This window comes from Grampus griseus, assembly GCF_964374135.1.
Source record: "Grampus griseus genome assembly, chromosome: 5".
Taxonomy (NCBI): Eukaryota; Metazoa; Chordata; class Mammalia; order Artiodactyla; family Delphinidae; genus Grampus; species Grampus griseus.
Window position 1 is genome coordinate 88286709 of NC_138998.1, and position 53334 is coordinate 88340042.

The 53334-nt window shown below is 36.7% G+C and overlaps 1 protein-coding gene across 1 annotated transcript; it reads right to left on the reverse strand.

Moving 5' to 3' along the window:
• Positions 1-309: 309 nt before the first annotated feature.
• On the reverse strand, positions 310-34845 carry TRAT1 (T cell receptor associated transmembrane adaptor 1; the record flags this gene model as incomplete). The annotated part of the gene is made up of 6 exons (XM_082655046.1): positions 34772-34845; positions 22619-22729; positions 14876-14912; positions 8617-8678; positions 6436-6524; positions 310-564 (listed from the first exon to the last, which is right to left on the reverse strand). The coding sequence occupies exons 1-6, from the start codon at positions 34776-34778 to the stop codon at positions 310-312; spliced, it is 561 nt and encodes a 186-aa protein (XP_082511172.1). The 5' UTR covers positions 34779-34845.
• Between the last annotated feature and the right edge of the window lie 18489 nt (positions 34846-53334).

The following is a 53334-nucleotide window of genomic DNA, read 5'->3' on the forward strand; positions in this document are numbered from 1 at the left end:
CTGAGTATTAATAATTGTTTTGAAGTTATGATTTTGTTATCAGGATCAATTTGCAAACTTGATTTCGTTTACATTTGACTACATCAGTATTTTTTAAGTGAATTCAAATAACTAATTTAAATAACTAATTTGTATGGTATTCCATTTGCTGTGTATAACATAAGCTCTGTATAAAAGGTAAGCCACCATCGCACCAACAGACAATCAGCTCATCACCCTGACAAATCATGTTGTGTCATATGGGGTCTTCATTTCTTTAACAACAACTTCCAGTAAGAGCTGGGTCACTGAGCTAGATCCATAGTCCAGCTAGTTTACAGTTTCTTTCTGTGCACGGATCAATCCAAACAGCCTGATGGGATCATCATGAATGTTTTCCTCTATTGCCTGGCTTTCTGGTGGGAAACTGTCCACCAAAGTGGCCTTAGAAAGGTTGATATCCATTGCATGTACCTGCCCATCTTCATCCTTGTCTGACAAATAAGTTTTCTGCTTCTTGTGCTTTCTGCGCTTCCCCTCACAGCTGTGATCTAGTGAGGCATAGAACATCTTTACTTCAGTTTCCTAGAAAGAAAGGTATATTAATTCTTCATTGTTAGCCATTCTTTAACTTTGATAACCTCTGGGTATTTCTAAGGCCTATAAAAAACACACAGCTTGTTTTCTGGGCTTCAACTACCTTATTTGCCAAATTTGTCAACTAGGATGATAAGACTTTGGGGAGGAAAATGCTTAAGTGAACTTTTTGTGTGTATAGTTTTATTTCTTTTTATACTCAAAATATACATGAACCTTTTAGATGGATTTTTACCTGCCTCTCCCCCTGCCTTCACCTCAGGGAGTGCCTGCCCTATGTTCTGCCTATCAAGTAACAATACTGATTTGTTAAACTGGGAACAAAGCATGACAGGAAGGAATTTAACCAATCAAAAATCTGCTTTACATATGTTTAATACCTGGTCATTTGATGGTACCCGCAAAACTCCCAAATTTTTCTACATTTTTGAGACTCAGACGTATAACGTTAGGGACTTCCCTGGTGACACAGTGGTTAAGAATCCTCCTGCCAATGCAGGGGACACGGGTTCGATCCCTGGTCCAGAAAGATCCCACATGCCGCAGAGTAACTAAGCCCGTGTGCCACAACTACTGAGCCTGTGCTCTAGAGTCCGCATGCCACAGCTACTGAGCCCATGTGCCACAACTACTGAAGCCCCCATGCCTAGAGCCTGTGCTCCGCAATAAGGGAAGCCACTGCAATGAGAAGCCCGTGCACTGCAACAAAGAGTAGCCCCCACTCGCCATAAGTGGAGAAAGCCCACGTACAGCAACAAAGACCCAACACAGCAATAAATAAATATTAAAATCGGGTAAAAAAAAAAGAACTATATGTGTTTGCTACATTATAAAAAAAAAAAGTATAAGGTTAACTGTCCATTTATATGACTGGCATTTGGCAAGATTTGCATTTCCCATTTTCCCATTTTTTCCTTTTTTTCCTTTTTTTTACTTCCTTCTTGCCTACCTGTCCCCAGATCCTGTTTGAGCTCCTTTAGGTTGGTCTTGGAGACACTCATTTGCATCCAAGAAAGCCTGGTAGTCCTCTCTGGCCTAGAGCTGCGTCAGTACTAGAATAAGAAGGGCAGGAGACTAGAGAAGCTTGGGGAAAGCAATAGGCCTGAAGACAAGACATTGAATTTGGTGTTTGAAAGTTTAGGATTGAATTCCAGCTCTGTAATATACTGGTCATGGGACCTTGGGCAGTTTTTATTTGTTTGTTTGTTTTAACTATTTTGAGCCTCTTGCTATAAAATGAGAGTACCTGTCTTACAACATTATTAGCAAATAGAGATAATATACAGTTGACCCTTGAACAACATGGGGGTTAGGGATGCCAACCCCTTGAGCAGGTAAAAATTCACATATAATTTTACAGTCAGGCCCTCCATTTCCGTAGTTCCGCATCCACAAATTCAACTAACCCCTCACCGTGTAGCACTGTAGTATGCATCTGGTGAAAACAATCAGCGTTTAAGCAGCCCTGCGCGATTCAAACCTGGTTTTTCAAGGTTATCAGAGCTGTAGGCTAAATTATCAGAGTTGTAGGCTAAAACTTTAGGACAGCTATTGAATAAACCAAAATATTCTGTATTAAGGATTTACCATTCAGAGTAAACCAAAGGTATATCAATTTGTGGAGTCTAGGGTAAAGAAGCAACATTTGGATTAACACAACCCCTATGCATGGATAAGCTTCTCCCTGTAGGCGCTTGTTTTCATGCTAAAAGTTAAATGTCTTAAATCTTCTCTACCAGGCAGGGGGATGGCTCTATTTACAACCTCTCTTGTATGTTTGTCTGACTTTTTATTTGTAAAATAATCATTTCTGGAAAATTGTATAGAAGATAGGTAACTTGTATCTTTGCTTGAGTCTCTACACTCTGCCAGTTAGCCCATATACTGTCTTCAAGTTATCTTCCTAAGGCATAACTTCAATATTTTACCATTCTGTCTCAAAAATTTTAGCCTAGAATCTGAATTTTATAGCATGGCATTCAAGGTTTTCTATGCTTATACTTCCACACTTTCTATTTTGATTCCCAGTACTCGCCTACATAAACTCTCTATTTCAAGCAAACTGGACATTTCACTGCTTCCTGAATACACCTCATGCTTTTCAGACCTGCTTTGCCTTTGACTAGATAGATAGAGAAGATGTCAGTGAAGTTAGAAAAATAACCAAAAGGCACTCGGTAATACAAAGGGGTGGATATCTTTTTTGACTGTCCAGCACTTTGTTCTATTCTCTTTCTTTGATAAATTCTCCATTTTCCTTTAGGAAATTTCCCTCTTCTATCTGGTCCTGGAGAGCCTATCAATCACAATACTGTACTCCAAGCTTAGCACAGGATTAAGCATGCAACCCAGGCTGGAACCAATTACACTACCCATCCTCCTGCCAACAGAAGTTGACCCAAGGGTGGACATGTGACTTCAGTAGAGCCAATTACATGGCATCTTTGGGATTGAGGTACAGATGTAGAAATAGAAAAGATATCTTTTTCTGGATTTGGGAGGAAGAAAATCTGAGTCTCCAGTGGCTTTCCCAGCCTCAATGGAAGAGTCTGTTGGTAATAGAAGAGAATGAAGTCAGTAACAGAGAAGCAGTGTGAAGAAATGGAGAGAGCTCTCATATTCAATCATTTCAAAAACAAAAGACACCCTTTCATCTCCCAGTTACATGAGCCAGTGATTTCCCTTTTATGCTAAAGTGGTTTGAATTGGGTTTTTGCACTTATAACTGAAAGCAAGTAATGTATGTCTGGTCAACAACTGGTCTGCTTTATCAAGTCCTGCAGAGTTCAAAGAACAAGAGTCCTGAGAAAGGACCACAATGTGTACGTGTAATAGTCATTTGTGACTTCCAGAGTGTTGTTTTACTTGAATAGATGCATGGAAAATATAGACAGGGAAAAAAGAATTTGTATCTATGAAGAGAAGTGGAAACCATGGAAGAAAGTAAAAACCAGTTTAGGAATTAGAGAGAAAAACAGGTTGAAGTAGAGCTTTGTTGTTTTATTTGTTTTTAAATATTGCAGGGATTTGTGTATTTTGGTAGGTCAATAGTAATTCATTTAAAGAAAGAAATGGAGACAAATTAAATAATTGAATGTGCAAGATCTTGAAGGAAATAGGAGAAATACTCAAGAGTACAAGTAGGAGTATTGGCTTTGGAAAGAGGAGAGGTTGCTTCTGACGTAGGAGGGAAAGGAGGGATAGGTGAGAGGTTTTAACAGGAGGATAAGAGAAGAGAAACAAGTTCACACCTGCATCCTTCAAATTTTTTTAAGACATGGGAACTCTCATGAACTCATTTTATCGTTAGGTTTCCTGATCATCTCTTCCTAGTTAATAGTAGACTTAGATACTGAAATTACAACTTCTGAACTGTACACATCATTTTCAAAGGGCAAGAAGCTTATTCCCTTTTCCAACAAACACTTTATCCATCAGGCTTTATTGCATTATATTATAGATTCGTTATGCTTTTGTAATTGACCAAAGTAACTATGTATCATAGTAGCTAACTGGGTAGTGTTTTTTGCGTTTGTTTTTGTTTTGTTTTTTTTTGTGGTATGCGGGCCTCTCAGTGTTGTGGCCTCTCCCGTTGTGGAGCACAGGCTCTGGACGCGCAGGCTCAGTGGACATGGCTCACGGGCCCAGCCACTCCACGGCATGTGGGATCTTCCCGGACCGGGACACGAACCTGTGTCGCCTGCATCGGCAGGCGGACTCTCAACCACTGCGCCACCAGGGAAGCCCTGGGTAGTGTTTTTGATGATAATGGTCATTCTAATAAAATGCAATTGATCAAATATGAAGAGATGACTTCTGGGTGGGATAAACTGGGAGATTGGGATTGACATATACACACTACTATATGTAAAATAGATAACTAATAAGAACCTACTGTATAGCACAGGGAACTCTACACAATACTCTGTAATGACCTATCTGGGAATAGAATCTGAAAAAGAGTGGATATATGTATATGTATAACTGATTTACTTTGCTGAACACCTGAAACTAACACAACATTGTAAATCAACTATACTCCAATAAAAATTAATTTAAAAAACCAAAGAGATTACTTCTAATTTTTGAAATTGGGCTTCCCTGGTGGCGCAGTGGTTGGGAGTCCGCCTGCCGATGCAGGGGACAGAGGTTCGTGCCCCGGTGGGAAGATCCCACGTGCCGCAGAGCGTCTGGGCCCGTGAGCCATGGCCTCTGAGCCTGCGTGTCCGGAGCCTGTGCTCCACAACAGGAGAGGCCACAACAGTGAGAGGCCCGCATACCGCAAAAAAAAAAAAGAAAGAAAAGAAATAATTTTTGAAATTAAATTTGTCAGAAGGGTGAAATAGAATGAAGACTAATCTACTTAGAAGTGTCTTTAAATATATAATTTATAAAGTAGCAGACTTTGAAAGATATTTTAAGGCTTTGCACAATTTCCAGTTGAGTAAAAACCAGACGCAGCCCAAATAAAGCTGGCCTGTTTAATTTACATGTTTTAAACAGCAACTTCTACTCAGAATTCTCAGTTCTTTCATAACTAAGGTCCTGTGAATCTCTGCATTTCAGGTGGTGTAGTTACATTTTAACCTTCTTGACAGGTTTTCTCTTTATTATCATGAATATTACCATGAATTTTGCAGATCATATTATAACATGCAGTTTTTCATATATTTTATCTAAAAAATACATTTACAATTAATTGAACATCACATGACAGATTTGCCCATGAGAGGACGACCTTACATTTTGCTTAAACCTCACCGCATCTTGGTTTCTTAATAAAAATTTCAAGAATTTGATTTTTTAGGAGATTCATACAAAGAAAAAGAGAAATTCTATCTTAATGGGAGGTTTCCACGTTCTGACCCATCTTTGGGAGGAGAGTGTTTTCTATTAGGCAGGACTAAGTTTGGATTCTGTCTCCCCACTTAGTTTCTGAGTCTCTAGGTTAAGTTTTTCATCTTTTGCAAGCCTCTGTCAAATGGGAATACCCGTGCTGTCTCCCTACAGGAATCTAAAAAGATATGCCTGTAAAGCACATAATACAAACCTGACATGTAAAAACTGCACAGGAAATGCTGGCCCTGTGACTGTTTCTAGGGAATAGCACAAGAGCACATAATAAAAGGGACGAGATCGGGGAGAAGAAAGAACCATCAAAACTGACATTTATAATATTTCAGCCTCACGTATGCTAAGCATCGTGAATGGCAGTGCTATGTCTGAGGATACTGAACTGATTGTGGTAGTAAAAAGATAAACTACCCATTTCTTCCTGGGTTTTTCTGTTTCTACTTAGGCTTTAGTCCTGCCTATCTCCACACAAGCCACGTGTAAATCTCCTGTCATAAGACCATAGCCATAGGACTTGTATTAAATTTACACTCATTTTTTTAAAAATAAAACAGAAGTATGGTCTTTTATAGTTGGTTAATTTATCTTTTCACTAAAGGTCTCTTTCTCCCCATCTGCCATAAATTCCCGACATCTAGGTCTTCTGAGAATTCTGCCTGTGTCACCTTTTATATTTATTTCTATGATACATGTAATTTTTTTTCGCTCTGAAAGGAAAAGCTTAACTAATACTTTAGGAAGAGAATCCACTTTTCCCTTGAAATCTACTGCCTTTGTAGTTGTACGTAATTTTGACTCTTTAAGTGTAGCTCTGAGTACTATTTATTTGCCTTTGAGCTTTTCATTAGAGCTCAGGCTCCAGATCTGACACCGATTCAGAATGCAAAATTTCTAACAGGCTGCTTCTGATGTTTATCAGAATGTGCTGCTTTTATGCTCTTGAAACGTGCAGCTGTGCTATGACCTAGGCTGAACTTGGCCCTTGATACGGAAAACAAGACTTACCTGTGAAGGTGGGGCGTCTTCTTGCAGTTTGTTCACAGATCTCTCTGGCCGGGCTTTCATTTGTTCATAGTAGTTTTCATCCACTGGTTCTTGGGAGTGGAAAAGAGATTTACAATGGAAAAATAAAAAATGCTGGCATGAATAAAAATACATGGCCCAAACAACATTTAGCTATAAATGTGAAACCTTCAGGGATCATTTGACTAGGCTTTTTTGTGAAGAAACCAAGAGGTAAGGAAGCACAAACTGCTCTGCAGATCAGACTGTGGAGAAGTCTGTTGCCCTGCAGCATTAACAGTTAGACAAAAGAATAGATAAGGGATAAGGACTAGATCATATTAATTTTTTTATACCATTGTAGGACATGACAATCTCAACTTAAACTGCCATTTAGATGTTATTGAGATCCCACAAGTTAAAGGATTGTCTGTGTTCTCTTTAAACGTGATTACAAATGGTGCAGACGGCATAAAGCACAGAGCACGTATATTGATGATTACGATTTGGTAATTTTTTCCATAAGTAAAGACATTTTACTAAGAGGCCTTCTTAACCTTACATACCATTTTTGAAAAAGAGGGTTTAGATTATGTTTGTCGTCCCATAAATCAGTGACAGGACAGTTCAGCCAGGCTGTTTTGAGGGCCTGGGGTGTATAATGCTGGTACTAAGTACTTGGGGGTTTTTGTACCATGTCCACCAGCCAGCAGACCTGCACTTATTTCATCCTGTGGGGATGCTTACTGAATCATCCGTACCTTTCTTTCCCCAGATACTCCTATTTAAAAGGGAGAAGAAGGAGAGTTAATGACTTGTAGGATGGCAAGTAACCTGGCAGAGATGTGGATTGCACCAGTTTGACCCCATAGATAAAAATATATGTTTACTATAATACAAGGTACTTCAAAATCATTCAACCCTTTCTGAAAAGCAATGCAGAGAACTGGCCCATAGGGTGATGTTTCTCAAAGCATGGGTCATGGAAATCATGCATTAGAATCACCTGGAAGGCTTGTTAAATAGCAGGTTCCTGAGCTTTATCATGGAACTACTAAATCAGAACCTGTAGGAGTGACACCTGTGCTCATTAGACATGGAGACTGCAGATATGGTGGGCTTTGAGCCACCAGAATACATAAGAAATTAAGTCCTCAGGTATTACAGGTGGGCACCAAAATGCTGCAAGGGGAAATGGGAAGGAAAATTATTTTTAATAGTCTATTCCTGCAAAATAGTTTCTGATTCCTCAGAGTGCAGAGCTTAGAGGACACTTTACAATGGGGGGAAAGACAAAAATTAAATAAATTCTTGACTCCTATAAAATTCTCATGTGTGTAACATTAGGAGATTCCTGTTTTGATATGTAGAGATTCAGATAAATTTAGCCCATTACTGGAAATCTCTGTGTTTGAGACTCAGAGATCAACAGGAATTAACCCCCAAGTCTCCTATCATGAATTAAGTGAACTTCTTACAGGGCAAGGATAGCGTTAAATGCTAGCGTTACTCTCAACAGCTTCTCTCATCAGAGCTCTGGAATTAGATCACAGCTGTTTGTTCTGAGGCATTTAGGGGCATTTTATTTTTGGGGTGGTTGGGATATTTCAAGTAATAAGGGATGCTGGGAACTGAAGAGTACTTGTTACAAAAGAACAAAAAAATGTATAACCCACTCAGTGATGGTTTGGCGCTTCTCTTTCCCTGCTTGTCATCAGTGTAAACCTAGGTTCTCTACTTTAAAAGAAGCAGTTAAAACGAGAAACCAGAGAATGTGTTCTTTGTTCCAAATTATTCACTGTAGATTTGCTTTTATACACAGAGCGTAAAGCACTGTTTTCCTGGGTCATTTACTGTTCTAGAAATAACTTTATTTCATAGAATTCTGTGTGTGTCAAAATTCATGGTAATAGAGTCTTCCGGTATTCTCATTACTACTAGAGTAAAATAAAGAGAATATAGAAAAACAGGATGTTGATTTACACTGAATGTTGCAATATGATTTATGAAATGCAGCTTTGGAAATATATGCTAAATGATATGCTAAAAATACTGAATTTATGGTTACCATTGGAACATTTAAACGTGACTGTGACAAAAAATAAGCTACCTCAAATTCTTTGTGGAATTAAGTGAGGTAATTGATTTATAAATAAATTTAATTTCTGGAAAAATAAAACTTACCTGGGACCACATTATCTAAGTTACCATAAATTGGTGTGTCTTCAAGGTCATACTCATTTTCCCTATAATAAGGAAATAATTTGCCTTGTTAGAATCTACTTTACACATAGTTCAAAACTAATCTCTCAGCTAAATTCAATATTGGGTAAATTATTGCATGCTCTTATTCAGCCTTGACCAGCCAAGGTAGATAGGCAAGTAAGTCAGTAAATGCAAGTGTGTATGTGTATGTGTGTATGAATTTGAAAAGATGTGTTTTGGACCCTGTTTGGGGGAACAAAAATAGCAAATACTTATTTAGCACTTGTTGTGTGACAGATACTACTTGAAGTGCATTATATATATTCATTCATTTAATTCTCACAACAATTCGACCAGATAGGCACTACAGCGTTCCCACTTTAGGGATAAGGAATCTGAGGCACAGATTGGTTATATAATTTGCTGAAGGTCACAAGACTAGTAAATGACAGAGCTGGGATTAGAACCTAGATTATCTGTGCTCTAATCTATACATTGTACTTCCTGTTTATTTGCCACGAATATCACTCTGAACATACCCCTAACACTGTTTACTAAATAAATATTAATTGACAGTGATGATTAAAAAATAAGAGGCCAGAGAAATATCGTAGACTCAGCTTGGCAGTTGCAATAAAATGATTGATCACCTATTACATCCAAATACTGTGCTGTTTTACATGCATTATATCAAAAACCAAGGGAAATTCTGCAGAAATATTATTATTTTCCACTTTACAGGTAAGTCTGAGATTCAGATAGATTAAAGTATTTTCCCTAACCTTATGTGTAATATCAGCAATAAATAACAATTGTGAAAGCTTTTCTTTATGCCAATGCTCATTCAACCCTCAGGACAACCCTAGGAGATGCATTTTTTAAAAGCCCCATTGGGCACATAAGGAATTTGCAAGCTAGAGAGGTAAACTGTCAAAAGACACATAGTAACTGTCAGTGCTAGGATTGTAATGCAAGTCTGGTGCTAAAGCTCTGAATACTATTTGCTCTTGATGTTTGATTAACTTTCCTTATAGCCTCATCTGAATTAGGATTACAGTAGGCAACCTACCATTGTCACCAAACAGTGACAATGGCCCTGGTGACCAGCTTTCACAATAGCAGGTTGGGGACAGAAGAACATTTCAGGCAGTGAGAGTGGCATTTCATAAAACAGCAGCAAATGTTTTAACTTTGAGATTACATATCACTGAGAGCTGGAGGGAATAGCATCAAAGGAAAAAGAACTCTTATCTCAAGGCAGAACACCTATATTACTCCCATGCTTCTGAAAGAAGACAGTATATGTAAATAGTACGTAGGTATCGTTAAAAAAAGAACAGATCAAATGATACCTGTATGAAATGATTTGAAGATCCAGATCCTGGCATGTATTTCGCTTATCTGATAACAAAGAAACTCATCCATAACCTTTCTTTCCATTGGTAATTCACTACAGCTTAATATTGGGATATGGAATAGTCCCTGCTCATGGTTTTTCTCTGGCTATACAGAGAATATAATAGCAAAAGGTGAAGAATTTTTAATAAGACAATCCATCCGTTTTTCCTAGCCCACACAGATAGCAGATACAACCTGCAAATGATAAATCATGTCCAAAAAATGAACATCATTTCATTCTCTATGAATGAAAATAAGACGTGATTTATAATGCAGTGCCTTGTGTCTACAGGCAGGTCTCAAATGATTAATCATTGCAAATAAACTATTATAAAGAAGCAGTTGCCTAACCAACAAATTAAAATGTATGTCTTTACTTGGCAATGCCAAATAGCTCCAGCCTATTGCAAATATCTAATAAACTTCAAGCACAAATGTTTGGCAGTGTTTTATGTTGAAGATTGATTACTATTTAAAATATATTAATAAATATGCCCAGAGACTAGCACACCTCTGAGTTTTGGTCCAGATCAGATTCTCCACTGTTCTCAACATGTCTGAAATGATCTTCTAACTAATCAGCACATTTACTGACATTTCAAGATTTAAAATAATATTAATTGCATCTTTTACTAGGGTTCAAATTTTCTACTTTCATATAAATTTTCTCTAGTCTCTATTTTTAAAGTTTGTATTTATATTTTATTATTATTTTATTGTGAAGTGCTTTAAAGAAAATGCCTCAAATACTTTATTATCTAAGTAGATTAAATAAGTAATTTCAATTTTTAAAAAATCATTACTTCTGCATGGGTGATTTTGGACATAAATTCTCTGAATTTCAGTTTCCTTATTTATGAACAAGGATATTAAATTATTTAACCCCTATTGTTCTTTTCAGCTCCCAAATTCTATGACATAAATGTAGGGTTCCAATATCCAAATAAAAATGAAAGATTTCTGTAAAACTAAATAAAACTATTTTAAGGGGCTGGGAAGTTGTAAGATTGATAAAAAAGAGTAAGCTTAGGGTCTATCAGAAGTTGTTTTTGCTAAGTGTTAACCTGATTTGCTTAGTAGACATTTCTTTGAATAGGCAGGTATATGTTTCGGCTTCACCAGTGTTTAAACATTACTGAAAGCCATGAGAGAGGATGAAATTACTAATGGAATAAGTGTAGATAGAGAAGAGGCTCACTAGACTGAGCCCTGGGCACTCTCTTGTCGAAGGTTCAGGAACCAGCAAAGGAGAAGAAACTGCTACTAATTGAGGAGGAAAACCAAAAAGGGGGTGGCCCAGAGTCTGGAGAAGCAAGTGTCTCAAGAAGTAGAGTGTCAATGTGTCAAATGCTACAGATGGACCACGTATAATGAGACTAAGATTTGCCATGTAGATTTCATTGGTGATCTTGACAAAAGCTGAGTCAGTGGATTATTGAAGACAGAAGATTGAATAGAGTAGGTTCAAGAAAGAAGAGAAGAGGAAGAAAAGTCAGCAAATATGGACAGAATGTAGATGGCACTTCCAAGTTTTGCTATGAAGGGTGCAGAGCAATGGAGAGGTAACTATAGGCAATCTAATATCAAGGGAACTTTTCTTTTCTTTTTTTTCAAAAAGATGTCAGACAGTACTGTCTGTTTATATACTGCTGGGAATGAGACAAAAAGGAAAGAAAAGCAATAATGAAGGAGGAGAGAAAAGGCAAAGTTGTTGCAACAATGTGTTCCTGAGTATATGCTCATTAAATTTTTACTTTCTCTGGCAGGGACTGTGCCATGGGTGTAGGTTTCTTGAATTTGGGGTGAGTGGATATCAAAGATAGACCCTTGGTCCAGGAGAAAAGTGTAAACCCCAGCAATTTTTGTATAACTAGGGTTAGTATGGCTAGGATTAGCTAAGAACCAGTAGTATTTCCTATGAGGGGGGAAGTTAATGGACTCTCAGGCAATGATATCTAACATTAAATTTTTATTCTCTTGATCAGTGTTCATATGTCCTTCTAATGATGTCTACTTTTTTGTAAAGTCAGTCAAACACAGGAGCTTATATTGCCAGTGCTTTGGAGCCCTTGAAAAGAAGAGTCTTTGTCAAAGTTTGGGGGAAAGGAGACTGGAAAGATCTGCCAGCATGAAGAATTCTAAACAAGATGGGGAAAGAAAACTAGAGCAGTGACACAGAGCTAGGGGTGCCCAAGAGGCAACCAAGAATAAGGTTTTTGGAACCTATAAGCACATTCTGGAGGATTCCCCAAAATACTTAGGTTAGGGACTGGACTTCTTGCATTCGCACAGGGTTGGAGCTTGGATTATGGTTACTTGTACATTAAAACAAATAAACAGAAGGCTTGAAAACATGGAGATACTTTGGTTCCAAGTGTGGCAGTGGTCACAGTGAGGGTCTCATCTGCATATCTACCTGGAAGTCTGAGGCACCAGGGAAGGCTACCCAGGAGTTCTATTGTCATCAGGATACTCAACCCTGGGAACAGGTGGGGATTTGTCCTAAGTCCTTGAGAGAGACTCTGAACACTGAGGAGCTATAATAAGCTTAGTGTAAATCTGAACTGCTTTCCTAAATTAAGGGGTAAATATAATTCAAACGGGTGGGAATTTTCTTAGACCTTAATTTTCACCTAATAAAGCATTCAGCCTTTTTTTTTTTTTTAAATCAGTCAGCTACCCTTGTAAGTACAGTATTATATTATAATCCATACTTTTCAGATGATAAAATTCCACTTCAGCAATGCTCATTTTCCCAAGATTACAAACCTGGTAATTGCAAGAGTGATTAACATCCAGAACTGTTTGTACCTCAAACCGATGATATTCTCACTGCATTATCCTCTTAACACAGATCAAAAGACAAGAATTGTGTAGAATTACGTTTAAAGGACAAATAAAGTGGCCCAGGGGTAAATACCAGGAAGTGTATATTTAACTTTCTATTAGATATAGACGCTTTGCTGTCTTTAAAGTGATCATGTTCCTGACTTACTAATGTAGGAAGGCAGGGATTTGGGGAAGCAGGAAGATAAGACCAGAGAAGCAAATTTCTTTCCCCTCCAGCATAGCTTCCCGCCTAAACCAATGCTGAGTAGGATCAGGGGGGCAGTGCAGCAGGGAACCCAGTGTGAGGGAAGCTTGCCTCCCTTCTACCCAGCTTTGAACCATCTAAGGACTGAGGAAGCATCCACAATTCTAGCCCTACCTAAGAAAGATAGCCCTTATTTCCACCTGCTGTTTTAATGTTTATTTCTTAATGTCTGGAGATAGTTCATTCGTTTTTTTCTGAAGCCTCCATGCTCTCCTATAAAGGTGACTTTGGCTCCCAAACTACATAATCAGAGAAATAGACAATCTGTGAAGTACATACATAAGCTTGTGAATTAATATGCCAGCCTCTTTATAATAGATACAATCTGCATTGTATATTCAAATTTTGCCTAAATGGAGATTTATTATAGTAGATAACAGATTATTAAATCCTTGAGGGAAGGATCGCATCTTTTCATCTTTGTATCTCTGTTGTCTAAACAAATGCTTATTTGTTGAATGAATATTTATTGGAGGAACAAATGTTATAAAAGAACAAGCCTCCTTTCTGAATTTTCCCTGCAGCTAAGAGCCTGCTTGCTTTGAGATGAGTGTTTTACCAATTTTTCTTTCTGATTCTTCCCATCCTAATCCAAAAACCACCAACCCAGTCTTTGGTAGAACGATAGTCTCACAAGACTTTCTATCACACTGCATCTTAACTGCCTTTCAAATGACAAGAATCAAATCAATCGTCAGATTAACTTCTACATGGTTATGTAGGATTCTTTTTGTCATATTTTTTGTTGTAACCAAATCAGCAAATCACTCTTGAAATGAACTAATGACTTAAATTATCTCATGTTATAGAATCCAATGTTAAAAACAGTCATAAAATATAGATTGTCTTTTTTGTGTGGGTCTGCCTGTAGCCCAGATCTGAATCTTCCAGAGATATTTCCACACGGAGAAGAATTGTTTTTTAAAAAAGGACATTTTAGAGGCCAATAAAAAGCTTGCAGTCTTACCCTGTACAGTGAGAAAGCTTTGTGTTTTTGAAAGACCTTTTCAGCCTTTCAGTTTACCATTTCAAAAAGGTCTTGAAGAATCCTCTAGGAAATTCCCTATATTTAGATTTTTTTAATCCTAAAAGAGAAATTTCCAATCTAATGATACATTTGGGTCAGAATATATTGTCCAAGAAAATGAAACTTCTTTACTATGCTTTATATTATAAACCTTCTTTAAAAAAAGTTTTATACTACACAGATTTGTCTGCAACGTTCTTAATAAGTATAAGCGATTAAGTTATGTTATATCTATAACTGCATATTATTTTAGAGTTATTTATTGGCAATACCCTTAAAAATGGCGCAGCACAAATCATCCTTGTTTATGTAGGTGTGCATGCATATCTTAAATTGTATCAATATTGCCAGATTTCTTACTACCTTGAATTCTTAAGAGCCACACAATTCTATATTTAATTAGACTACATTTTTACAACCTGAACTGAATCCTAATCTAGGATATCTTCTTCCAAAATTAATGAGGATTCTATAGATAACAGGTTAGAGTTTCATTTTGTCCTTCATCCAGCTCTCTCACTGACTCAGGATGAGTAAGTAACTAGGGCAGACAATAATATTATAACTATTATTCTTCAGGTGGAAATAAAAGTAATTAAAACTCACTTTTTATTTTAACCCAAGTGAAACATTCCTGAGCCAAACCTATAAGCAATATAACGTTAGTTATTTCTCCTTATTCCTTGGGAATCATAGTCTATGACTCATATTCTACATACCTGGGAAAGTAGTCATCGGAGTACGTGTATGTTTTATCTGAAAGATATTCAAAATAGACAAATTAAAAGAAATTTTGACATACATGTCTTAAACCTTCTAGAGCATGCTCTGAGGGGAGCTTAGCCTCAATGCCAGTTAACATCTTTAATCAAGCCACTTGACCACCACTGTTTGAACTAGGGATAAGGATATTCTCTGATTCGGGCCAATCAGGTTCTCTCTTGGTAATCTGGAATGAAAACATGGTGCAGCTTGGCAGTAATGCAGAGCCCAGCTGTGTGGCCATTTCATGCAGGGAAACACCAAGTGGAGTACACTGGAAACCTGTCCCTGCCTTTTCTGTGGTTCCAGCCTGTTGTGGGGCCTGGCTGTACTCTCTGCCTTCAGGTTCTACAAAACACCTCTGCTTCCTTCTGACAGATTTCCCTATTTGCCCTTGCTGGTTTGGTTAGGCTTTTCTTCCTTATCAAGAAAAAAAAAAAAAAAAGTCCCTAGAAGACACTTCTATTTATTTACTTATTTATCTAATCTTGGAGTGCCCATTATCATTTCTTGCTATGTGACAACAACATCATAAAAATAATGTTCAGGAAGTTCCTCTGGTTATGATTACATTTCACCCACATGGTAAAAATAGAGAGGTAAGGAGAGATAAGGGTTCTAGGGAGAAGAAATCCAGAAAAGGTTGGCAACACAGTCTCTAAAAGTAATCAAAACAGTAGAATGGCTTTTAAGGGAAACAGTATGCTGGTCTGCAAAAACCAGACTGACCGGAGATTTGATGTAAGATTGTAAAATCATGAAAAAAGTAGGGGTCAAATCTCAAAGTATCCACTGTTGAACCTTGGAGGTGGTGGTTCAAAGGCAAATGAAAGGAAGTATTTGTACTTCAAATTAAATATGTGTATTCAAAATTGGAAAAAAATAGTTTCAAGAAATTTTTAGAGAGGCAATAGGGAAAGTTAAGAGAAATTCAGAGTTCAGTTTTAATAATTAAGGTCAAAATTATGAAGCAGTGTGTATTACTGGTTTCTCAATAAATTTTCTTTGAACTGAATAGTTGTATATAATATGATATTTATTATATTTTGATTGCATTTTATTAAACCTGGCATTAAATAAAAACCAAAATCTTGCAAAAGCTATCATATGAAAGTAAAGCCCAGTATTATCTAAGTCTCTGACAGTGACTCAGAGACAATAGCAATCAAATGGTGATCTTTCCGTTTTAACATTTGGAAAACACTGTGTGTTGGTAAGAAACTAACGAAAATGTTTCCCAATAATTGAGCAAGTCACCAAACAACTACAAAGACTATTTTTAGTTAGATTTATGTGTGACAAAGTTGTGATTCTCCAGAGAGGTCATTAACTCTTAGAGAAACATTATTAAATAATGTTTCAAACAAATTATTAAAATCACCACATTGGAGGACGAAATGGATATGTCATGTGTCAATGTGTTTGGAAGAATTCTGTAAAGGACCAAATGCGGGAAGTTTTTGCAAAGCACAAACATGAAGCAGCTATGGGACCGAAAGTGATGAATCCCATTTGGGATCTGTCAGAAATATGTTTCTTCTAGCCCACAGTAAATGTCTTACCATGGACTGCATCTAAAAGATGCAGCTGTTTTCAACTACCTTCGGACTAGTTTTGTGAGTATGAATGCAACATGGATGTGGGGAGAAGCCTAGAGAAGTCTACTGTTGCACAGTAGCCACAAGTTAATGGAAGCCCAGCAAAATCAGAAAGCTTGAGAAATGTAAAACATATCAATAAGCATAGGAATAAAAATTAGTTAATATAGATTAGAAAATTGTTAACTGGCAAATATAAAGTATGTATTGATTTCTTTTTATATGAAGTACATGTTTATACTCAGGTCATTAATTATTATTCAAATTTGTCTGGAATTAAAGTGCATACACAAGAATTTAGCCCACCTGTAGCCTGAGGTATCATGGAACAAATTCAGGGTTAGGAATCAGAAGACACTGGATTTGGGTACCAGCTCTTCAATGCATTTCATTGCAAATGAACATGAAAATCATTGCAAAACTGATTCTTAGTTTATCAATAAAATAGTGTTAATAATGCCTATATCATGGAGTAGATGTGGAAGATAAATGAAATAATTTATGTAAAAACATTTTAGAAAATGACAAAGTTGGTTATCAATATTATATTTCTAAATCCATATCCTGCAGCAAGCCACGTTTAATTGTGCTGATTTGAATTACGAAGTTTCTTCATTAAATGGATTAGCTGAAAAGTAGTTGATATAATTTAAATGCTATTTGAAAGATAAAAAAATTATAAGTAAAGCTTGATTTGAAATGAAATAATCAAACCTCACCTTTTGCAAGAAGATTTTCACCAATTGAGTAGTAAATTCAAAGAAAAGATAAAAACAAACAAAAAATAATGACAGTACTTAAATAGAATTAAAAAAACTAGATATGGAGTAAAAATGTTTCTCCAAACAGACCAATAGTTCTTAAAGATAATGTGGATTTTCCATTTGGAGGTGCTTAGAGTATGAATGATGGTGCCTGGAAAATACACTGCTGTAATATGTAAAAGGATAGTTCTATAGAAGGAAAAGGAAAATGTAGTTCGATGTATTAGCAGCAGAGAAAAGCAAATAAATAAATAAATACTTAAAAGATTTAGACCAAAAAGCTTTGTGTGAAAAAGGAAAGAGAAACAACTATATAAAGGCTACAACATAATAATGCGATGCTTAGGTGGAATGAAAGGGAACTAAAACAATGTGAAGAAGGAGAAAATAAGTAATGGGTAAAGGATATTACACATCAAAACCAACTGTATTGAAGAAGCCCCCTGAAAGGGAACCTTAAAAGTTTGAGGTCACCACATCACACTACTCTTAAAATTTAAATGTATAATCTGGAGTGGGACAGTCAGTACTTGCGTGGTTTTAGTTTTACAATACTTACCATAAGAAGTGTGATAGAATATGATCTCTTTCAATAGAGCTATAGCAGTCAAAGGTTTAGAGGTTACGGCAAAGGAGAAAGGTCTGCAAGCTCAGGCTCCCGAAAAGAGCTTGCTCTGTCCTCAGGCCTTATAGGTTTATTTAAAAGTAACTGGCATGATTTAAAACCTACTTAAACATTTCAGTTATATTTAATAAAATCAAACACAGTTTTTATTTTATTATAAAGCAGTTATGTTTGCAAGACTCTGTGTGAGAAAAGCTGGGTGAGTTTTCATAATCCTCTCTTGTGATTCAGATATAAACACTGTGGTCAGGTTCATGGTTGAAAGGGTGTGAGCTAACATTTTCTTTTATGTTTCCCCTTTATAGTGTTCACTCTTCCATGTGCGATACATAACAACAAGAAACAAGAACACATGGTTTGAACTCCATAATACAAATTTTATGATACATTTTTAATGTGAAATATGTGGCATAATTTTCTAGCAAATAGGAGATACACTGATAGGACTTTGATGTATGAGCAAACCATGCAGTTCTTTATCCTTCTCAAAACAGAGAGGAAAACTTAGATAATATTTTGGGGACTTAAAGGAAGAAAAAGTGAATGCATTCCTATCAGGAAAAGAAATAAATGTAATCCTAGTAAAGAACAGATTTGGACAAAGAATCACATACAAATGAAAGATTTATTTGGGGGGAAGGAGGACTCCATTTCAAAGCTTCTACCTAGCCCTGCTACAGAAAACATCAAGGAGTGGCTTATCTTGTCTATCTGATTGAATGTGTAGATACTGCACTGTTGCTGGGATAGAGATTTTCTTTTTTCAGCTATTTAATACACCTGCAAAACTTACTCACTAACTGTTTGCCAAGGTGGAGTCATATCTTGCAAGTTTCTTAGCCACAAAGAATAGCACAAAGATGTAGAAATAAAAAGCTACATAAGGCCAGATGCAGGGGCATTGTGTACACAGACCAAGGGGCAGAAAAACTGGCTAATATGATGCAATCTCTTCTAGTCTGTCTGTCCAGGAGAAACAAAACAGTGAGGAGTCTTCAGCAGGACTGAAAAGGAGTCAAACAGTTTGCAGAGCTAATCCCAAATCCACTTGGAATCTCTGGGTGAGCAAGAAAGACAGTGCTGTTTGCTTATATGAGGTAGAAAGGATGGGTCATTAGTAATACTTGAGTGGTTGGGAATGGACTGCAGAGAGAAAAAGGGAGATGGGATAAGAACAAAGGGCCTTATCTGGCAACAACAAACACTGTTCCAAGGCTAATCTTAAATTTGCACGTCTATAAAGTGCAAGACCCAGGGTAATGTGCTCCGCCTAAGGAGTAAAGATCGAGTGAAGTCTCAGTCTTTTTTTGTTTTTTTTCTGGATCCATGAGCTTGGGGGTGAGCCTACCCATGACCCAACCCAAGTCCCGGTGGTGGAAGTGGGTGGTACCATAATTCCTAGCAGATTGCAGGTCTAGGGTATTCAGGGTGGGGTGGGGTGTTGGGGAAAGAGGGTGTCCTTAAAGGATGGGAAGGTGCACATGAGGGTATGAGATAACACTCCATCCCTATACTTGACCCAGTGCTGAAAATTGTGACTCCCCTGCTGGACACTTCATCCTGCCTGGAGTAGTCAGACAGAGTCTGTGGGACCTGGCTCAGACCTGGGTAAGGGCGTAGTGTCTTTGGCTGGTGGGAGTGATGGCGCAGTGCAGCAGTGAGGGGCCTGAGCATCAGGGGGCTGTGGTGGAGACTGGAGCACTCTGTCATGTCTCCACTCCCCTCTCTCTAGGTGTCTTTTTCTCCCCCTCCCACTGGCGTCTCTGTCTTTTTCACCATCCTTAGAAAGGGAGAGGCAGGGCTCTGCTGCAGGGCAATCCACTGGGCTCATATGCATCTGTAGGGCATAAGATCACCATGAAGGAGTCGGTGAGGGTACAGAAAAGGGATGTGTTCGAGAAGTCTTTAGCTCTTTACTGCTCAGATAAATTAATTGGAGACAGACTAATATTTAGAACCAACTCCATGGAAGCCTACAGAAAACTCTCTAAAATGAACCTGTATGTTCGCAGACTTGAACACAACCGTTATCACTAAAACTCAGGTTATCGTACAGACATGTTAAATAATAAAGAGACGGGGGCAGGAAATGGGATGAGAGCTGGAGAGGGCTTAGAGAGTTTAAGGATGGTGGGAGGGGTGAAAAAGCCAGAGAAACTAATGTTCACTGAAATAACAGACATTAAAATTAAATGAAGCCATAGTAAACCTCTAACAAACATTTGTGGAAGGAGTGAAAGAAGGAAGCACCCGGGCCACCAGGAACAGTGACGTGGGCTGTACCCTGTCCAGGACCCACCTACTAAATCCTCAGCCCTGTGCTAAGGTATCTGCATACTTCTCACAAGAACTCCATGGTCTAGATAGTATTTTCCACATTTTGTAGATAAGGAATCTGAGAGTCAGAGAAGTTACGTTCCTCAGACAAGTTCTCCCAGGTAGATATTGAAAACAGAGTTCTAGTACAGGTCAGCTTGACTTCAAAAGCCGTGATTTTAAAAACAATTGAGGGAACTGAAATTGATTTTTAAAAGTACATCAATAAATGTCATTCACAATTTCCTGTTTTTTTTTAAGCGTTCTTTCCCACTCTGTTGATTTTAGGCAATAGAGTCACGTATAGCATGCCTGGGTTTGTACAATTAGAAAGAAGAAGAAAAAAAATCTGCCTTTGTAAAAAAAGAAAAGCCCACTTTTTTTTAGTTAGGCAACTGTCTTTTAACAGTGGTCAACTAATCATCACAAGCAAATAACTCCCCCCAAAAGTTTGTATGGTAGCAAAACGGTATGAATATGGGTAAATAAATTCCAATACACAAACAACCAAAAATGAGAATTGGAAAACCTATTCACCTTGTGTTGTAATAGACTGGTACAGCCAAATAGTTCTGGGCAGAAGTAATAGGTCAGTAAAATTAGACCAGCCCTGGTCTTGATCACATTGATAAAAAGTGATTCTAAACATACATATTCCCCACAATTCAATGCAATCATAGGGCTGAAAAAAAGGACTATTTAGGTTGAAAGTAAATAGGTCAAATTTGCTAAATAAAATTTAAGTTAAACAGTTGGGTTTACATTAAACACATAAAACCGCTTGTTCCCTGGCCCCATACACATCTCCAGAGGATTTCGGCCGGAATCAAGCAAGAGTGAAGTACTGGCTCAGATAAATTCTTGTCCTGGTTCCCACCTTAAATTATTTCATCTCTTACAGCTCTCAGTTCACCTTTTACTAATTCAGGTGACAATATTATCTGCATTCATAAAATACTTCAATAAAATAATTGGAATGTAGTCATCTTAAGCTATTATACAAAGAAAAGTGCTACTCTTAGCTCTCTTCTTTCTATAAAGGAAGGAAACTTTTTAGAAAATGTCTGATGGGTCATCTTGCACTGACATATAAAGTTTGTTAGTCTGAAAAATATTTGAAAATAAAAAATAACTACTGAAATCATTGCTAATGAAAATGTGTTGCTTACCTGGAATTTCATCTTTGGCATAGAAATGATATAATAGAGAGCCTAAACGAGTGTTGGGTTTCTGGCTGAGGACGTTTGGTCAACTGTAAAAGTAGCATGTGCTGGTGGAAACTGTTTTAAACAGATAATTAGAAAAACTGAGCACTTATCCTTGATTTTGGTATTGAATAGATGTGAGACCTCAACCATGTCACTTCATTTGCTAGTGACTCTCATCTTTGTTTTTCAAATCTGTATGACAATAATGCCTTCTTCATACCTTACATTAGCATTATCAACACTTAAGACACTCTTAAGCGGATCAAGGACTCTCTCTGGAATCTGACCATTGTTCTAATTTAGCTTCATGTACTTTTACTTGGACACATGTACTTAACTTAGTTTTGTTCACTTTGCTTTATTTATTTTCATCTGTTTAAAGAAAATGTATTTACCTTTTCTTTTCTATTTGTTTACCACTTAAATGTCCTGCCCCCAAGAGTTTTTTGGTTCTAGAATAATAAGAGCACTCCAAGAAATAGCTGAACTTTCATTCCTCCATTCACCCGTCATTGTGTTCAGCATACATACCTATGTTGAGTGCCTACAGTGTGCAAACATTGTGCCACTTGATGCGCACCACACTAATTCAATCATGGCACAAGAGGGTGAAAGCCACGTGGTTAATACTTCTGCCCAGCTTAATGGAAAGAAAAGCTGTCGGTGGCAGATCCTAGACTCTGGGAGTGTTTGATAAAAAGCCCGTGGTTCAGTCTATTGCTTTTCCAGTTCCCTTCTGATCCCAACCAAGCCTGCTGCACTCTAGAGGCCGACCGTTGCTGAGAAGTTTGAATAGACTCGTGTGGAACCTTAAAGACCTAGTCTTCACTCTTCTCATCACACACCAGAAAGAACCTTTACAGATGCTCCAGAATAGGCTACAATTTCATGAGTTGTTCAACTGGAGGAGGAAGATGGAAAAATACATTTTCCCAGGATAATCCCTTCCTATGCTGTACCCTCTAGTAGAGATAAAGCTAAAATTGGGAGTCTGTTTACATTTCTAACATGATTACATGTTTAAATTAAGAGAGCCCTCAGCATGAAAAAAAAGTACCAGATAGATTTTCTACAGATAAAAATATCTTACTGAATAACATTTCATAAAATCATCTTATTCTGTAGGTTTTCCAGTGACTCAGTATCCACTCAAGCAGGTTTCATATGGCTATTTCTGAAAATGTCTTACCTTGTCGCTGCTTTTCCACATAGTGGGAAATGTTGAAGATAAGCGATATAGTCAGAGCTAAACCCAAGAAGGCTAGAATTGCCCAGACATAAAACTGGCATTCAGAGTTTTCTGTGAACAGAAGAAAACACACGCTTAATATAGTAGCTGCGTACTCATTTGTTTTGAGCTAGGTATTCCCACAATTAAAACCACTGTGTTTATTCACAACAAAGGACAAATCTCTGTCAAGAAATTAGTTAGCATTGACAGCCAAAGGCTTTTTACAGATTTCAAAATGGGTATTCAAATTCCCGCCTGGGTAAAAGGAAGCAAGTGTCCCACATTCTTAGTAAAGATGAAATGGAAGACATTTTTAGTCTAGCTACTAAGATTTGACAAATAGTGACAGGTTATAAAAACTTTGGTTCAAAATTAAGAACTTCCATATTATGCAGAGTCATAATAGGCTATACTTTTCCCGTTTCTTTAATCCTTTGTCTGTAGTCATATTGATTCCATGCTTTCATTATTATGGAGAATCACTTATCACTTTCTACTAATCCCAGTACTGTAGGACACTGTGTGTTGGGATAAAACAATAATAACTGGAATAATAGTAACCCAGTTTTGTCAAGACTGGCCATAAGGAGTTTTCTCATACTATTTAGAGCTCCATGAGCAGATAATGGAGGGTTGATTCTGCTCTTCCCCTCTGCGAAGGCCTCTTTTTTCATTCCTGAGCTGTAAAGGGGGTTTTGTGGGATATTGCCTGTCAGTTGCCCTTGATTATCTATGGCAATCTTTACACATACATGAGTGACTACTAAGATAATTAGCCTAATTACAAATATATTTGTAAATATATTATAAAATATGAGATATAGTTACATACATATATAAAATTCGGCTAATTATCTTAGTAGTCATGTACCCATGTGAATACTGACCCCAGAAAAATAACTTGTGATTGTATAATACTATATATTTATGTATTCAGTCAGTATCTCTTCTGTGCCAGGAACTATGCTCTATATTAGGGAATCAAAGGTAAAGAAAACAGAATCTTTGCCCTCAAGGAACTCTGTTTAGTTGGGGATGTGAATATGTGAGCATATAATTAGAAATGCAATGTGAAAATAGCTACAACAGAGATTATGTTCCTTCATAGTCCCAACTCTCTCTCTGTGGCTGCCTAGAACATTTTAAGCCCTTTCAAAGAAATCCAAATACGCTAAACATAATAAGCAGAAGAGGCAAAATCTTTAATAGGAGGGAAATTAGCTTTACTTCCCTATAGCCTGTCTTTAAACCATCAAATAAAGACTCCCTAAATCCAGATGTTCTTTGTGTTGCTCTATTTTACTTATTTTCTGAATCTCAGATTTGACGTTTGAGTTGTTAATTTTCTTTGAATTATTAACATTGCAGTGGTTGTTGAACTGCCCTCTATGTATTTGAGTTGCTTTATTTATTTTTTGGCATCATTTATTTTTAAATGAGCATAGTTAGGCATAGTGGTGATTAAATATATAAAATATATATTTATTTATGATATAGATGTACATATACATATATGCATATAATTTGCATATCACTTATTCATCTATACATTGCTTTTGTTTGAACTAGTTTGTGTCTCTTTTAACACCTGTCTACTAATGTCTGCTACCTCCTTAATTTTGTACCATGTGGTTAGATGTTCAAAATACTATATGCTCCACAGAGAATAGGACCATTTCTGCCTTCTACTCTGCTGTGCCAGACATATACTACAGGATTTATAAAAATTTTTCAAGAATTAATAAATGGGAAAAGTTAACTGATAATGGTAGTGAAATGAGTGGTTTTATTTTCTTTCAGGGAATTTTTATATTTCATAAAGTATTAGAAAACTGAGAAGACTTGAGCAGTCTTTTATCTTCTGCAATAGAGCTACCAATTAATTTGGCTAAAAACACTAACATTTGGAGGTGCCTAATTCATTCATCATGAACATAATCCCATAAATACTTATAGAATTCTATAATATAATAAACTATTTAAAATATATTAAAAATTCTAGTTATATGATACTGCACATATTTTTAGATTTGATTTTTAAGTCTAATTGTTTATTTAAAAAACAAGTGCCTGCTGAGTATAAATTTTAAAAATTCCAACCATCAAATATAGAATAACACTTAAGGTCCTCTATTAAAACATAAATGGGACACTAATATTACACTTATTAACCTTTTTAGAAAAACTTACCACTGTGTTTGGGGGATTTTTACCATGTTAGTATGTTATTTTTAGTGGTTGCATAGAATTTCATAGTGTTACTGTAATATAATTTATATACCCAATTCTCTAAGATGGACATTCTGATTTTTAAAACATTTTTCTTACAAACAATAACGCAAGAAACTCCATTGGATAGACATTTTCCATGTATGTGGACTTATCTGGAGAAAGTTTCCTGGGAGTAAAATTGCTGGGTTAAAGCAAATTTTTAAGGCAAACTTTCAGAGCTCGATTGTTCCCCACCTCCTGTTGATAATAACCCCTTTCAGGTGGTTGATATAACTATCATGGTGAACAATCGGGCCAGCAAGCTGTCTCACTTGCCAGATGGGTCTCAGTTTCCCTCTTTGCTGTCACAGTATAGGGTTATTAATTTCTGATTTCTGTTATTAAAGTAATGATTAAATTAATGATTCTATTATTAAAGAGTTTTCTTCTTTTCTTTTCCTTGTGTATGTCCCTTAAGGACCCACAGTCTAGATACAGTTCTAAGTTCATTGACATTTTAAAGCAATTTGAGTGCACACACTATATTTTCTATTGTGGTATGTTACAACTATCATTTTAGGTTATTCACTCAGCCAAATGTAGACTCTCATCACTCACCCTCTACAGTCAGTGTTTGGTGACACTGAAATAAATGAACTTTAATTGCTACAAAGAGGCCAGACTTATTATACACATCATGTATGTTCAAAGTTAAAAACAATTAGTAAACTCAGATAAGCAAAACAAAAAGATAAGAATCAACTCTAATCCTACTATCAAGAGACAATCCCTGTGAACACCTTGGTTAATACAATTCCAAACTTATTATTATTTTCTGAGTAGAAGTTGTTATGGTCGGAGGCATAGGATTTAGTTATACTGACTATACTGTTATTTACATTTCCCCTGATAATTTTATAGCATGAGTCTTTTCCTATAAGCAAAATATTCTTCCATTTCTTTTAGCTGCTGTCTATTCCACTGTATGGATTTTCCATTATTTATTTATTTGTTTGTTTGTTTATTTATTTATTGCGGTACGTGGGCCTCTCACTGTTGTGGCCTCTCCCGTTGTGGGGCACAGGCTCCGAATGTGCAGGGTCAGTGGCCATGGCTCACGGGCCCAGCCGCTCCGCAGCATGTGGGATCTTCCCGGACCGGGGCACGAACCCGTGTCGCCTGCATCAGCAGGCGGACCCTCAACCACTGTGCCACCAGGGAAGCCCCCATAATTTATTTAATCAATCCCTTATCGTTAGACATTTAAGTTGCTTCTAATTTTTAGTTATATAAGAAATCTTGTGATGACTAGCTTTAGCTAAAACTATACACCCAACCTTAATTTTTTTTAAGGTAAAAATTCCTGAAGGTGAATTGCTGGATCAAAGGACATGCACATCTCAAAGAATTTTGGTGTCTTGAAGGCCAGTATTTTAAAACACAATACTAAGCAGACCCTGCTCAGGTCAATTTGGCCTCTGTTCCTATTAGTTCAGTTGGCCCTGACTTTATGTTGATGGCTCTTTCCATTAATCCTTGCTCCATCAACCACCACTCTTAACCCAGCTACTATCTTTACACACACGATCCCCATACACTCTTCTCCTCCATGGTTTCTGGAGAAAGTTGTCCCTTTGTTTTTTCTTTGGAGCCTGTGACATAGGTCCTTCAGGAGAAGGTACCTGCTCCTATCTCCTCCCTAAACATAGAGGATGTAACACTTTTCTTTCCTTACCATAAGTAATTTCCACAAAATGTTACTTTAAGTTTCCTGCCTGTCTTTTAGGACTTACCTACTATATCCACCCAATAATATACCATGCTTCAATCATTCTGAAGCACTTGCAATTTTCAGTAGATACCATACTTACCATTTCATGCCCTTATGTCTGTATATTTGCCCCTTTTCCTGAAATACTTTCCCCCTTGGCCATCTGACAAACTCCTAGTCATCCTTCAAAAGTACCTTCTTTCTGAAGCACTCACTCACTAGACTGTGAGCTACCCAAAGGACAGAAAGAATGATTTATTGATCTTTATCTTCATTCTTTAATTTTCTCATTGTACCTATTGTTATGGGTATTCGTTAAGACATATAATGAAATTTGTAGAATAGCATTTCTTACTAATAGATGCTCAATAAATGGTAGCTATTGTTATTATTATTATCTTACTCCCACTATTATTTTGGCAACCTATTCAGCACAAAGTAGGTGCTCACTAAACATGTGCCAACTAAGTAAATGAAGAGTGGATGAAGAAGGATAAATGTAATAACCAGGTCCAACAGAAAGGTTCTGATCAAGTATGACATCTAGACACATCCACAACCCAGGAAAAGACCAAGTGAAGATTCTGCTACATTTGTCTCTAGTACTATTGAGAAAGGACCTATCTATCTCCCAGCGGCTGGGAAACAGATCGCTGTGAGAAGAGTGCTCACTGTACCTTTGGTGAAACTACTCATCAACCACAACCTAATTCTCTCTGCCCAGAATTTATATTGCCAAAAAAATCTAATGATTATTATTTGTTTCCTAGGAAACTTGATACAAGGAAGTTGGAGCTAACAGCTAGCTACCTGATTAGATTTATAGGGGTGGTGACAACTATAAAGGTAAAATTTTATTTTCTTGTTTAGAAAATCAGTCTTTGGGAAGTTTGATTAGTGTCATTAAAATCTCCAGAAAAAGAAATTTAGAAAATAACACTAGCTGAGCTCTGTTGCAACTCTAGGATGTATATGCTTGCATAAAACTCAGATGCTTGCATAAAACATAAGAGTCAGGGTGAGTAGAAACAATCTCTTCACAGACCACATAATAATTTTGAGAAGCATGAAATGGGGATGTGCTTCCATTCTCTTCTCTTCAACCTTTACCTTAAAGACCTAATATGTTTGTTTTTACGTATTCAATGCACACTCTTCTACTATGAGAACAGAAAAATGGATGTTTTCCTGTATGCTCTCAACATGGTTCTACCTGCATGAACCAAGAGTAACCTCATGAAATTGTTGTTTTGTCTAGCCATTGTCAGAGAGAGAATGACTGAAGATTAAGTACTGCACTTAAAACTCAAATTATTGTTTTGGGCAGATGTTCTTTATTATTTCTTTTTATTTTCAGCCTGGAAATTATATACCATAATATAAAGTAGCATAGTATAACTTATCTAAGAACACAACACATTGACCAAAAAGCTGCACTGCTTAAAATTAAGAATTTGATGGATGTTTGGATAATTTACCTTTAGCCAAATTGGGTGACTTGTAACCTTGCTTTAGAAATAGTCCAGTCTAGAATTATTGCATCAAATCCCCATGACATATTTTAGGAATTTGTTCATTCATTTATACACATGCTTAAAGGGTACAAAACTGATTTTGGGAGGAGATTTTTGACCCTCCCTGTAGGTTTTCCCAGAATCAACCTCTAAATGGTGGCTTCGATGATTTCTGTACTGGGACATGCGCCAGTTATGTTCCCAAGATTTCTTAAGGGAATATCAAACTTGCTTCCATCTCAGCTGATGACCTGCCTAAAATAGCAACAGAGAACTAAACTTCAGGTTGTAGCCAGAATATAAAAATTAACTCTCTGTCGCTCTTTTTGTTCTCTTCCATTTCTACATTTTCTGTCTTTGTTATCAGAGCAAAATAAAACTCATTTTACGAAAAAGAACCAACTGTATGAGACTTGCTGTTGAATTTATTAATTATAGAGATGCTATGGACTAGAAGATATTGCTTAATACATCACTTGGTATCAGGTATAAGAAGCTGAGGATCTCCTTAAGAACAGGTACATTTTTACTCTTATAATCCATGTGAATATTGTCACTGGTCATCTGTCTGGCCTTGTGTATCATCTGACACACACTCTATCTTAATTAAATCTCTAGGAATTATATGCTACTCATGTTTGTGAACTAATCGTACACCTTGCTCCTTATTTTCTCTTTGTGTTGATTTATTTGGTTGTCCTTTATACTGTTCTGTGTACTTTTAATACCACTCTTTCTGAGGGAAGGGTAAGAGAGCAAATAAATACATAGAAAATTATAACAAATCTCTAGAATTTATTACCCTTGGGAGAACTAGTAAAATCAATCTCCTTCGTACTTAGTTTTTTTCCATTTCTCACAGCATCTAGTATTTAGTATATACTGTGGTTTGGGTAAATAAAATATAGCACAGTATAAAAAGGTGTACTTCAGGGCTTCCCTGGTGGTCCAGTGGTTAAGAATCCACCTTCCAATGCAGGGGACGCCGGTTCAATCCCTGGTCAAGGAGCTAAGTTCCCACATGCGGTGGGACAGCTAAGCCTGTGCACCGCAACTACTGAGCCTGCACACTCTAGAGCCCTTGCACCACAACTAAAGAGAAACCCGTGTGCTACAATGAAAGATCTCTCGTGCCGCAGTGAAGATCCCGCATGCCACAACTAAGACCTGACACGGCCAAATAAATAAATAAATATTAAAAAATAAAAAGGTATACTTCAAGGCAGTAAGCAGAAAGCCCTAATTTCATTTAAAAAATTACACTAATTCTAGCTAGAAATTATCCTATCATTCGCAAAAATTATATTTCAATTAGAAATTTTCCTTTCTCCTTTTTAATTAAAGGGTGCACTGAAAAGTTGTATTAGTCCATTAATTGCTACAAGAAGACAATTTTTCTCTCAGCTACAAAGAAATAACCAAACCAATATCACAAGACTACACTTACACTAAAGGCTTTAGGTAAGTCCTAACAATTTTCATGAAATATGTCAGCAACTCCAAGGTAAGAACGTGGACTACACCGCACAGTCCTTTAGGGCTGGGTTTTGTCTTTGCTGTAACAGTAAATTTGTTTTACATAATCAATTGGAGGCCTTTTAAAACACAGGCTGAATTCTAACGTGGGGGGTTGGTTTAGCATGGTCTCCAGTGTTCCTCTCTTTTTAGGAGTCTGTGATTCCTTTCTAACCCTTCTGCTTTCCAAGATATTTTTCTTTTGTAATGTGATCTGAGTTACAAATAGGAAGATTTTCATTTAGAAGCTTTGTATTTCATCACATTCTTGGTATCTTTCATAATTTGTTGATTGACAACAATAAATGCCCCCATCTTGATAAACGAAACAAAACACACAGAGATAAGAAGATATTGAATAGCTAAATGATGGAGACTTTCAACTTGAATGGTAGATTTGTGTAAATGTTCACATACACACACTCACACACATACTTTGTACCTCCCCTTACCCAGTTACTCTAGCCCCATGTGGGTATCTATTCAATACAGACAGTCCCTCTTATAATAGTGCGTGTGCAAAGTACCTAAAAATTCTTGCCTGACAAATGCTATCTTTAGTATCATTATTCATTAATTGCAATTACTTTCATTTACGTAGCTTTTATCAATTTAAAAAGAACTCCTACACAATTTTAATTTAACTATTTGTACTGTTAAAAAGCCAAAAGCATCAGGAAGTTGTTAGTGAGGCAATGACAGCTAGGAAAACCATGATTTCAGTTTCTAAACAGCTTTCAACTACCAGGGGCTAATAGTAGTAGGTTTAATTATAAGACCTCTGACTCATTTAAAGCCAAAAGTTCTTGGCAGGTGCTGTCTTTGGAATTCACAATTACATGTACTCTGGAAGGAAACCCAGCTAAGCAAATGTAATGTCTTTCTGCTGGCAGGTTTGATTCATACAGGAGCCTTTTCTTAAACAATTAACAATAGAAAAGCAATACATATAATGCCTTAACTATTTCTCCTTCAGAGGATCTGTAACTGAGACAAGTGTGTGAGTTTATAGTATATAGGATATGGCTTCCCTTGATGGTTTCTCTTTCTTGGCTTGTAAACTCTCTCAGAGCAGTGACCATCTCTTCTTTGCATTCCATGAATGTATATATTTATTTTAGGCACCCTAGAAGGTTCAACATGAAAGTTCTGATATTACAATCCCCATGGATTCTACTCATAAAATGAATGTTTCCTACTGTGGTGATCGATTGGTGTCAAACTAGGCACATGCTTGATGACTCTTTGATGTGGCCTGTTGTCACTGTCCACACAGCCTCTGCCACCACTGTCCATCCCCATCATCCCATCAGTAAAAGGCATTAGAGTCATGGACTAATCACTGGAAGAGATTCTCAAATCTAGTCCCAGGCTTTCAAGTAAATAAGATACTGGTTTTTTTTGTTTTTTGGGTTTTTTTTTGCAGTACGCGGGCCTCTCACTGCTGTGGCCTCTCCCGTTGAGGAGCACAGGCTCCGGATGCGCAGGCTCAGCGGCCATGGCTCACGGGCCCAGCCACTCCGCAGCATGTGGGATCTTCCCGGACCGGGGCACGAACATGTGTCCCCTGCATCAGCAGGCAGACTCTCAACCATTGTGCCACCAGGGAAGCCCTAAGATACTGTTTTTAATGCAAAATTTGAAAACTGCCAAATTTAAATGTGTCTATTGTGAATAGAAGGTTATTTGGGAAGTGAATGATATATGTCAGGGAGGGGCCATGATGGGGAGAGGGACAATGGCGATATGAAGCTTTGGAACATCTGTTTTCAAACAGTATAGGGAAAGAGGAGTGTAGTCACTTACTAGCTGTGTGACTTTCTGCAAAACACTGACCCTCACACTAAGCCAGCTGTAAAACTGGAGTTCAGATCCCCACCTGTGTGATGTGAAGGTCCCCTCTTTCTAGTACATCACGATTCCTCTTAAACAATACTTGCTGAATTTAATGGAGGAAAGTGGACATACAGGAGTGAGATGGAGGGTAGATTTTAAGACAGTATGTTATGATTCCTCCAGTACTAGACTCTGTCTCTTTCATAATTAAAGTTGGAATTGGTAAACTTGGGAAATCCTATTGGGATCGAAGTGCTGCCAAATTCCCTGCTGTAGACAAACCTCTCTTTATCTGTATGTAGCTGCTCCATTTTGTGTATGTACTTATTGTTTCCTATTGGAGAAGCACCTTGGTAAGAGCCTCTGAAGATGGCATGAGTGTGTGGAAACTTTCATCCAACAAAATACTGTAACTACTATGTTTCTTTAATGTTTTAAGAAGGCCTGTTAATTTTTTCCCTCTTCTCTTTAATTCAGGAATGCTGAATAAGTTAAATGAAAAAAAATGCCTGGAAAAGGGTCCAGTATTTATTTATGTATTATTAACTAGCAATTTGTGGATATTTATTTCTTACAGCTGTGACCTTTAAGTGGCAAACATTCCTGGGTCAAGTTTTCTTGAAATCGCCTGTCAAATGTTACCTAAATTAAATGATGAAACACTGTCTTTGACCTATTTTTAATTTAAAGAACATCTGAGTTTAAAAGATGATTCATAAATCAGTCCTATCTAGTCTCTAAAAGACAGGCTTTCATTGTTCTCAAAAGGTGAGTGAGGCTCACGGGAAGAGAAAAGTGAGAAAAGACAATGAAAATCCTTTTTTTGAAAAACAGCGAGGTGTAACTAAATTGTGAATCATTGTTTAAATTAATGGTAGCCCAAAGGAGTTGTTTTTGTCTTTGATTTAGCTAATATTGATTTTATGTGAATGCAGAAACACAGTAGAAAGTAGGATGCTGGCACATTTATTGATGCAGTGACTACAAGGCATATAGGTGGGAGAAAAGGAAAGACTTGGGTTTTTCTTTTCATACGTTGTTTTACTCAACTAGGAATAATCTCACTTTTCCATTGTGTTCACACTTATTTTCTTTTTTACTTCACCTATCTAATGTAAAAAATACTATAATCTGAGTCTCTCCTTTCACATTAAGGATTTTTGGTTTTTGGTTTTGTTTCTTGGCTTTTAAGATCTATGAGGCTTTAATGGCAAATACTGTATACATTTTATCTCTTCTGTGGAACCGTAGGTCTTAACTGACAATGGAGGACTCCTGTATAGCACCTGAAGGGATCTAAACATAAACTATGAAATACTGTGAAGGAAATTTTATCATCCCTTCCAAATTTAAAATTAATTAATGAGAAATAGTTGAACATCATATTCACTGCCTTCGGCCTTCCCACCCTTGCCAAGTTCCCCATGACTATCATCTCATAGCAATTGTTCATAGTATTGCTAAGTCCATTTCTTGCAGGGCACTAACAAAACTGGAACAATTGTTTTTTTTCTTTGCTAATATATGTACCTGGAAAAGATAAAGAGAATTGTGAAAACCATACATCAGTTTATGTTCCCTGTGTGATTAATCCAATCAATCAGTTTTAAAATCCATGGAACAAAACACTGGGAAACAAATTCACAGGAATTAAAATATCTATTATCTTTATAAATGGCTTATACATATTGATATTAAAAATACTGTTAGCACAATTATAAGCAAAAATGTAATTAGACAATTCACAAATGACAGAATTATAAAGTTTAAAAACCCATGCAAAAATTTTCATCCTCATTATAATCAAAGTAAAACATATTAAACAATGGGTTAAACATGTTGTGCTTATCAAATTAGTAAAGATTTTTTAAAATGAGACCAGCTTGTTAAGGAGAAACACTCTAGGATGAGAGTGAATTGGCATCAGCCTTGGAAAAGCAATTTGGCAATAAGGAGACTTAAAATGTTCATAACTTCTTATTCAGTAATTCCATGTCTAGAAATCTTTCCTAAGAAAATAACCCTTAATATAGAAAAAGCTATAGAGCTGTTCATCTTTCTGTCATTTAAAATATAAAAAGACTGTATACAACATTAATGTCTAACAATAAACAACTAAGTAAACTATAACACAAAAGATGTCACTTTGTGCATTTATGTAAAACAACTAAGCAGAAGTTATCATAAAAATGGAGATGGTTATGTTAGTGAAAAAAGCTGAACATATGATTTTATTTACATTATTATTTCAGTTATGAAGAGCAAACCATGAAGATATATAGAAGCAAAAGTTGGAAGGAAATACAACATAATATCTTATTTTTCTAAGGTGATGAAAACTATGTAAATTTTTTTTCATATATATTTCACAGTTCTCCCACTTTATATAATAAGCATGTCTTCTCTTATTACAAAAAGATGCTTATTAAGGAAGTTAAAAGTACGTAAAAGAATAAAGGAGGAATGATAGATGATAGTCAATGTGGAGCAGACATTCGGCTAATCAATGTGGATTCAACTCTCATAATCAATTCCACAGGTGATGGGATTTTCACTGGTCTTTGCAAATTGTCATCTCTCTGAAAGTTGATGATTGAATTGATTTCTGGGAAGATAATATAGCGCCTAAAATCCAAGGAATTAGAACGTTGTTACTCCTAACCAGCTTTATTTTTTTTAACTTTATATTTTATATTGGAGTATAGTTGATTAACAATGTTGTGTTAGTTTCAGGTGTACAACAAGGTGATTCAGGTATATATGTCTCTATTCTTTTTCAAAATATTTTCCTGATGAAGTTGTTACATAATATTGAGCAGAGTCCCCTGTGCTATACAGTAGGTCCTTGTTGGTTATCCATTTTAAATATAGCAGTGTGTACATGTTAATCCCAGAATGTTGTTACTCCTAACCTGCTTTAGAACTAAACTAAACTAAAGAGGAATATGCATGGTCAACGAAAGTTCCTTTAAAATTAAGTACTTTAAATGGCGTGATTATCAAGGAACAATTACTGAATAGCTACAACCAGCTTTATATTATAAAACACTGTCCAACTTTTTAAGAGAAAGTAGTCAATTTATGCTTATTAATATATTTCAAAATATGTCCTAATTGTGGTAAAAGTTATCCCACATTTAAAAAATAATTCTGTAAAGTAATTTACTTTCCAAACCTTAAGTGTCTTTTTGCTAGAGGCTTGGAAATTATTATGTAAATTCTTAGGCATAGGGATTGAACACAAGAATTTAAAATGCCACTTACCTGGCATGCTTCTTTTCTCAGAAAAATCCTTCTGTAGCCATAGGCAAATGTATGGATTAAAAATGCTCCCACAAACTTTTTTCTAAGTAATGTTGCTCTGTTATGTTAGAAGCAGTGTGGCAGTAAACCTTGTCTTATCTGTACCTCAGTTTTTTCTCTCTTCTGTTTCTTAAAATCTTTTGTGTGTACTTTGTTCAGTTACAAACAGGAAATGTGGTGATGGAGGCTTCTAGAGTTTTGATCTGAAACCAGTAAGCTGTTAAATTTTTTGTGAAACGTGAGAAGAAAAATCCCACAGGCCTCTGTACTCTGCTATTTGAATTTTTATCAGTACCTAAATCTAATTTTAAAACATATAATAAGTCAAGGTATAAATTAGACTAGGAGGGATTCCCCATGTCTCTGGAGAGAATCTGTGGATCTCCTCCCAAGTGAGGTCACATGAAAGCAAAATAAAATATACTAAACTGAGGAGGAAACAGTAAGAAGCCCCCAGGCATGCTCAGCTGTTGATTGTGTTTTCTTTGAGGCATGTCAGAGGAAAGAGAATTAACACTTTTGAACACTTACTGTCTATCAGGTACCTTCTGTACATTATCCCACGAGGAGATAGGATGCCTGCCTTTCCCCCCTCCCCAATCCTTGCTCCAGCCAATGTGAGTCCCTCTGTCCAATCTAGGGTCACGTGGTGACAAGCTCCAGGTCTCTCCCACCCCCGAGTCTCAATATCAGAAGTTCTTAAATGTTAGTGTGCATAAGTATGTTATTTGGCATTCGTTTAATATGCATATTCCTGCGCCCTACTGAATTAGAATATCTGGAGTGGAAATCTGCATTTTCACAATTACCCTTGCTTATTTTAATATAGGTGTTGTGGACAATTTTCTGAGAAACTCACATATATTTTATAGTGAGTAGCATTTTATTTCTAGCCTCAGTTGGATAAAAAATTGTCTTGGTCATATCTATGTATACAGTTTGTATGTATACCTGTTACATACTATGTGCTTATGAATATTTGCTTATGTAACTTCACCAGTTTTCTTTAATTATAGAAGAATGACAAGTCTGAATCCAGTTTATTACAAAAAGAGATGTACTCAAAACTTTAAGAACTCAAACTCTAAAGGAAACTTAAAAATGAGAGTTTTTTTTTTTTTTTTTACGGTACGCGGGCCTCTCACCGTTGTGTCTTCTCCTGTTGCGGAGCACAGGCTCCGGATGCGCAGGCTCAGCGGCCATGGCTCACGGGCCCAGCCGCTCCGCGGCATGTGGGATCTTCCCGGACCGGGGCACGAACCCGCGTCCCCTGCATCGGCAGGCGGACTCTCAACCACTGCGCCACCAGGGAAGCCCAAAATGAGAGTTTTGATGCACAGACTCAGAGCAAAGATACTAGGTGGCTTGCTCTAGCTGATTTCTCTAAGATTCCTGAGGGCAGGCAGAGCACTGATCTTATCCATCATTAACACTCCAGTGTCTAGAATAATGCCTGGCACATTGTGAGTTTCAATAAATATTCTCACAATGATCGAATAAATAAAAGAATGTTAGTTTTCTGCTTTCTCCCTGCTCCATCATAGAAAACAACTCCCTAGTAAATAAAATACAGTGCTTCTCTATTCCTTGGACAGAGTTAAACTAAACACTAACAGATTTTTCCACTTTGATCACTTTCCCCCAAAATAGTTCTTGTGAATCATTGAATCAGAATCCATAAAACTGAAAGAGACCATGAGATTCCCTAGTCTAATCTTCTAAAAAAGCAATTTCAAAATATGTTTCCTAGAACACATTTAGTTCTAGGTCTTTAAGAAACTCTTGGAAAAAAAATACTCCTTCAGAAAATATATTTGGAAAAGTATATTATTTTCACCTCTGTGGTTGCATATTAGTATATTAAAGGCTTAGATAAGTCCTACAAAAAAGGAAACCTGAGAAACTTTCTTACCAGAGCTTTTTCTAAACCTGTTTGTTCAGAGAACTTTTTGTTCAGCTTCCATCTGTTAGCAGGGTGGCAGGTTGTATGAAGCAGGCCTGGATGCCCACAGACCAAGAGCACAAGGGAACAGAAATCTCAGGTTCATTTAGAGACCAGAACACAACAGAGAATCAAAAGGATCCATCCAAGAATTAGATAGAACTCAAGAATGGAGACTGTCGAAGAGCTGACTCCCAGACTTCCAGGGAGGTTTGGACACTTGACACATCAGTTCAAGAGGAGAGGGCCCAGCTGTGTGGTAGTCATGAGGGGTTAACCTTTGGTCCTAAAACAGGATGACTGGCAAGAAGGGTAGAAGCCTCAGGCTCAAAAGGGAACTGCACAGATTACCCAAGCAGGACCTTAGCACAGGGGCAAAGTAGATTCCCATTTTTATCAACTGGGGCATGCAGAGGACATGGGAGAGAGAAGGAGTCTCAAGACTGGAAACTGAGGTGCAGGCATCCCCTTGTTAGAATGAGAACAGTGCAGAGGATGGGAAAGGAAGGTATGAGGATGCCCTCATCTTGGCTGATTCATAAAGCACAATTCTAGAAACAATAAGTGTGTTCAGTAGTTGGCTTTGGATGCAGAGAAGGTCAGACTCAGCAATTATGACTCAGGTAAAAATGTAGGAATTCTGTGGTTTAGCTCAAGAAGTGTAACTCTCAAGACAGCCCAACAGGGAGAGAGACAAACAGAACCCACTAGTGGGACAATCCCTGAGGATGGCCAAGGTTTGCCTGTCTCAAGTCTGCAGCCTCACACACACAAGTCTGCAGAGATCTGGAGAAGACAAGAGCAGAGGAGACAGGCAGGGACCAAGGAAGGGTATAACCCCCCACTTTGGGTCAATAAGGCAGTCCGTGGTATGTGTTGAGTAATTACCTAATGGCTTAGAAGGGTTAATGTACATGATTACACATAATGTGCACGATTGGTATCTCTAAAATAGTCAAACTTAGGTTGATAAATCTGAACCTCTTCACAATTTCTAATAATTATAATGTTCTTGAAAAGTGATCTGCATTACAATGTTCCCCATGCCATAGATTTATACACTCGGGAGATAGAGCAAGATTGTCCAGGGTCACAGAGAAAGTTCATGTCTGTGCATTAGATAGCTCCACAGATGTTTGAAATTTGCCAGGGGAAAAAGTGATAGCTTTTCATTAAATATAGATGGCTGAACACATGAAGACGTTATCAGAATATAAAAACACCTACGGATATATGTTCGTTATGGAATATATTAGTGAGTGCATTCAGAGATTTGAATGATGCCTTCAGGAGTCATGTTCAAATAAAAAATAAACATGAGGCTTCTGTAGTGCTTTTTCATGAGAGGGGTCATCGTAATGAAGTTTAGAAGATAGCTAGACTAAACAGAAACCTCCTGAGAAAACTGAAGAAATTAGAAATGTTGTAGGAAATTTGAGGGAAAGGTATGTGGTTTTGATGGGCACCTGTCAAGAAATGAGGATTTTAAGGCCAACAAAATTGACGTTTTGTTGCCAAAAGAAACTAGAAAGCGTTATCAAAATGGCAGCCACCATTCAGAGCTTCCACACTCAGAAAAATGCGTCACAGAGTATAAAAAGAGGCCCAGTTTCCAACCTCTTTTTTATGGTTATCTATTAGCTTTCTAATTAATCTTTATCACCATAGTGTATTTATTTATATCTGTATATACACACAGATATACAGACACACACACATAAATTTTAAGTCTAAGGAATTCCAAAGTAGTAAGAGTAGGCAGGGGATTACCTGGGACTTCGACATTACATTTTATATATTTATCTATTGTTTAAACTTATTTACAGTAACTTGTACTACTTTTATAGTTGGAATAAAGAACGCTTTCTTATTTTAAAGACTCTTGAAAATACCTTTATTTTATAGAAACAGAATTTATCTCTCTGGGTGATTTTTTTCTTTATTCTGGTAAATCATTCTTTGGTAAGACTGAAGCTAGTACAAAGTAAGCAAACAACTTTATGAAAGACGAGAGGGAAGGGGCCCCTGTGCTTCTAATTATGCTGTTTTAAAATGTGAAATTATTCAGAATTAATTATAGTGTTACAGTTGCATCTAATCAGACTATATTGATGATTCGTATTTTCATCGAGTTTACACTATAAGATCCTCCAGAAAACGTAATTATCCAGACAGAAAAGAAAAAAGTTAAAAGCAATAGAACACTGCATGGATTTGGCATAAGATTTGGCATAAGATTCTCAGATCTTTTTATTACGTTTATTATAGCCAAATAGAACCAGAATTATTAGAAAATCAAACACTGAAATAAAAGAGTGGATAACAAAAATTCAGAAATAAGAGAGAAATAGCTAATAGCAGATACAGTCTATTTTCCTACATGTAAAATGCTTAAGCATCCAAATTTTCTGGAAGAAAACAATTTGCTCTATTACACAGATTTCTATGTGATGCCCTAGAGGCAGTGTTATTAGCAAAGTTAAAGCATTCTGAGAAATTTTGTTCTTATTTGAAACACAACTGGCTCAAACAAAGTAAAACCAGTTTATTTATCATAAGACTTATAGTTTTAGTGAGCTAATATGCAATTTATCTTCTCAAGAGGAGGATTTATTATGCAGCATTTCCAAAAATTATCACATAAAAGAAGAATTCCCTTATTTTTTTCAAAGCATTTTGTAGAACTACTGTTCTGAGGTATGTATTTTAGCAACTTTTTCTTCTTGTTGAACAGGCTCTTACCTTCTGGCCTCCTTCCACATTTGGGGCCTGGATTACTTGAGGGGCACCACAGAGAATATCAACTTTACCACCTTTATAAGAATTTCCATCTTGAGATGTTTTGCTTGAGATTCTAAAGGAATTAGCCCTTAAAATTCAAATGCCCCAGGACAGGTAACAAAATTAGCATCCTTAGAATATCTTAGACAGTGATACTTGTTCTAGTGGATCCTCCTTCAGGTGAGATATACATTAGATTAAATTTTGAACAAAATAAGATATTTGGGGCTAGGACCTTTCTAGGAGAAGGTAAGCTCTAGTTGGAGGACCCTAGGATGAGGAACATAGAGTAGAAGTGGAAACAGGAACACCAAGAAGTGATGCACAGTCAGGATCCTGGCTAGAAACAGGTGCACCTGTCAAAAGGAATGAGGTGCAGGCAGGGCTAATGGAAAGAACAGGAGATGATGAAGCACTTGCCACTTAACAACAGAGGGAGCCCATGACAACTCCTAGGCTTAAAGGTATTAGAGAAGTATCAGTTACTGGAACCCAGTGAGATATATAGCTGTAAGAAAGGACTGCCTGGCAGGAACTATGGCTTTCAGTTAAAAACCCCCCTCACCCCCCAAAAAACCCAGCCATTTCCAGTTATGACCAGGCAAAGAGGGATTTGTGGGAAAACATCCCAATTTTGTTCTCTGCCCTCCAATCTCAATCTCCCACTCATTTTCTTCATTGGTCAAACCCAGCCAAGTCGAAGGGAAAGGCAGCTTTCAGGATACAGTCTGTAGAAGTCAGCCTCACATGATCTAAGAAAGGTGAAGAACAGAGAATGGGTCTGGAGAGATAAATATGTAAGTAAGGGGTGCTGAGAATGAATTTAATTTTAAATAGATACTATCTGTCCTGCCAGACATGGACTTTATAATTTTGTAAGTAGACTTATTCTCCTGAGCACAGAAGAGTAAATAAGGGCAATCAATTTTGAAATTTTTAACTAGATTCATCAAGACAATTTTATTGACCCTATAATAATACCTGAGATGTCCTAAATGATAAGTTGGTTCTGCCACAGGAAAACTAAGGATAAAATTTATCCAGAGGTTGTATTAAAATGATGGAAGGAGTATATAATAAAGGAAACTATGTGTGAAAAGTTCCCAGAGTTTAAGAAAAATAAAAAATTTTAAAGTGAAAAGACTCAAAGGTGGCCAGAGGGGAGAGAGAACAGTAAAGCCAATGTGGCAAGGGCTTCACATTTGAGAAGTTTAAATGAAAATTATATGAGACTAGCCTGTATTATTCTTGCAGTTGTTTTGTGAAGTCTGAAATAATGCCAAATGTAAAAAGGAATAAATATATGTGAATTACTTAGAACAGTATCTGCTATATGTGAAATAGTAAGTATAGGTGTTGATGCTGTCAGTATAACCTGATAACAAAATAAGATAAAGACACTACAAGAAAAGAAAATGACAGAAAAGTTATTCCTCATAAACATACACGGGAAAATTCTTAACAAAATTTTAGCAAGACTAATCCAGCAACATATTAAAAGGATAATATATCATGACTGAGTGGGATTTACACCAGGAACAAAAGATGGTTTAAGCTTAGAAAATCAATCAATATAAATCATCAGGTTAATGACTAAAAAACCTCAAAAAACAAAAACAACCATGTGATCATTTCAGTAGAGGCAGAAAAACTATTTGACAAAATCTCAACGTGCATTCCTGTCTAAAACAATAAAACTCTCAGGAAACTAAAAATAGAAGGGAACTTCCTCAACATAATTAAGAGTACTTGAAAAAAGCCTATAACTTACATCATTCTTAATATTAAGGATGTCATCCTTGTCAATTACTGAAGGTTTTCCCTCTAATATAGACATAAGGCAAGGATATATACTCTCACCACTTTAATTCAACATTGAACTAGAAGTTCTAGCCCAAGCAATAAGCAAAAGAAATCAAATGCATCTGGACTGGAAAGCAAGAAGTAAAGGAAGAGGTCTCACAGATGACATGATTCTGTGGAAGCTACAAAAAACGATCCGCTAGGATTAATTAGCAAGTGTAGCAGGGTTTCATAATATAAGATTAATGTATAAAATTTTATATTAGCAACAAAAAATCAGAAATTAATATTAAAATAGGAACAGAAATTAGATCAGTAGGTTTGAGGGGCTAGAGGTTGGAAGAGAGATTGACTGAAAAAGGACAAAAGGGAACTCTCTTGGGAAAAATTAAAAACAGTCTATTTTTACTCTGTGTAAAATTATACTTTGGTAAGACTAACTTTAAAAACTTGGAGATAGGAAAGAGAGAAAAAAGAATCTATGTGTCCATGTTGATAAGTAAATAAACAAAGCAATGGATGAATAAATAAAAAGGGAAAATTGTTTCTTGAAATAGAGTGGAAGGAATAATGGAGTTAGAACATCCACCATCTATCAACTTAATAACTGATTCAGAAAAAATAGTAGGTGCGAAGCTAGTAAGTTAATGATCAATGAGCAAAGTGATATTTACCTATTTTAAAATTACAAACTTTGACCAAAAAGTCTACAAATTACTTATTAATTTAAAAGGAAAATATTAATCTCTTGGTAGAGAAACCTAGCAGATATAATCTTAACTAAGTATCAATGTTAATGTTATCAATAATGAAACAACTAAAGTCATGTATCTCCTGATATGGTACACCAAGATAGACTTGAGAACTGGCTGCAACTTTGAAGGTGTTCTCCACACACATACCTCAATTGGCAACATCTGAGGAAGGCTTAGATAATTCAGCCCAAATCACTGGCTGACCACTAAACCATGCAGACAGAGAGGTCCCTAAAAAAGAAATACTTAAACAAAATGACCAGATACATTGTCAGCTTCAGAAGAAGATATCCTGTGGTTTAAGTCCAGGCAAGTTACTAAAACAAAGAAAAACAATAGAAAACCACAAAACACTGAGCCTTAGAAACATAAAACAGAATGCACAGGTGCTACAATTTTATCTAAAATTCACACAATCATTACAAGACATGCTAAGAAACGGAAGAGTGTGACCCATATTCAGGGAAAACAAAGCAGTCAGTAAAAATTGACTCTTGAAAACCCAGATGAAGTACCCAAATGGAAATTCTAAATTTGAAAGGTATAGTAAATGAAATAAAAAATTCACTAGGGAGACTCAGTAGCAGATTTGAAATAGCAAAAGTCAGTGAATTAGAAGATAGATCAATAGTAATTGTCTAATCCAAAGAACAAAAATAAAAGCGATTTAAAAAAAAGAAATAGTCTCAAAGATCTGTAGAACAATTTCAAGAATATATGTATTGGGAGTCACGAAAGGAGAGGCGATATGGAAGTAGAAAATTATTTTAAAATATAACGGCTATAAACGTCCCATTTTAGTGAAAAACATTTATTTCCAGACCCAATGAACACCAAGAAGCTCAAGGAGCACCAGGCTGATACACAAACAAAAGAAAACACAACTAGACACATTATATTCAAATTCTTGAAATCCAAAGAAGAGAAAATCTTGAATGCAGGAGGAGAAACACAACTCGTATAAAAGGGGACTAGAATGTGATTAATAGTTAACTTCTCCTAAGAAACAATAGAGGCCACAAGAAGGAGAAATGATATAATCAAAGGCTGAAAGAAAGAAAAAAAAAGGCAACCTAGAATTCTGTAGCCTAGTATAATTAGCCTTAAAAAAAAAGCAGAATAAAGATATTTCCAGATAAACAAAAATTGATAGAATTCACTGCTAGGATACCTGACAAAACAAGGGAAGTCCTTCAGGCTGAAGGAAATGACACCAGATAATAATTCAGATCCATAGGAAAAAATGGAGGTCACCAGAAATATGTTGAGTAAATAAGAACTATATGCATGTATGTATAATTTTTTTCTTTTCCTTCCTTAATTTCCTTAAAATTAGAAGATTGTTTAAAGTCATAATTCTAACACTATTATTAGATTTACAATATATATGAAGGTTTTATACATATGTCAATAATACAGAAGAATAAGGAGAAATGACATAGGGCTTTACTAGTATGCTATATTTTAATGAAATTATGTCAGTGCTAACTTGAATTGTGAAAGTTAAAAATGAATATTTTGAACCCTAGAGCAACTAAAAACAACACAAAATCTCAAAGAATACAGCTAAAATGATCAATGAGGGAATTAAAATGGTATCAGAAAAGGTTTTGTTTAACACAAAAGACAGTAATGGAGCAATAGAAGAACAAAAAAAAAATGAGATATGAAGAAAACAAGCAAAATAGTGGATATAAATCCAACTATATCAATAATTACGTTAAATATGAGTGAGCTGAACACTCCACTCAAAGGCAGAGGTAAAGGGATTAAAAAAAAAACCCAAAACACCAAGATCTTACTCTGTTTACAAAAGAAATATGTAAAATTCAAAGATACAAATAGGTGAGGGTAAAATTATGGGAAAAAAATGCATGTATACAGTAATGATAACAGAGTTAGAGTGGCTACATTAATATGAGGTGAAATAGACCTCAAGACAAAGAATATTACTAGAGATCATTTTGTTGGTAACATTTCATAATGATAAAAGGGTCAATACATCAGAAAGATATAATTACAAATGTATATGCTCGTAACAAGAGAGCCCCAAAGATAAATGAAGCAAAAACTGACAGAATTTAAGGAGAAATAGAAAATACAATAGCCAGAGTTGGGGACTTAGCAACTCCTGTCTCCGTAATTGATAGAAATGGAGAGAAAATTAGTAAGGACATAGAAGCCTTGAACATTGTAAAAAGGATCCAGCTGACATTTTATTTTATATCTTTAAGTTTTATTTATTTATTTAAATTATTTTTTATTGGAGTATAGTTGCTTCACAATGTCATGTTAGCTTCTACTACACAGCAAAATGAATCAGCCATACATATACATATATCCCCTCCCTTTTGGATTTCCCTCCCATTTAGGATACCACAGTGCATTAAGTAAAGTTCCCTGTGCTATACAGTATGTTCCCCTCAGTTGTCTATTTTATACATAGTATCAATGATTGACATTTAAGGAGTATTTGCCACATAGCAATGGCAAAATACACATTACTTATAGGCACAGATGGAACAATCTTCAGGATAAACTCTATGCTAGTCCATAAAGCAAGTCTCAAAAAAATTAAAAGGATTGAAATAATACAAAATACTTTTCCTTATTACAGAATTAAATCAGAAATCAATAATAGAAAGATATTTGGGAAATCCCCAAATTTTTGAAAAATAATGACGGACTTCTAAATAACTGATGGTCAAAGAAGAACTCATAAGAGAAATTGCAAAATACTTTAAACTTAATGAAAATAAAGGCACAACATATCCAAATTTATAGGCTGTAGCTAAAGCAAAGCTTAGGAGGAAATATTGATCATAAAATGCTTACATAATTAAAGAAGAAATGTCTAAATCAATAATCTTATCTTCTACTTTGACAAGCAAGAGGGAAGAAATCAAACTTAAAGTAGAAAGAAGAAAATAAAGATCAGAGCAGAAATCAATGGACTAGCAACTGAAAAATAATAAAGAATAGCAATGGAATCAAAAGCTTGTTCTTTGTAAAGATTAATAAAATTGATAAGCATAACTATAGATCCTATAGGAACTAAAAGAATTGTAAGGAAACATGAACGACTTTAAGCCTATAAATTTAACTCTTAGATGAAATGGATAAATTCCTAGAAAGACACAAAGTACCAAAAACTGACTTGAGAAATAATAGAAAATCTGGATAGACCTATGCAAAATAAGGTTATAATTAAATTAATAATTTAAAATGATGGAAGAGGGAGAATGCAGGGAAGGAGAGTTTACTTTATGAAATTCTATAGTATTTGAATCTTTTACAATGAGAACGGAGTTCTGAATTATCTGTGTGATAATAGAAATGTCTGTTTCAGGACTTCCCTGGCAGTCCAGTGGTTGAGACTTCATCTTCCAATGCGGGGGGTACAGGTTCAATCCCTGGTCAGGGAGCTAAGATCCCACATGCCTCGGGGCCAAAAAACCAAAACATAAAAACAGAAGCAATATTGTAACAAATTCAATAAAGACTTTAAAAATGGTCCACATCAAAATTAAAAAAAATTTTTTTTTAAATGTCTGTTTCTGCCAGTTGTAGTTATTTAGAGTTCAGCTTAACAATTAAACTCATAGGACACATTAGAATTCACCCAGCACCAGTTGTTATTTAGTTTTAAGAAGGCAAACAGGAAATAGCGCACACAACAACAAAGCTGTGGTCTTGGACCTCACAGGCATAGCTTGCAATGTGCCTGCCATGCTGTTTATAGAACACACGTGGTCATAGAAATGAAAACATGCAGCTCTCATAGCTCAGGGAATCATCAGCTCTGGGGACCCTGAAGCTTTTGGTCCTTGTCATGTTGTTCTCTCAGGTGTATGCAATTAGCCCCAAGTCTCTGCAGCTGCATCTCATAAATACCAGTTAATCATCACTCAGTCTCAATGATGAGGTATGTTTTGGTCCTTTAGTCCTTGGCCAGATCCTCTTTTAGTATAGAACTGCTATAGTTCTCTTCCTAAAAATTCTTTCAGTTAATATTACAAGGAAGAATGAACATGGATCAAATCCTCAGACTTTCCTAAGACTAAAACAAAGGTCAAAGAAACAGCTGTTAACCCCCTTTAAAAGTCTGGACAGACATCACTCAAAGATTAATAACAGGTATGTGTTAATATTACAGGTAATTTTTTCTTTCTTAGTTAAACTTTCACCTGTTTCTGTAATTTTACAATGCGTATTAATTAATTAATTCAGAAAAATAAAGGTGTTTTCCAAAATTTATAAACAAAATCAAGTGTTTGCTCAATTGGGAAAATGAATAGTTGGTACAGATGGCAAAAATTCTCACACTTGCCAATGTTGGAGCCACAAAGAATTTCAGTGCCATGTGGCAGCCTTAAAAATTACATTTTAACTTTAATAACTCTAATTAAAAAAAAAATACTTCGAGCTTCCAAACAAACTTCAAGACTAAAATAGAGAAAAGAACATGTTTTGAGTATATCCGATTTCTATTTTTGTAGCAGGTTGGGTTCTCGGGAAGGAGACTCTGAGATAGACATTAGCTTGTAGGTTTACTAGGAGTGCAGTTGGGATCAGGTGAACCTGTGGAAGACAAGCATGTAAAGCAGGACTGGGCAGAGGGAAGAGTCAAGCTGCAATGCAGTCTCAACAGAAGGTTCAGCAAAGCCCCAGCTCTGAAAATAGGATGACCTTTCAGAGCTGTTCTGAGTGTGGCAGGGCGGGGAGAGGTAAATGAAGGGAAAGAGGAGGGGTGGGGCCCTTGCAGGCCCATGTTGATAAAAACCGCCTTGGGGCTTCCCTGGTGGCGCAGTGGTTGAAAGTCCGCCTGCCCATGCAGGGGACACGGGTTCGTGCCCCGGTCCGGGAAGATCCCACATGCCACGGAGCGGCTGGGCCCGTGAGCCATGGCCGCTGAGCCTGCGCGTCCGGAGCCTGTGCTCTGCCACGGGAGAGGCCACAACAGTGAGAAGCCCGCGTACCGCAAAAAAAGAGACCGCCTTGAAGGGGGTACGTCCTTGGTAAGTCGACTCTTCACTTGGAGGGATGCCTAAAGGGAGCTGATAGCTTGAGGCCTGTTTTCCTTCCGACAACCCTACCAGCAGCTGGGTAATCAGTCCTTTATTGCTGAAGGGGAATCTGGGCAGTATGTTACGATGTTCACCACAATTAGCAAAGGACAAATGAATTATGCTAAATTTGTCTGGTAATACAGTCTGTGTAGCAGACACTATTAGTTGCCTAGGCAAGATCCAGCTTCTCCTTGGTCTAATTTGTTTGAAGCATGACGTGCCCAAGCCAGATGAAATAACATGAATGTCTAAACCAATTATGAGAATCCTGTTCTGGGCTTCCCAGAGCCTCCACCTACCTTCCCACCCTCTGCAACAGTTATATGTGTTCAAGGAACCTGATGGTAATAAGATAATGAGACTCAAGGAAATATCTGCTATAGGAATTCTGAAAAATATTTTGTTTCCTTTGTTAAAGAGGAACAGATGAAGCTGATATCCTCTTACCTCTTCCTAATTCCCTCTTCCTTTTCTTGTACACAGCTGTGGTACTTGCAGCTGCAGAAGTTAATTTGCAACTGAGAGGAAAAGAAAGGTCGAGAGAATTTTTAAGAGTTTGTTTTGACTTGTGAGCCACTGAATAGAGCCACAAACCTACCTCTTGGTTTCTTGCTTCTTAAGGAAAATAACCCCTAATTATTTAAGCAGCTAAAATTGGATATTCTGCCACTGACAGAAAGCATATTGCAAACTGACCCTAGTTATAAGATAGTATGATGATTCTATTGAAAATATATAGTCGATAGATGTAATGTGTGTATGCGTGTGTGTTTATCAAATTGTGATATGTTTTCAATAAGATATGTTTGCAATAAGTTTGAAAACAAATACTGTATCATCATTCTGGGATTTCACACTGCATATTAGCATGAATGATATTATTTACATTAAGATGTTCTACCAGAGATAAACCTACTTCAGCAAAGTTATGCTTCTTAAACATATTTGACCAAAAAGTACCTTTTGAAACTTCACCTACTAATATGGAATGGATTGGAAAACATTATTTAGTATGTGTTCTGATCTATGGTTCATTAACTTGTTCCCTATATCTATGATTATTTTCTGAAGCAGTATTCCTAGGAGCATCCAGCTGAAGTTGAATTAAGTAAAAGCAATAAAATGTGGTCACATTTTTTCTTATGCTTATGACTTGATTACTCAAGCAAGCAAACTAGCTCTGAAAACTTGACATGCTGAACCATGTTCTAGGATGTGGTTAAAGTCCCAAAGAGAAACACGTGTAGCAGCACATTTACAGGTCACAACTAATCTGCAAACTTTGTTTGCTGGTCACAATTAGCATCCTGTGTCTCTACAATTGTTATTTTTATCTGCCTGCAATCAGCCCCCTTTCACTGCTGTGCCGGCTTGCTCATTGATGGTGCAGAAACAGAGACACGAAGTGGAGGCATGAAGCTTCCTACTTCTGGAGAAGGAGTTTGCCCTCTATTTTGAGACAGGAAGTAATGATTGTGGCCACTTTAACAAAAGTCCTGAGTTGAGTTTGCTCATGTAACTTCACAACCCGGCATATATATATATATATATATATATATATATATATATATATATATATATATTACACACATACATATGTGTATGTGTATCTCATGATCTACAGAAGGGCTTTGGTACACTCCCTCCAAAGCCATTCTAGTGTGAATGACTGGATACTGGCCTTGCTTCTCTCTTTGACCTGCTTCAGAAATGGCCCATTTTCCCTTGTAGTTATTCAGGCATTCTTCTGAAGGAAGAACTTTCTGAAACTGAACTTTTGATTCCTTCTCCATCTTCCACGTTTTGATAACAGCACTATCATCACCCAGAAATGTAATTCAACTCAGAAACCTAGAACTCATCCTTGCTGTCTTGACATGTCTCTCACTCTCACATCCAATCCATTTTCATGTCCTGATTTGACTATTAATTAATGCACACCATCTCTTTGCTGCCCCCTGGAGGCCAGTCACCTCCATCTCTTGCCCAGACTACTGCAAAGCACCTCCCTACTTCTACACTGATGGCTTTTATGACCTATTCCCTACACAGCATCTAGAATAATATTTTAAAAACTAAATTAGACCAAGTCACTCCCTTGCTTAGTGGGAGCTTTCCATGGCTTTACATTGCACTACGAATAAAATTCCAACTTCTTACTATGCCCTCAGCCCCATGGTCTGGATCCTGCAGTTTTCCAATTTCAACACGTAACACTATTTTGCTCTATAGTCTAGAGCACGGCAAACTATAGCCCATGGGCCAAATCCACCCATAACCTGTTTTTGCAAATAACGTTTTACTGGAACACAGCTACTCTCACATCCACGGCTACTTTTGAGCTGTAAAGCAGAGTTGACTTTTAACAGAGCATATGGGCTGAAAAGCCTAAAATATTTACTGTCAGACCCTTTAGAGAAAAAGTGTGCCAGCTCTTCCTCTAGAGCGTCACTAGCTTCCTTTCCCCCCCTTGATTAAGATAAACTTTTCATTACCTCCAGTCTTTGTATTCATCCTCCCCTCTGCTTGGAGAGGGTAAAATGTTTCTTTACAAACCTTCTTCCATCTTCTCCTCAATGACTCACCTCAAACTGAAATATTCAGAACAGCCTTCCTTTATAACTCTGACTAAAGTAGGGCACCCATCTCCCCAGGTGCACTCTACACTATCATATCCTGTTTCCTGCATTACACATTAAAAAAGAAATTATTTTGCTTGTTTTGGTTTATGGTCTACTTTGCTCCCCAAGGCTCTAAGCTCCAGGAAGTCAGGTCCTGTGTCTGTCTTCCTCAGCATTGTTTCCCCACTACCTAGAAAGTGACTGCACAAGGTAAGTGCTCAGCAAATATCTGTTGATTTTTAAAAAGTAACTACTATAGCTAGCTTTCCTACATGGCATTCAGTCATTTAATTTCACATCTAATATGAATTTCCCACAAAGAATACAGCTTTTCGTCTCCCTTCAAATGCATGAGAGGATAACGACAAACGCTGTGACTGCAGCTCCTAGAGGTCATCTAGTTGCTCTTTGTATTTATTCATGCATTCATTCATTCAACAAATATAGATTGATACCATCTCTGGGACGTGTGGGGCAAGACACGATTGGATAAACTTGTCCGTTGAGCAGAAGCATGACTTTCGTTATCTTAATATGACTAAGAAATTTTGAAAATCAAAGGGACACCTTCTGAGATTTCCCCAATGCACTACCTTACTCATCCAGAACCAGTGCCTCAGAGACTCAGCAAGAATTTTTCTGTTAACCCCAGGACAAGAACAGTCAGCACTGATCTTAAAAGCCCCAGCAGAAACTGCTCTGTAGAACTCAGCACGGTTAGATGAGGCTAAAGCATTCTGTAAGTGGGTGTAAAGTTACTGGTGTTTCTTCCAGTGGTTGTGAGTCTGGTGAGCTATGGAGAGGGGGGAGCAGGTTGGGATGGAGGACTCTTTTGGAGCTCAGTGATATTGGGCTTAGATCTGGCTCTGTGTAGGAGGGCTTTGGACAATGCTGTCACTGGGTATTTGTGGAGTTATCCTAGCTGACAGCTAAGAGTAGGGTGGAGAAAAGTATAATTTTCCTACCTTGCACCTATGACAATTGTTCCATCTACTACTGCAAATCATTTAATCGCTTCTCTTCGGCCATGGCCACATCTTGCAGGGTCTTACCTTATTTATCTTTGCAACTCTCAAAGTGTCCAACTCAGAGACTTTCACATAGAATTCTCTTAAATATTTGCTAAATTAAATAGCAAGCACACTTTGAGAGAAGGGATTTTCCCTATGATTTCATCTGCAATGAATGCACCAAAAGCACTTGCAAGGTTTTTTTTTTTTTTTTTTTTTTACTTCAGTAAGGTTGGTGTTCTATGCTACTAAACCCACAGTTGGCTAATATAATCAGTTTCTGAATCTTTCTGTCAACTGTACATACAGATAAATGTGCAATGGCAGTGTTAAAAGATATTAGGGCTTTCTGGTGTTATAAGATAAAGCTGCCTGGCAATTGTCATCTTGTTTGGAAATGGCAAATGATGCGTTTCAGAATGATTAGCAAGCTGTGATCTCATTAACCTTCCCTTGAAGTCAGTTTAACTATGAGCTGCAAGATGGATTGATTTCCTGTGGGAAACCCCCACTCTGCTCCTAACCCTCCCCTTCCCACCACTAAGTCTTAACTGGCATCATTTTATCATTTTCAAGGAATCTCTGCAGAGTTACTAAATAATAATAATAAAGTGATTATTTTTAAGCATCTACATTTCTAGACAAAAAGGGGAGAAGAAAGAGCATATAAGTGTTATATATACAGTTGCTATTTGTTTAGTCTTATTGAAGTACTTTGCATACATTGGTACAAACCCTTTCAATTTTAGCCTGTTCTCACTATGGAGAGAATTAAGTTTTTCAAAAAGGCTCTTTTGCCTATTTTCATTTTCATACTTGAGAGTCTTCCCTTGCTAAATTATTCCAGTAAATATTCATATATATTTTTCCTGTGTGCCACTATCCTTCCTATATCAGTGAGACTTTGTATTAGAAATATCAAAACAAATTGCTAGCAATCCATGTTTATACAAAAAGCTCAATATTGCCCTGTTGTTAATAAAAGCAAAACTGTTTGGGTGGAAGAGATCACAGCACAGGGATATCACTTTGCTCAGAAATCCAGGTCTTCATGTGATACCAAAAAGCTGCCAGATTAAAGTCCTTAAAACCATCCAGACAAAATAAAAGGCTAATCAATCATTTTGAGAATTGTGGCCAAGGATAAATATTGGAATTTCACAGCTCTTTCAGGAACTTCCATGTATTTGAACAACACTGAATTAATTATGACCGAAAGAAAAATGAAAAAATAATTTTAGTCAGGTAAGGAAATACATTTAATGTTTTATAATAAAAGAATAGTACTATTAGCTCAATGTAAAACGAACTATCCTGTGGTGGAGAAGAAATCAACACTGTTTCCCCCTACAGGTGAAACACACAAACTCATTGTCCAGCAAAACCCGATGAGGCAGAGATCCAATTTATTTACTGAGTCTCCTGGTATTTTAAAAATCTGGATTTGTAGGAAAGGGTAAATATAGAAGTTGTTTTTAAAGGACTACAAGCTATATTATGCAACTTCTTAAGGCAGAGACTATTTCTTATGCATTTTTGTGATTCTCCATGATGCCTAAACCAGTTACACAAATGTAGGAGGTGCTCAGTGTTTATTTACCAACAGAATGGAATTAGTGCTAAATCAAACTGGTAAACCTAGACAGGCCTAAACTATAGAATGACTTAACCATACTGTACTTAAATATTGTGAAAAACTTCATTTTGTCATGTACTTAAACATTTTTTCTCTCTTCTGAAATTCAAATGCATATAAATGGATAAATTAGTAGCAGTTCTTAATGAACAATAAGCAGATTTTATAGAAGACTAGCTTTTATTTTTATAAATTTATTTATTTATTTATTTATTTTTGGCTGTGTTGCATCTTCATTGCTGTGTGTGGGCTTTCTGTAGTTGTGGCGAGCTGGGGCTACTCTTTATTATGGTGCACGGGCTTCTCATTGCTGTGGCTTCTCTTTGTCATGGAGCACAGGCTCTAGGTGCGTGGGCTTCAGTAGTTGTGACACATGGGCTCTGGAGTGCAGGCTCAGTAGTTGTGGCACACGGGCTTAGTTGCTCCACGGCATGTGGGATCTTCCTGGACCAGGGCTCGAACCTGTGTCCCCTGCATTGGCAGGTGGATTCTTAACCACTGAACCACCAGGGAAGTCCCGAAGACTAGTTTTTGAATTATTTATTCTATTAGCCTAACGCATGGTTCCCGTTTATCATTTAGAGTAAGCTAAAGAGATGCTGTGATCTTTAAGATGCACTTTTCAGAGCAGCTTCTTTTTTTAATCCAAAGATATTTTATATTTAACTGTTTTGCTTTGTTTTTCATTCAAATAATTTATTATCCACCTTTTAAATAAATTTTTAATTTTAGAACACTTTTAGATTTACAGATTTATAATAAAGATAGCACAGAGAGTTCCCATATGCCCCACACTCAGTTTCCCCTATTAACAGCACACATTACACTGGGTACATTTATCACAATTAATGATGGTGTATTTTTCTCTATCCTTTGACTTTTAACCTATCAGTGTCTTTATATTTAA